The sequence below is a fragment of the Dreissena polymorpha genome, chromosome 9 (assembly GCF_020536995.1).
Source record: "Dreissena polymorpha isolate Duluth1 chromosome 9, UMN_Dpol_1.0, whole genome shotgun sequence".
Classification (NCBI taxonomy): Eukaryota; Metazoa; Mollusca; class Bivalvia; order Myida; family Dreissenidae; genus Dreissena; species Dreissena polymorpha.
Genome location: NC_068363.1, coordinates 77,086,016 through 77,158,104, shown reverse-complemented (window position 1 = coordinate 77,158,104; position 72,089 = coordinate 77,086,016). Strand labels below are relative to the sequence as shown.

The 72,089-nt window shown below is 32.5% G+C and overlaps 2 protein-coding genes and 1 long non-coding RNA gene across 11 annotated transcripts; 1 reads left to right on the top strand and 2 right to left on the bottom strand.

Moving 5' to 3' along the window:
- The first annotated feature begins 17,840 nt into the window (after window positions 1-17,840).
- On the top strand, window positions 17,841-24,174 carry LOC127843960 (uncharacterized). Of its 2 annotated transcripts, none has more exons than XR_008032479.1 (6): window positions 17,841-18,009; window positions 19,924-20,049; window positions 20,212-20,387; window positions 21,332-21,446; window positions 21,580-22,092; window positions 22,497-24,174. It is a non-coding gene; the product is annotated as an uncharacterized LOC127843960 (long non-coding RNA). The 2 variants fall into 2 exon arrangements; XR_008032478.1 differs by lacking the exon at window positions 22,497-24,174 and adding an exon at window positions 19,559-19,613 and having other exon boundaries at window positions 21,580-21,665.
- An 8,573-nt stretch (window positions 24,175-32,747) lies between these two features.
- Window positions 32,748-48,700, bottom strand: LOC127843957 (baculoviral IAP repeat-containing protein 7-B-like). Of its 8 annotated transcripts, none has more exons than XM_052373867.1 (10): window positions 48,642-48,696; window positions 47,844-47,915; window positions 44,442-47,550; window positions 39,232-39,383; window positions 38,830-38,908; window positions 38,446-38,574; window positions 38,025-38,200; window positions 34,483-34,630; window positions 34,193-34,294; window positions 32,748-34,060 (listed from the first exon to the last, which is right to left on the bottom strand). In XM_052373867.1, exons 4-10 carry the CDS (start codon window positions 39,310-39,312, stop codon window positions 33,870-33,872), a joined length of 906 nt encoding a protein of 301 aa, XP_052229827.1. In that variant the 5' UTR covers window positions 39,313-39,383; window positions 44,442-47,550; window positions 47,844-47,915; window positions 48,642-48,696; the 3' UTR covers window positions 32,748-33,869. The 8 variants fall into 8 exon arrangements, with proteins under 8 accessions (XP_052229827.1, XP_052229825.1, XP_052229822.1 ...); XM_052373865.1 differs by having other exon boundaries at window positions 48,426-48,646; XM_052373862.1 differs by lacking the exon at window positions 44,442-47,550 and having other exon boundaries at window positions 48,642-48,700.
- Window positions 48,701-54,409: 5,709 nt separating this feature from the next.
- Window positions 54,410-68,747, bottom strand: LOC127843956 (uncharacterized). The gene is made up of 10 exons (XM_052373861.1): window positions 68,475-68,747; window positions 64,252-64,295; window positions 63,461-63,574; window positions 63,023-63,148; window positions 62,243-62,389; window positions 60,564-60,716; window positions 58,869-59,069; window positions 58,331-58,515; window positions 57,711-57,906; window positions 54,410-57,481 (listed from the first exon to the last, which is right to left on the bottom strand). Exons 1-10 carry the CDS (start codon window positions 68,531-68,533, stop codon window positions 57,183-57,185), a joined length of 1,524 nt encoding a protein of 507 aa, XP_052229821.1. The 5' UTR covers window positions 68,534-68,747; the 3' UTR covers window positions 54,410-57,182.
- Between the last annotated feature and the right edge of the window lie 3,342 nt (window positions 68,748-72,089).

Genomic DNA, 72,089 nt, shown 5'->3' with positions numbered 1-72,089 from the left:
AGTTATGTAAGACGGAGATTAAAAAGGTTCCCTATCAGACAGAGAATGCTGCTTTTCGGAAACTTGCTGGTCTGGCGAATGCGGATACGATTGAGAAGGTTCTTGATCCGGTGGAGGCGGAAACTTTTCAGAAGGTTATGGATCAATGTTGGTATTCAGAATTAATGCAAATACTTGAAGATAGCAAGAATTCATGGCGGGATTCGACAATACACATAGCCATAACAGGAGAATCAGGCAGTGGAAAATCAAGTTTGATAAACGCGTTAAGCGAACGAAAGGACGATGACCATGGCGCTGCCCATACTGATTGTATTGAAGCTACAAAAGAGCCAACAGCGTATCCTCATCCTCGCAACAAAAATCGTGTTCTTTGGGACTTGCCTGGAGTTGGAACACCTTCTTTTCCAAAAGATACTTATATCGAGGATTCACGTTTTGATCAGTATAATTTCATTATACTGGTGTCTTGTTCAAGATACACGAATAATGATGCTTGGCTAGCACAGCAAATAATAAGTCGTTTTCCTGGCGAAAATCTAATGTTCGTCAGAACAAAAATTGACAATGATCTGAAGAGTAGAAGGAAAGGCAGAAGAATCCCGATGTCAGAAGACGAAATAAAAACAGTTTTCGACGATATAAAACAGAACTGTTTTACAAGTCTGAAATCTGGAGATATAAAACAATCATCGCGTGTTCTTGGTGGATAATCATGACCAATCTAAGTTTGAATGTGGCAATCTTATTGAAATGCTAGTTGATAAGGTGTCCGTTTTGAAGAAAGATGCTTTAGTAATGACCATACAGAGTTTTACCGAAAAAAAATGTATCTGCAAAATACCAACTTTACATTAAACGACTAGAGAATATTACAAAGCAGGCAGCTGTTGCAGTTGTAAATTCAAATAGAAAAAATCAATAACGTTTGGAGATTGACATTCTTAAACGGGAAGTAGTTCTATATAAGGAGCAGTTTGGAATCGACAAACCATCTTTGGAAATTGTTGCACAGAGGTTTGGGCTTGACAATGTTGACATTGAGCAGGTTTTTCGTAAAATGGACTCCAAAACGCATACGATTTTGCAATATTTTGATGACTTCTATATAAAAAGAGATACCATAAAACCTTCGCACAACTATTTAATCCCATTAGTAAGTAAATATAACAAAATTAGAGATTACCAAAAACAATGCTACAAAGTACTGAAAGCTGTATTGAAAATGTGCGTAAAAGAAAATAAAACCCTTCAGAAGAACATAGCTATCTGGTCATTGATACCGAAATAAGAGACTGTTCTTAATGTTTCTTCATCTTAACTCGTCTTGGCTTTATGACGTAATCCGGTATCGAGCCAAGCGCAGGAGCGTATTACGTCACCAACGAATAAATTTTACAGTTACACACCAAAGTGGATAATCTAGAATATAATGCATGTTCAATGATTTCCAATTAGTGAATTAGATTTTTAGTGAAATGACTATATTTTTAATGTAATAAGCTATATAATTTTGTAATATCGTAAACAATTTTACATGCACTATTATATGTTGGAAAATATAGACATACACAACCAAGATTTGTAATGTAGCCTTTAAAAACCAGTATTGTGCTTCGCACTCGTGATTTAATCCCTACGCATCTAAACTTCCGGCCGTGGGTTATTCGACAACAAACTATAACGTACACGAATTATTTCTTAATTAATAATTTTGAAATAAAAGTTAACACGTATTTGGGTTTTTCAGATTACGATGGCAGAGGCTGTTGTGATTCAAACGATTCTTGATAATGATCAGTCAAGAACGACTAACATCCCTGCAATTAAAAACGTTTTTGATCATAGCCAATCGACCTCGGCAATGGCAGCGGCGATTCAGAAAAATATTCCACTGACAAAGGAAAGGGTTGACTTAATCAAACAAATTCTTGGTCTTCATCGGCAGACAGAATCAAAAGTTGTTGTAAATCAGAAAGTTATTGATCAGGCAAAGTTATGTAAGACGGAGATTAAAAAGGTTCCCGATCAGACAGAGAATGCTGCTTTTCGGAAACTTGCTGGTCTGGCGAATGCGGATACGATTGAGAAGGTTCTTGATCCGGTGGAGGCGGAAACTTTTCAGAAGGTTATGGATCAATGTTGGTATTCAGAATTAATGCAAATACTTGAAGATAGCAAGAATTCATGGCGGGATTCGACAATACACATAGCCATAACAGGAGAATCAGGCAGTGGAAAATCAAGTTTGATAAACGCGTTAAGCGAACGAAAGGACGATGACCATGGCGCTGCCCATACTGATTGTATTGAAGCTACAAAAGAGCCAACAGCGTATCCTCATCCTCGCAACAAAAATCGTGTTCTTTGGGACTTGCCTGGAGTTGGAACACCTTCTTTTCCAAAAGATACTTATATCGAGGATTCACGTTTTGATCAGTATAATTTCATTATACTGGTGTCTTGTTCAAGATACACGAATAATGATGCTTGGCTAGCACAGCAAATAATAAGTCGTTTTCCTGGCGAAAATCTAATGTTCGTCAGAACAAAAATTGACAATGATCTGAAGAGTAGAAGGAAAGGCAGAAGAATCCCGATGTCAGAAGACGAAATAAAAACAGTTTTCAACGATATAAAACAGAACTGTTTTACAAGTCTGAAATCTGGAGATATAAAACAATCCTCGCGTGTTCTTGGTGGATAATCATGACCAATCTAAGTTTGAATGTGGCAATCTAATTGAAATGCTAGTTGATAAGGTGTCCGTTTTGAAGAAAGATGCTTTAGTAATGACCATACAGAGTTTTACCGAAAAAAAATGTATCTGCAAAATACCAACTTTACATTAAACGACTAGAGAATATTACAAAGCAGGCAGCTGTTGCAGCTGTAAATTCAAATAGAAAAAATCAATAACGTTTGGAGATTGACATTCTTAAACGGGAAGTAGTTCTATATAAGGAGCAGTTTGGAATCGACAAACCATCTTTGGAAATTGTTGCACAGAGGTTTGGGCTTGACAATGTTGACATTGAGCAGGTTTTTCGTAAAATGGACTCCGAAACGCATACGATTTTGCAATATTTTGATGACTTCTATATAAAAAGAGATACCATAAAACCTTCGCACAACTATTTAATCCCATTAGTAAGTAAATATAACAAAATTAGAGATTACCAAAAACAATGCTACCAAGTACTGAAAGCTGTATTGAAAATGTGCGTAAAAGAAAAGAAAACCCTTCAGAAGAACATAGCTATCTGGTCATTGATACCGAAATAAGAGACTGTTCTTAATGTTTCTTCATCTTAACTCGTCTTGGCTTTATGACGTAATCCGGTATCGAGCCAAGCGCAGGAGCGTATTACGTCACCAACGAATAAATTTTACAGTTACACACCAAAGTGGATAATCTAGAATATAATGCATTTTCAATGATTTCCAATTAGTGAATTAGATTTTTAGTGAAATGACTATATTTTTAATGTAATAAGCTATATAATTTTGTAAATATCGTAAACAATTTTACATGCACTATTATATGTTGGAAAATATAGACATACACAACCAAGATTTGTAATGTAGCCTTTAAAAACCAGTATTGTGTCTTCTTCCTTAATTGCAAAACTGACGATGATCTGCATATTTAATAATATGAAGCCTTTTTCTGATGCTTTTTAATATCAAGAACTAGATTTGTTTATACCCATTTTGTGTTAATCCCATTGTTTCTCAGACAAATATGATTTTGGAGCTCTGGTTTGTATCCAATTATTGAATATTTAAATTGCAATTAAGTCAAATGTTTTTTATTGCTTTCAAATTTTTAATTGTGATGATGTAAATTTAGTTTTAATTGTAATTTGTATTTACACTGCAACGTATTGTAAATAAGTGTGGCCATAAAGAATTGTTCATGTTAAATAATGTTTCTCTCCTTTAGGTGCAGTTGAAGTTTCACTTTGTGTATATATACCGTCTGCTTATAGTTTTCAATTTTCACTTAGAATTACCATAAATACCTTTTTTTGTAAAATTATGGTTATTTTTAAATTGTATGCTAAAAGGGACCTTTGCACAGATTCCTTTTACTGTCTTTAAACGTTATATCACGTAATTACTGATCTCTATACTCGGGCATTACTTCTAGCCAACGATTATAAATCTTTAAAAGAGAATTTCCAGTCAAAAATAGTGTGCGGCTATGTAAACTTGATTTAATGTTTGTGTTAAACTCTTACTTCTCCGAAGCTATGGTAAACATAACCATCATAATTGAAATATTTTCTACACATGTTCCAAGAGGTAATATAAATCTTTGTCACACTGTTGGGTGTTTATAAAAAACTGACATCAACATTTATTTCAACAAAGATTGTATTATCGATGATATTTTTGGTTTCTTTTATCCTTTACGAAATTTACTTAATTATATAATATATAGTTAATTAATCATCGATTGTTTGTTTTAGTATCACTAGTACATAATAATAATAATAATAATAATAATAATAATGATACTACTACTACTACTACTACTACTACTACTACTACTAATAATAATAATAATAATTATAATAATAATAACAATAATAATAATAATAATAATAATAATAATAATAATAATAATAATAATAATAATAATAATAATAATAATACTTATAATTATAATAATTATAATAATAATTTTAATAATTATAATTATAATTATAAATAATATATTATGGTAATATTAAAAGTTTATCATTTGATATCAAAATGTGCCATGATTTTAATGGGTTTCTTTTTGTTTGAATTCAATTTAAACATTCGGTAAATGAAACACTCAATTGGTGGCAGATTTATAGCATTCATATTAACACACTAGAATACAAATTTAGTAGTAGTAATAATAGTTACAATATTTTTAAAATAAAATATAGTAAAAAAAATATAAATAGTGATAATTATAAAAAATACACAATATTCAATATTCAATTGTCAAATATGAAGGAAGTACGTGTATAAATAAAACATAGTATGACAACAATTTATATTTGCCATCATGATAGCGCAAAAGGAGATACGTTTGTGCATTATTCTCAACATGTTTCAGCCAGTAAATAACTATGATTTACAATTTTTAATTGTATGAAGATTAATTTTAACATGGTCATTTAGGAAACTATTGTAAATGAATTTATAGAAAAACATCAAACGTTGTGATTTTTTTTTAATTTGAATTGTATCGATATCTACTGTTTCCTAGATTACACGCATATTAATGTTTGTAAATTATTTTGTGCTTTTAAAGTGCAGAAAGTATTATTTCTTACTTGTACCCTGCTTTTGATATTAATACCCAACATTCTAAGAACATGTTTCTTTTTGGATAGTCCATGTTATGTACTTTACTGGTTATATTTTGTGTTTGATTCTTTTGTAGGAAAAGAAAGCGCCTAACTTTCATGTGTATTTTGTATATGAATACTTGCGAATAAACAGTCGTTAAATAATCATGTAAGTGTATAGTTATTGCTTTTTGCTGTGATTTTGTTAACCAGCGTTATATAAAAATGACTGCGTTATCCTTAAAAATTGTGTTGGTTGTTATGCATGCTTAAATGGAGGTTCTGAAAATGTTACGATTTGTTTTGTATTGAACTTATTTTTATGCATTTAATTTTAGCACCGTATCTGTATACATTTTATATTTTGTAACCAACACCGAATAAATAAACTGTGCTTTGAACCGATTTATGCATGTTTGTAAATATTAAATTGTCTTATATTTGTTTACTTAATATAAATATAACTTGTAACGTATCAAATGAAACGTGTGGTAATATCTTTCTTTAAAACTCACCCACTATATTTTTTAAATATTATCTTTTTGTAAAGAAACATTAACTTTTATTTCGTATAGAATTACTCCAGTAAGGCATTTAAACTAATCCATTGAGAACACATTTGGGACATAGCATAACATTTTAAATTGAAAAGCTTTTTATTTCAATGCACGTTTTCGTCAGTTCGGCGTTACAATCTAGGTTTCTGTGTGCTTAAGAGTTTTTTGTTTCTTAAAGTTAGTGCTTTGTGTAATAGTATTTCCTTGTTTATTCACATTTAGCAGATTATCTATGTCGTAATAATAATCAGTTTGGTCCAAAATTAAAGGCATACATAATAAGGAACATATATTTGTAATCATAATGTGTTTTCGAAAAACACTCGTTAAAGAGGAAAGATCTATAGGAATGAACTAACGGGTTAAATCTCTCACGTCTTTAATCACTATCGTTTAGTTTACATCGCGGGTCACAAAAGACAGCTATTTTATTAATTAAACTTCAAATTTTCAAATTTTATAATGGCAAACCGCTACACAGGTAAATATGCCCCTCTGTCCAGCTCAAGGGACGGGAAGACACGGGACTCTAAGCGAAGGAGACATGCTACCAGTGACTCGTCGGTACCGTGCTCACCCCACCCACACCAGGGTGACCTTCAGTTTTCCGCCACATCCCGTGCGCAGTTCGAACAAATGGACATGGAGCATAAGTTTAACTGTCTTTTTGACATGATATCAACAAACTATGATATGAACTACAAATTGGATTGTTTAAATAACAGTTTTTATCATTCAAAAGCAATCAATGACGTCACAGAGGCCCGTCTACGACTCCTTGAGTACAAAAGTCTCGACATTGAAGCCCGTTCCCTCCGTAATAACCTGATTTTCAATGGATTTCCTGAGTGTGTTGGTACCGAGGAATGTACCCAAACGATCCTAGAGTTCCTGACAAGCAAACTCAATATGACTATTGGGCTACACAGCATAGTTGAAGCAAGGAGAATTGGCCGGCGCATCGTTGCCCGTGCACAAGGCACTACACGCGGTCGGGCGATACTCGTTACACTGTCTGACCCGCGTTATGTCAATGATATCATGGACAGTGCAAAACTGTTGAAAAACACTCACTTCGGAATATCGCGGGACTATCCACGTGAGATAAGCGAAGCACGCAAGGAGCTGTGGCCTGAATTCAAGGCGGCTCGTGAAAAATACGGCAGCAAGAGCGTAAAAATGCTATTCCCGGCGGCACTATCTGTTCACGGCGAGGTTATCAGGAACCTGTTTCCTGATTGGCATAGTGTATTGCGCGGTTCCAGAAACTCCGACGTTGCCTCACGCGTTGATCAACGCTTCCAGAAAATCACCGCAGATTATGCCGTCAGTGCTCAACCACCGAAATTAAGCACGGAGCCCCCAAAGGAACCCATATCTGTTCGTGAGGTACAATCAGCCTCAGAAGATGAATCGGACGCAGCTGTCGATGAACCGGAGCTCCCAACCGAAACGCCACGTCGTCCCAAAGGAAAGGCTCCAGCGGCGCCCAAACAGCGCAGCAGGAAACCGTCACTCTCACGCACCAAATTGTCCTCGAGACAGCCCGGATACCTGAAGGAGGTCCACCAAGTTATGTCACAAGCGACCCCGATAACATCTCCAAGACCAGCGGCCGGAAATACGGTGATCGATAACCCCACTGCGACTGTTGTCTAGGGTCACACCGGGAACGTGGCATTTTGTGTCAATTGTGTATTTTTGCCATGCTCCTCGTCTAAAACCCGTTGTGAACATGTTCATCAAACACTTCCGCTTTCTTCATACAGCGACACGGACTCTGCTGAAAACGCGCCACCTTGTGTACCTACAAAAACAAATTTGAATGTGAATGTGTGTTCTCATACGCCTGACAATCATGTTAATCTTTCGATAGGATCATTAAATGTATGTGGTCTGAAAACAAAATCCAATTATCCAGAATTCCAAGAATTAATTTCAAATAATGATATTTTATGCACCCAAGAAACAAAACTTGATAAATTTGACAAAATTGACATTCCTAATTATACATTTTTATCTAAGCCACGGCTTGAAAACTATAAGCGAAAATCAGGCGGCTTGGGATATTTTATATAAAATGAAATTATGAATAAACTTTCGGTAACAACACCAGAATCTAAATGCGAGTACATTTTTTGGCTAAAAATAAGTAATGGTCAAGAAAATGTCACTATCGGTAATGTGTATATACCCCCAGAACAATCAAGATTTCACAATGATGATGAACTCTTTCTACTAGAAAATGAAATCTCTAATACGTGCACTCAATTCGATAATATTCTTTTAACGGGCGACTTTAATGGCTACACATCAAATTTACCAGACTACACCGACCTCGATAACTTCTTATCTCAACACTTTCAAATTGATGGAGGTACGATGAACGCGTGTTACCCATCACAAATATTGACCCAACTAGGAATCCCACTCCAACGTAATTCACAATGTAATAAAACAAATAAAACGGGACATAAACTACTAGAAATATGCAAGTTTAATAACTTAATTATTATGAATGGTCGCTTTGGTAAGGACTCAAATATTGGGAAACATACTTTTAGAAATACCTCAGTGATTGATTATGCCCTATCGTCCATCAATTTACGTTATAAATTAAACGAGTTCGAGATAATTGACGTTGACGGACTTTTATCAGATGGTCATAGCCTGTAATCTATCACAGTTAATTTACCCTTTGATGTAACCCTAACCCCGATCCCAGAAATAAACACTAAAAACACCCCCCGCCCCCCTAAATGGAATCCTAATAAACAAAACGACTATGTTTCTAATATAGACAATACAGAAATAAATGAAATACAGGAATTGCTGAATAATCGTCCAAATAATGACATACAAACATTCTTAAATAAAATTACCAATAAAATCTCAAATATCTTCCTACAGTCTGCGCGCAAATCGTTCCCTCACCAAATTAATAAACAAAGAAGTAAAACTTCTCATTTAAAAGCTACACCAAAACCATGGTTTGGGCCTCAATGTCACAAGGCACGAAATAAATACAATCACGCTCGTAAAGCTTACCAATTACACAAATCCACACTTAATAAACGTAACATAGATTCGGCCAGCCGCCACTATAAATACGTGCTCAATACGTATATAAACAAACATAAATATACTGTAGAAAATAAGTTACGGTCAATGAACGCCTCAAACCCCAAAGAATATTGGAAACTTTTAAACAATATAAATAAAAGTATAAAGGAAAGTGAAAGCCCTAATATCGAACAGTTTTTTAAATTCTTTAAAGATACTAACGCAACTATACACCCAGATATATTGCCACCAGACCCGGATGAACATGGTACACCTGATACATACAATGTCGAAGCCTTGAATACACCTATCACCTGCAACGAGATAAATAAAGTGATTATAAAATTAAAGAATGGCAAAGCGCCATCACAAATTGACAATGTTTTAAATGAATTCATTAAGAACACTTCTTTCAAAATGCTCCCAATATATTGCAGCCTTTTCAACACAATTTTAGACACCGGAATCTTACCTGAAGCTTGGTTAATCGGTGTAATAAAACCCATATTTAAAAATAAAGGATCTAAGCTTGATCCTAACAATTACAGACCGATTACAATTTTAATTTGTTTAGGCAAGCTATTTACAGCTGTAATTAACAAACGAATAAACACTTTTCTAGAAGACAATAACTTACTTCATGAGAACCAAGCTGGATTTCGCTCAGGTTATTCGACATGCGACCATATATTTACATTAAATATGCTTATTCAAAAATTAAGGGCCGCTAAAAGAAAATTATTCTGTTCATTCATAGATTTTTCGGCTGCATTCGATTCTATCTGGAGAACAGGTCTGTGGCATAAAATACTTAAACTTGGAATTCAAGGTAAAATATTCACCATTATCACAAATTTGTATTCTAATATTAAATCCTGTGTTTCTCTCAATGGTGAACTATCCCAAATGTTTTTTAGTACTTTAGGAGTGAGACAAGGAGAAAACCTATCTCCTATACTTTTCTCTATGTACATGAACGATCTTGATGCTTTCTTACAACAAACGTGTAATGGAATAAGTCTAGAAGTTAATATAAATGATGCCATCCACTTCCTAAAATTACTTATCTTACTATATGCAGATGACAACATAATCCTCGGTGAAAATGAAGAAGAATTCCAAAATAAACTGAATTGCTTCTATAACTACTGTACGACTTGTGAATTAAATGTCAATTATTCCAAAACTAAAGTTATGGTTTTTGGGACAACTAAAACCTCCAAATATAAATTTTACATAAATAACCAATTGCTCGAAACAGTCAAAGAATACAAATATCTAGGTGTCTTTTTCTCTTCATCTGGAAGTTTTTTAAATTGTAGAAAATATCTCGTAGAACAAGCCAACAAGGCACTGTTCCACGTGTTCACAAAAATAAATAATCTTAATTTACCAATTGACCTGCAAATCAAACTATTTGACCAAACTATAGTCCCTATTTTGACATATGGTTGTGAAGTCTGGGGATATGAGAATCTAGACATAATCGAGAATGTCCATTGTTCTTTCCTACGAAGAATCACTAAAGTTAAAAAATCTACGCCAAGATATTGCTTATATGCAGAACTTGGAAGATACCCGCTGGATATAATTATAAAAACAAGAATGATAAGGTTTTGGAACAAGATAATAACAAGCAAACACACTAAATTTTCCTTTTTGATGTATAAATTTATGATAAACTCACATATAAACAATAAATGGACTAACTTTATTTCCAGCATCTTAAACTCTACTGGCCTTTCATTTTTATGGTTACAGCAAGAGAACATTTCGACAAATAACATACATAAGCAAGTCAAGACAACTTTAACTGATCAGTTTATCCAGTGTTGGAATGCGCAGATACAATGTTCATCTAAAGGCAAAATGTATGGATTATTTAAAAATAATACCAACTTTGAACATTATCTTACAGCCTTACCTCAATCACTACGATTAAGTATGCTACATTTCCGCACCGGCAACCATCTATTCCCAGTTGAGTCTGGCCGCTTTTCTCAAAACTTCATACCCCATGAGAATCGAAAGTGCAACCTCTGTAATACAAACGACATTGGGGACGAAATGCATTACCTTTTATTATGTCCTCACTTCAAAGAAAAAAGAACAAAATTAATCCCTTCTAATTATACGCTCCGTCCAAACGTCATTAAATTCCATGATTTAATGTGCACTAACAATCCTGTCACACTTAAAAACACAGCTTTATTTATGAAACACTTAATCAATGCCTTTCGGCGCTCGTAATAAAATAGTTGCATACATGTACCTAAAGACACAGTATTTTCTTTTGAGAAGTATACCTCTAATACTCTAGAATTAATGACCCACATAATAATATAAAACCAACCTCGCTATGGCGCACGAAATAATCCAATTGCCATTGTTAAAAGTTCCACTCTATTACGTTTACAAACAGTCCAACTCATACATCAATGAAATATTACGCTACACTGTCTCATCACGTTTATATAACACTCCCGTCAATGAAATGCCAGTTACCGCTTCTATCGACAATCCACACAACGCAGGGGCACAGTAGAGGGTTGTACGCTTATTACCGTTTACATTTTATGAACTGAAATTCCTGATAAACGTCTAACCAAACTATTTAATTGCTTAATAGTTCCCGAGGGTTACCCCTCCCTCATTTTATTAGACGGGAGAGTACTCTATTTATACTAGGAAGACCTACCTACGTTCAACCATAAAATCACATTAAAAAATGGATATTGCAAAAAATAAAACTCACTACTCGAATGCATGCTCTTGTATGTATTAAATAAAGGAAATGTCACGTAAAAAAAAAATAATTAAAAATAAATAAATAATAATAATAAAAAAATGGTAGAACTATACCCTGTCTTATGTTAAGTGTAATCGTAATATTTGCTCTTCCTAGCTTTATAATCACCACTATCATAATCAACATGGTCATCACCATTGTCGTCATCTCGATCATCATCATGATTACTAGTATCATCATTATCAGTATTACTATCATTATTAGCATCGTTGTTGTTGTTGTTGTTACTATTATAAGAAGTATTATTATAACTAACGCTGTTGTTGTAAATCATTAATCCTACTCTTTAATATGGAGTGTATCCACATAAATATTCCACCACTAACTGTTAACTATTTAATGTTGTTGTTGGTATTACTTTTGTAGAAGTACTATTATAACAAATGTGGTTGTTGGTGATCACTATACATTATTTTGTAATTAGAACGAATTCACATACGTACTTAACTATTAATTATCCAACACCTACGGGTTCGAAACCCAAATTTTCTTTTGATTGTAGACAATATATTGTTTAAATAACCATTATGTTACTGACCCTCTACTGGAGAATTTTCACATGACAACCACTTTCCCAATTGATCTACTATGATTTATCGTATATAATACTGTTTGTTTGATATCTGCGTAATTATCTTATACATATGCTCACATGTTATTACAAAATGTCATTGTTTTGTAACCTGTGAAAACAAATAAAGTTCTGTTCTGTTCTTTTCTGTTTAATATTCTACAATTCACTATACTGCAAAGTTAATTACATTCTTTTAGTTAGGCTATCTGAAAAAGCGCGTTCTATATCTTGATTATGATAATCGCTTTCAAATCATACACACATTTAAAATAATTGGTCGCGAATGTATTGTTATGTTGTTAGGGATATCTGTCAATTTGTCGTTAACTATTTTGTTTTATCGCCTCATGTAGTGTTGTGGAAAAAAATGCACTCAAAGTATATGCTTTGATGTTCCGTTTGCTACGCATCTTAATGTATTTTATTTTGCTATCGTCTATAATTTATTTGTATTATAAATGAAATGAACGTATGAACGTATGCTATTGTTGATACATGATGGTTATTTGAAACATAATTTGCTTAAGGACAAGAAAACTGCGAACGAGTTGCTTGAATGTATGATTGCAATACTTACGGATTGATATGTTTGAATAAAGTTAGTGGTTGTCAATAGATTTTTTTATATATCTTAACCAACCGTGTTTAGAAGGCATTCCACGCTATGTATGGTTGAGCAAGAACATATCCAATATAATTACAAAAAGGTTGGTATTATTTATTTGATATTGCATTTGCATCGAATATCTAAGCTGGTAATCCAAATAGATTAGTATTGCAATTATTGAACATATTCAAATAGTAAAACAATATCTCAATGTACCCCTTAAACGACAGTGAACAAGATATACATTCGTTTTTATGTATAGTTTGATAGCTCATGTATTACTTAATTCTTAATTAATTTACTTGCATGCGTGTTTGAAAAACAAACGAGTGACTTGCATTAAATATATTGTGTTGTATATCGATTGTAAACACATATATACAGTAATAGGCAAAAACAAATGACAATTAACGCACACTGCAAGTTACTCATTCCATCTACAGAATCGTGTCTGATTTGATTGATTGTAAAAAAATGCCGTGGAGAACAAACGATTATTTCCAATCAGCGTAGGGATAACATTAGTATGTTCAACTTTTCGAAAATTGTCGGTTGACAGTTACGAACTTTGTTTGATAAATCGGCAGCTAAATACTATTTAAATAAAATATTACTATAAAACCGTTTCAAATTTTAGAATCTGGATCCTTTTAGAGGTAGAAAATCTGTAACAAAGCAAGGCCTATGTGCCAATTGAAAACATCTTGCTGTTCTTAAACGCCCACAGTCTGTATTGTTGAATTAATACTGTTGTTGACACGACATTTGCCTTTGAAAAAGACGTTAATTATTCGAAGAAAAAAGATAATTTAAAATATGATAAAGCACGCCGTTTGTTATACTTCTTAAATATCTGAGATTACTTAATATAAAATCTCATGATATAATCCAGTCTAAACGCTACAAGTATCTTCAAGAATTACAATACCTTAAGCGAGAAGATCACTCGCAGGGACAAAATATGAAAATGCTAGATCGTCAATCTGAAATAATTCAAGGGTTCAATTCAAGTCAAGATAGCACCTCTGTTATTAGCAAATTTCCAGAGATAATTCAAACAATTAATGTCCATTGATTAGATCTACCCCTTAGTTGTAATACACTAAAAGTGTTTCAAAAAGTGTTGTATTGCGGTTATAAACGTCTTTCTGTAAAGGTTCCAGGCATGTCATCTATCAAATATGAGTATTGTGCATAACACACCTTGTCAGCTCTGCAACTCCATTTATTAGACAATTAATTACGAACTTGTCATATATTTTTATCTCATGGAGTTGTTGTTGCGCGTGGACTTGCTTTTCTGGCCTTGCCTCAAATGTCTAGATCATGCATAAAACGAAGAGACAACCACCATTTAATACAGCCACTCCATATTGAACATCATCATAAGCTTAGCGATTTTCATATCAAAGCTTTTTTAAACGCAATTATTTATAACTTGAAAATCTACTAACCTAATATCAAAATCCTTACCACTTCACTTACTTAAAAATAACAAGCTTTAAATCGAGAGTCTCCAAACCGAGCACATGTGTCAGTCCCTAATAGTATGCGATATTTAAATATACAATCAATAAATCGTGGAGGTTATTAATACTTCTGTGTAAATATCTGCTTTAAAAGGGTAAATCGCACCTTTTGATATCACCGAACGGATGATTAACATATAAATAATGTAATATTAACATAACATTACATTGGATACACACTGTCTTAGGATCAACTGGAGAAAGTTTAATACGAAAGTTATTCAATGAAAAGATCTGCATTTACTACATGAGGATCGAAATGTAACATAGATATATCAATCGGAGTAACGAAATGGTTAACCGTTTCTAAACTCTAAACGTTATGGTTCTTACACATAATCTTATCTTGTAATCAACATTTACTGGGCATTGACAATATTTGCATTAATCAGGCATTGGTTCATTGAACCAATTTTGCTTATTTCGTCAGATTCGCGATTAAAAATAACGGTATTTAACTTATAATTTAAGTAGGGATGGGACCGAATATCCGAATATTTGAATATTCGAAAATCAGCCGAATATTAGAATCCAAAATTCATATTCGAATATTCTATTTGTATGCAAAGATACTTCTTAAAACGTTATACGTACATGTACAAAGTCACAGTTCCGGTTTAGTGCAGACGACTTTCTTATATAAGTCATTGTTTTGATAATAGCTGCAATCAATGAACGAGATGAAAATTAGCAAACGGGAGGGAATAAGGAGAGGGACCAATCGCCAATTTACTTACAATTTATATTGATGCATTAAACTATTTTCTGAGAATCAGTCAAAATGAAAATTAATTTATGTGAAACATCAATGTGTATCGATAAGCATTCAATTTGTTGATATACAAAATCTGTGTTTTGAAAGGTCTTTTTACCTCAGGTGGTATAATACACTTTATCTTTGGATTTGATTGGGCCGCAGTCGGCTTTTATTTCAGTGCGACACATCTATCAATAACAATTAGCGACCCATATCATAAAACACCATGGTGGATGCCTGATAAAACCAATAATTTGCCGATAAATTGCTGATAAGGTGTCAAAAACTACACTGTTGCACTCGAGTAGTAGAAGTTGATCGTTATAAGGCACAATAAAGGGATTAGTGATAGTAAGTTTTACCAAGACAGACCTTGAATATCGTTTTTTATCGTTAATTTATGGTACGTTCGTCGTGTTTTACGAATGTCGGGCAAAATTGGCTCATAGCATGACGCCGGACCAAATACCTCAAAAGCGGGACTGTCCCACCGAGATCGGGACGTATGGCATGTTTGTTTTCAATGCTTTATCCATATATTTAATCAATGTTTATTAAATCAGAATTTAGTTACTAAAATATTAACCAATGAAATCGTCGTGGTTCTTACTTCTATAAAAAAAAAGCGAAAACAAAAGCATTACTCGATGGGAAGTAATCCGTATCAATTAGAAGTATTGAAATAAATTAAAATTACGGTAATGTGTTTTCCGGAAATATCTTATATCTTATGAAAATAAACAGTATTTATTTAAAAGAAAGAAATAATTATCAATAATCTTTTTTTTTTAAATTATTACTCTAGCAAGGGTTTCACAGCTGCACATATGATACGAACTATAGTGGTATTAGTGGAAATATGAACTAGCACACTTGCTCCGGACGGTCATAAGTTCGGCAATTTTAATATATGGTTAAAAAACCGAATAATCGAATATATTCCAAAAATGACAAACGAATATACGAATATTATTTTAAGTATTCGTTCCCATCCCTAAATTTAAGTTGTGCAACTGGTAAAATGTTTAATGATAGATCAGAGCTTATGTACATAAAATTTAAACAATACCAATCTCTCAGTAACAAACAGTAGAGTTTGGTATTGTTAAGTCATGTACGTTCGGGGATTTTATAGCGATTTATGTAATTTAAAGAATATTTTGCTATTCACAATCAAAACGAACTACACACACATAGCATGCGTGCTGGCTTTTGCGCCGTAACAACAATATAGTATTTAAGGTAGCGCACCCGTAGTGGGCACCTTTCCAAATATTATCTTATGTATTATTTTCTTAATCAGCATCATTTCACTGAACTACATGAACATTTTTAGGTAGGCTTTCCATGCTTAAAAAATATATACTGATTTTTGAAACCCACCCTCACGCTCGGCTTTTATCCAGTTTATTTGCACCCCTGGGGTATATGAAAGTTCCATAATTCACCCAGATTTCCAAAAATGGGCATGAAGTTGGTGTGTACAGATGCAGTAAAGGTGTTTAAAGTTTAAACAAGATGAAATAAGTATTCGTTTGCAGACATTTATTTTTATAACTTGTGATCTATGGAAGAGCGCCATGACATGTAAGTTGTTTCAGCCATGTAGAAATTGGGTTGGTTAAAAACAAACTGTCACAAAATTCAAAATAATATCATTAAAGTAATATTTTGAACTTAGTTTTTATAGATACACTATATACAGCAAAATACCAAGAAATACACAGATTTACTGTTTACTTTTTGAAATAAAATTAAAAATGCAACATTCATGATTTGTATTTTCAGCAGTAAATAACCCAATTTGGCCATAACTTTTTTTTTGTAATTTTAAAAATTGAAGAATGTGCATAAAAATTGCAACATATTTAACAATAAACAAGCTTATATGCTATATTAATCAAATAACGTTAGAAAAGAAATAAATCGCGTCGCAAAAAGTATGCGTTGTCGGCAGGATTCGAACCTGCGCATGAAGATCCCAAAATATTTCTAGTCTATCGCCTTAACAACTCGGCCACGACAATTCACATAAATACTTGCTTACATTAGATATACATAAGTAAACAGGTGAAAAGGCTCTTCGATCTTTGAAGAAATCGCGGGAAATCATTACGGATGCGCTACCTTAAGTCACACTGCGGCGGTTTGTTAACTTGTTTAAACTTACTTATGGGCAAACTCAGAGGATCTGCGGTTATCCAGCATTACCGGATGCATATATACAATCTGATGGTATTTAGAGATAACGCCCCCGCATTAACAGTATAAAAAGTATAAAAAGTCAATTTATGTTTGCTGACACAAGTATTATATTATTTATAATCTTTGTGAATTATGTTTTATTTAAACGTATTTTCGTCTTGCAACCAGAATAGTTATCAATTTTTATTTAATATGTGTTAACACAATTTAGTATTTTTAGTTTTACAAATTATAGCATTAAGTCATTACATGTATCGTATTATCGTCGTCACCGTTAAAATCCCGTCTATGAATCATGCAATATATGCAGCTTTGGTTTTCCAAACGAATGTTCATATGTTATGGATGTGATATTCAACAGGTTTACCATACAAGTCATACACTGGGATTCCAAAGAAGAAACAAACCCGAGCAGCTGCAATTATAAAAGATAAACAATGCCGTGTAGTACCATTTTTAAAATAAATGATCGAATTGTATTTTGAAAAAAAGTTATGCCAGATTCCGTGTTTGTATCTGTTTTCATCCAGATGGAATTTTAAATAGTTTGCAAAGTTTGGAAAAGGAATTGAATTGTACGTATGTGTATAAATCTTGTTGAAAAAGTCATTTATTGCTATTTTAGTGCTTACGTAATGAGTTAACGATGTCAGTATTCTTATGAGTATCTTATTTCAGATATGGACAAGTTCTATCATTGCAAAACATATATTTATAGAAAAGCAATCATGTCATTCATTATTCACATTTTGAAGAGTCATTATGGACGTCTTATGTTTTGGAGGAATAAATATATTTTCTCAGAGAAATCCCTATCCATAACATCGGATGATGGTCAAATAATAATAAACATTAAAAACATTATTTCTGCGTGCATGAAATAAAATCCTCGCAGAACACGAACCCAGAAAAAATGGTCATATTACGAGCAAACCGTCTCGCAAAATTCAAAAGATAATACGGCTCGTCAAATGTTGAAGGCATGGAATTTAACCATTAGAAATCGAAACTAAATCATAATGACAGAAATAAGTTTAATAAGTACAAATGTAAAAGTTGTTTCGGAATTATTTTATATGATTATTATGATTTTGTATGTTTCAAGTTATGCTAACGTAGTGATCAATAACAAACAGTACACTTCGTATTTGTATATAAGAGGATTTTACTCTGGAGTTTCCTTATTTTTCCTTTCGAGTTTCCAATTTGCGAATCTAAAAATACATATTTCGGGAACCCACAAATTTTGAATTATGCAATATATTTTTATATTCTTTTTGAAATCGTAGTCATCGTGCAGGTAAATGTGTATGCTAAGTACTGTTCTAAATAGTGAGTCCAGATACCAAAAGATTGTATGAATTGTGTTGTTCGTACTGCGTTAGCGTTCTTTAAAGAATAACTCGATTTAAAAAAACAACCTTTGTATAGAATCTAGCAAGCTTGTTTTCCAGATTCGTACTCGTTCAATTGCTCCACGAGAGTGAGCCCCAACGTGTATATTGTTATTATTACATCTGCTCTTAAACGATTGGGTCTTTAGAGCCTTTCCTGAACGGGCATCTACTTTTATTGTTCAAATCACTCTTGTCAAATAGACGAAATGGGATGTACGGGGCTGAAAACGTAACGGGGCTTATGCACGGGCATTTATTTCCTATCAGACGAAACTAAGTAAGACCAGTTGTTCTAATGATATCTCAAACTAAGTACTTCAACTAACGTACTTGAATTATTCAATCGTTTTGCGTTGCAACGCTTTATAATCTTCAAGTTTTTTAATCGTCAACATAGCACGTATACAGATACCTATTTATTAATCTATCTATTTTAATTTTATTTTTATTACCAATTGCACAAGTTTTTCGTGGTATTGGTCTCAAGGATTTCAGCGCGGGTGATGATCCTTTGAAGAAGCGTATTAAGCATTCCAATGGGTGTCTGTACCTCAATGGCATGTTTGGATCGAAATTAAAACTTCGTTTGCAATTGGTAATAAAAATAAATAAAATTGATAGATAAATACATACATAAATAAATACTTAAATAAATAAATATGTATATACTTGCTATGTAAAAAGGCAGTATAGTGCTGTTACGTGTGTTTGTAACAAACTGTTACAGAAAGACAAAGATCAAAGCAAAGAAGCATTCCATTTGAGGAATACATACACAAATCGTGCGTATAGACTTATCGTTCGTTTATTTTGATATTTTTCCCACAATTATTCATCAGGAAATGATTTTTATTCATATAAACAATACACTATCGATCAATGAATATTCCGCTTGAATACCGTTATAATGTCATATTGATCTCGAAAGTGCTAAAAAATCAATCTAACGCTAATTAAGTTCACGAATATCAGATTCATTTAAGCGAATCATAAAGAGCTACGCTGTAGAAAAGATATACGTTAATAAATATGTTCATATAAATTATTTATGTACTCATTTATACTACTATTGATAATATATTACAATTTCAGCCGGCTGTGCAATAGCTAACTCTCAATTCATGACGGTTGAATCAAGAATGTTAACCTTCAAAAACACCACCCGTCCCTTTTCACAAACACCAGAGGCGTTGGCAGCAGCAGGGTTATATTTTACAGGTTAGTAAATATTATTACAGATATGCTAAAAGTGTATGCCCACATATTATTAATTGTTCTGCGGTAGCATTTGAGTAATAACTATTCTAAATGATAAAAGTATGGGCACAATTTTCATGAAAATTTGCATCATAAACTATCAATTGTTCTTATTTTAATAAGGTCCTGGAGATATGGTGCTGTGTTTTTTGTGTCAAGGAGGTTTATCCGACTGGAAAGAAAATGATAACCCGTGGACAGAGCATTGCAAATGGTTTCCTGCATGTGCATTTGCTCGAGAAATTAAAGGGGAATCATTTATTCAAGAAAATCAGCAAGAACTATCCGCTTCACATTCGGTATGAAATGTTCGATGTATTCAAACCGGTGTTTTACATTTAAGGTTAACGTTTGATCACACAGTTTTCAAATTAAAATAAGTGTATTTAGTTAGGCGTCATTTTAAATCTGACAGTTTAAAAGTACGCCCCTTTGTTATGATACGACTGTTTTTACATGTAGAATTCGTTCTGGTTCGTTTACAATTTTAAATGGATGTTCGATTTGCAAAATACCATCATTATAGGCAGGGTGTGAAGTAATACTTATATATATTAGGCTAAAACACACAACATAAAATTAAATCATAGTTCATATTATATCCGCTGCAAACATCGCTCATAAGTCTATTAATAAAAAAAAAACGGATACAACTATTGGTATTGTGGATATAGGCATTTCTTTCTCCACGATGTTTTAATTACGTAATATGCGACTGTGCTATGGGGTACTGGTTAATGCGATACTCTTGAAATTTTGCAACACGATTTAAATTGACTTTGAAAGCGGTTTAAATATGCTCTTTTTTATTTCAGCTGTACTTAAACTTACCTTGTAAAACACTATCGGGGAGCTTATGTCGTACTATTAATATCTTTACAAGGAAATAGGCTCTTTCATATATTTGCTATAGGATCTATTCTTGTAGAAGTTCTGCGGGAAATCTTAACAACCATGTACTAAATTATGAGAAAGGTCATACAATATTTAAGACAAGTACGCAAAACAACATTGCTTTGATTGGCTTGGTAGTTGGTAGTTTTACACATACATGATTATGCACGTAATTTGATTATTTAGCATTTGTACCATTTGTGAGTCGCATTGCTAGGAAACTAATACATTAATTTGCAATATGCTCTACAAGAATAACTAGAAGAGGTGATTGCAAGATGACACGGTACGATATTAACAATATACATCTCTAGCAAGTATATGTTACATATTATATTTTCTTGTTTAGCAAGAAAAAAGTATCCCCAATGATCTGGATCTAAGAGGTAGAGTTGAGTACTTGAAGAGCATGGGATTCAGTGACGATCACACTCATATAGCTGTGCGTCATCTAAACCAAAAAGGTAAGTCATATGAAATTATTTTAAAACATAGAGTAGTATGATTAAATGGTTCTGTCATTTTTAACTTTGTTTCCAATAATGTTTTTAAAAAGTTTCTAAAAGATTCTACAAAATGTTATGTTTTTCTTTAAAGGAAACATCAATCCCAGCATAGAGGATCTCATCGACTGTATTGTATTATTTCAAGGTATCAATATTGAAATAAAATGTACAGTTTTATGCCAGTTTTACATCATTTTGATATTCGTGTTATGGTTACCTCTAATAAGGCGGTACGCTTAATTTTTCATGGCGTATCTTTTATGTTCGTTTTACAATATGTACACAATACTAATACTTTTCCACTTAATAAACATGATGCAGTTTGTTTTGTTCGTGAACATATTGTGTATGGACAAGTGATGTAAACGGATGACATAGGGTCGAACAGCTCTTACAATGCTATGATATTTCAAAAAAAAAATATTTGAAGAAAATGCAAGTCTTCGGACCATACTCAAATATACGAAATGCAGACAGAACAACCGAAATGTTTTGTTTCTGCCATGCTGTCATTTGATGTTGTGTATGTGTTGTGCCCGAGGAATACGTTTTTGCCCATCTTGCAACGAATCGATAACGGAGACAAAAGAAACATGCTTTTCTGGTATGGCTGTTTTTTATTTATGTCTGATGAACTGAACAATACTATAATTGAGAATGGTTTCTGTTTAAGTAATTCGTCATTGTCTGTATTTTCATTTGTCCAACTATATGTTCTTTGAAATGACCGGGGTTAAGTGAAATTAAAAATGTTCAAGAGAGTATGATATGTGTCTCGCCATATCAGAGCATATGTGCACGCACGCTGTATTTGTAGTTAAGCATCTTTCTAATATCAAGCATACGGTTGTTTGTGTTGTTGGTTAATATGGTTCACTGATACTTAGTTATTATATAAGTATGTTGTTTGAGATACAGGTAATCGTAACAAAGGAATTGTAAAAAAAAATTAAGTGTATGAAAGTTAGGGCCATAAATTATTTTCAAATTTAATGTCTATTTTTGCAGAGTCACTGCCTTGTATGATGAAAGAAAACGCACGTTTGAAAGATATAGTATATTGTTACAAATGTAAAACGAGCGAGTCGAACGCAATGTTTTTTCCATGTGCACACCACCGATTTTGTATGGACTGTGCACATGACAAGAAGCGCTGTGAAGTTTGTGGAAAAAACATACAAAAAACTATGAAAACATACAGGTCATAAGGTACACGCAGTAATTTGAGAAAAGCTTTTCCAAAAAACTGTTGCATTTAACAGAATTGTGATTTTTCAAAGTGATAATATTAATTTTCATAGTCTGCTCAAGCATGTAGGAATACAATTCCTATACACCACCTATTGTGACCTTAATCAGTTAAATTTGCTACTCGTGTATCGTACCAAAGTGTTCTTCCTATGGTAATTCTTAGTATGTACGTTTTGCTGCTTATAAATGTTATTCTTGCTTATCATACATGCTTTTATTTATCATATATGCGATATTAATAAAGGTCAAGGCTTTGCACTTAAAGCTGATAATCCAGACGGCACAGGGTAGGTAAGGAATACATCTTTTTTTTACTTACGAAATCAGAATAATTTGTTAGTCAGTATTGATTCCAGCACAGTATTCGTTAACTGTATTTTTGAAATCCTTTATGCAATTCCATGTTGTCTATTGCATTAAGGATTAATAATTAAATACACAAAATAAGTTTGTAATTCGAAACAAGTTGAAACGGAATATCATTTTGTTCTTATCTGTCCAATGTTTAAGGATTTTAAGGCACGATTTATTCCGAGAATATTTCGGTTAAATCCCAATATGATGAAATTTTAAAATTTAATGATGAAACTCCAGCTGCTGGAGCAGTATTGCATTCCCATTATATACAATGAGTTGGTCCTTTTCTTAAGGTAAATGACCAATTGCAAAAACAGTACTAAACAGCACAATAGAAAACAACATAAACATATATAAGAATAAAGCTGGGGTTATTGCATCGGAACGGTCAATGCGAAGCATTGGTGGTTTAAACCTGTTTTAGAGCGCTCAACCTCACACTTGGCCCAGCAATATTCATGATACTTATAAGTGCAAATAAAATTTAACCTCATAGCATTGCAACTCATATTAAACAAAAATAAAAGGAAATTTAAACGCATTCAATTAAATTTCCATTTAAATACTCAATGGTAGGAAAGAGACCAGAGCAATAGAGTAACAACTTTTTGAGGAACGATGAAATGAAATTACGAACATGTGTCAACTACATCCCTTCCTTTTAGAAAAAGATTTAGGAATATAGCATCATAAAGTTAATGTTTCAAATTATCCTCGCGCAAATACAGGAAGGAATTGCAATAATATGTGTAAAAGGTCCATATTACATAGCTTGGTTGTTTATGTGACTGCTAAATAAATAAATAAATAAATCAAACAAGAAACGCCTGTCAGAGAGAAAATATTAATAAAGTTTAACGCTATTAACCCGATGACCTATGCTTGTAGCCTAAAACAGTGAACGTGTGTCAACTCAAAATGAAACATATAATAAGGGCCTAGCATTGGATAATAACCTTGCATTAGTTAGACGGAAGGAGTTACTTACGTTGTAGGGTAGCTAATACTACCTTTTCCAATATGTTAAATCTAAACCAATTCATGCTTAATTTTATGCGCACACATGCTTGTGTATATATGCAATAATGTTCCATAACTTGTTTCAGGGGCCGGTGGCCTGTATATCAAAATAAACATCTGTTGTTGTTTGTTGTTGTTGTTGAAGTTGAGGCTGGGCGCTTTGGAAATAAATCTTTTTTTTCATGACTGAGTTTCGATGCTTAAGTATTTGCAATAATGACAATAATGACGGACCTAAAATGCCAATATGTATAAACATTACATTTGATTTTCAAAAAGCGGTAGTCAATCTTTGGTTTCGGTTGTAATGATACAAACATGAGGATTTATGAAAATGTTTGTGTAAATTGTTTATTGCAAGAAAGCATTGCAAACATAAGAGTGGATACAACCTTTTGGAAATTAAATTTTTAAATGCACAAGATAAGTACGAAAATCAACTCCTACATAATCGTTTAAGAATGATTCAAATACAGAATACTTCTGCAAGTAATACATTGGAAAAAATACATAACATATCAAAATAAATTTAATTGAAGTTTTTTTTGTTAAAACGGTTGTGGTGCCGCTTGTATTTATTATTGGTACATAAACACGAATGTTAAACCATTTATTCCATATAGTTCTTTAACATAATATTAATATAGACTTCAAGTAAAGGTACAATATCTGTTCTTAAGACTGTTGCAGAAATGAGATATACAGTTAAACCTTTCCACAGATTTTCATCGTATTAATAACCCGTATAGCATGTTATGACTATTCTTGCTCTAGCTGGAAGGTCTATGGATAGGTAATGAAAATACTTTCTACGGACATTCTCTTCCATCCACTTTTCAAGTAGGACTGGCGTCAGTTACCGGCATAAGTGTGTGCTCTTATTAGTGGTAAAGCAGCTAACGCTGGAAAAGTGTGAGTTGATTAACTGACCGCCATGCTATGACGGACATAGTGATAAAAACGGCGAAAACTCCAACACACACAAAAACGAACAAATTGTGCAGATAAATTGTCGTTAATTAGCGGCAATTTAAAATGTCCTGTGTTAAATGTTCTCTCATATGTGAGGACGTGTTTATTTAGCTCACCGGTCAAGGTAACATTCACATTTGAAACTTATAACAATACGATTGACATTCTCGACAACAGGTTGGGTATCTTGCCGACTAAAAATAAGTATTTACCTATATCTTTTTTAGAATTTAGATATAGTTTCGTTCCTGAAGCAAATATACTTTTTAATAAAGTAAAGTCTTAAGCTACCATTTACTAACAAGACTTAAATAAAAACAGGCTTTATAACAAAATATTATTTTACTGCATACATGCGGACGAAGACGCTTACTTCCCGTGACTTTGTTGTATAAGTATAATAACCATCGATCACATGTAATGCAAGTTTTTGTCGTAATTTTACTTCTATACACCAGATGTTAATATTTGTATGTAAATAATGCACACGTTTATTAAATAAAATGTTAAATAGTGAACAAGTGTTCCGCGGTCGAAGACATATGCCCCCAAACATGGCCTTGACCGTGACATTGACCTTTGACCTAGTGACCTGAAAATCTATAGGGGTCATCTGCCTGTCATGATTAATGTACCTATGAAGTTTCACGATCCTAGGCCTAAGCGTTCTTGAGTTATCATCCGGAAACCATTTGGTGGACGGACCGCCGGACCGACCGACGGAAAGACCGACATGTGCAAAACAATATGCCCCCTCTTTTTCGAAGGGGGCATAATAGTAATGTATAATAAAACACGTAAAATAAGTTTGTTTTTTTAGCATAAAGGAACTAATAAATATTAAATCATTTAAATGTTACATTTTAAACCATTCACCAGCAAAACATTAAAGTTAGTGACTGAAAATATATTTAAAAAAATGTAGGTATTCCAGACGTTCGTTATTATTCTTTTGATTGATAATGAGGAGTTTTATAGATAACAATGAGCTTGCATTTCGCATCGAACTTACTTACATTTTTTTGTATGAACCAATCAGTTGAACTTTTAATGCAGAAACTGAAATAAAATTAAAGTTGCAAAAACTTTTCCTCGTAGATTAAACAATAAACGTAACACAACAATTAGATACATTTTATTTATTCAAAAAGCAACACACGAACTTTAAACTGAAACCATCAACATCATTAAAACATTTGAAGAACAATTGCATAAAACAAACACAAACGACACGAAAGCAATTGAAAATGTAATAACATAAAAACACAAGTATAAGAAGGAATTTATCATACACATCTCAATGGAATAACTACTACGAGCACGTGCACAGCATTTTGAACACACTACAAAATACTTCGCAAACATCGAAAAACGTAGAAGTGAACAAAAACTGTAAACAAATTAGAAGTCAGTCGCGAAGATATAACAAACAGAACTCAAATACTAGAAGTACAACGTTTATTTTTCGAAACCCTCTTTAAACGAAAACATGTTGAAAACAACAGCCTTTTTAAAAATACACATCATGCTTTAAATCAAGAAGAAAAACTACTGTGCGACGTATTACTTAATGGATATGAATGTGGATTAGCACTAAAAGTAATGCAAAATAACAAAAGTCCTGGATCTGATGGCATCACAATCAAATTTTATAAAATATTCAAGAATGATATTAAAACAAAACACATTTAATTAAATCACTTAACTAATCATTTAACAACGAACACTTAACTACGTTACAAAAACAGGGTATAATATCACTCAAAACCTGGAAAAAAAACTTAGAATCCTTATCAAACTGGCACACGATTAGTTTACTGAACAATAATTATAAAATTGCAACTAAAATATATCAAACAGAATTAAAAAAAAATATATCCATCATTCATTTCAAAATCTCAATCTGGTTTCATTAAAGGACGTTCCACTGGTGAAAACGTACGTCTGACACAAGAATGCATAAATTAAATTTCAACCAACCAAACAATTCTGGACTCATTTTCTTTGCAGACCTCGAAAAGGCTTTCGATTCACTAGATCATTCGTTTATGTTCTCTTGCCTAGAAAATATGAGTTTCGGTGAAAGTCTTATTAAATGGGTTAAACTATTCTATATCGATATTAACAGCATTATTATTAACAATTGCTTTTTCTCAAACAGTTTTAACATCGAACGAGGGGTAAGACAAGGCTGTCCACTTTCATCATCGCTATTTATTATATGCATCGAGTATCTATCGCACTTTATCCAATCAAATAACCATATAAAAGGGATATCGCTAGAACCTGACGAAGAAATTAAACAGTCCCTATTTGCTTACGATCCAACTTATTTTTTAAATGACAGTGGTGGCTCATTCAATAATCTTATAGAATCGCTAAACCTCTTTGGAATAGCATCTGGTCTCAAACTAAACAAACTTAATGCACAGTGCTACGAGTAGGTAAATTGAAACAAAGTAATATTAATCCTCAAAAAGAAATGAAATTCAACTGGACAGCAAATGAAGCAACAACGTTTGGAATAACCTTTACAAACAATGAAAATGAAACAATTCTAAAAACATATTGCAAAAATTACAAAAATTTAAAAATTGTTTTAAATCGTGGAAGCATCGTAAACGTGCACTAATCGGAAAAAAAACACGGTATTGAAAACGTTTGCACTCCATAAATTAATGTATACACTAATAGTTCTCCCTAACCCACCAAATGATATTATTGACGATATAAAATCAGAAATATTTAATTTCATATGGGACAGAAAACCTGATAAAATTAAGCTAACTCAATTATTTCAATAAGTGGAATATGGAGGTATCAAACTAACGGACATAGATTCGTTCCCGAATGCAATCAAATGCAGTTGGGTTAAAAGATATTTAGATAATACCAATACGAGTAAATGGAAATTATTCTACCAGAAAATTCTAAAAACATATGGTGACTCCTTACTTTTTGAATGTAATATCAACAATATTATCTTAGATGAAATTCCAACCAAAAACATATTTCTATCGGAAGTTCTATCGGCATGGCGCAAAGTTAATCAACATTTAGAAACCAAAATAAACAGTAAAATCATTTTATGGAACAATAAAGACATAACAACTAACAATTAAGCATTTTTCTATAAACATTGGTTCGAACGAAACATAAAATATGTAGACCAATTGTACGACTACAGAATACACGACTTTTTTTTGGATAACTTATGCTACATATTTGGAATACCTACACGTATTTTTCCTGATGTACTACAAATTGATCAAAAGTATACCCATACATCTTAAAGCTGTTACCAATACAAATAACACACCATGTACTCAACTTTTTTTCGCAGAAAACATAATTGCAAAACAAAACAAAACGAACAAAATATGTTACACACTTCAAATTAAAAACCCTTGCGAAATCACTAAAGCTCAAACTAAATGGCAAAATCTTCTGGGATAAAAAGAATTTAATTGGAAACAAATATTTGTAATGCCGTATAAATCAACCACTGATAGCATACTGAGAAATTTTCAATAGAAATACATGCAGAGAATCATAGCTACAACAGAGGGGCTAATCACGTGACAAACAAGATGGCGACGGCATGGCCGAGGCAGGTATTTTTCGTCGTTTTATACCCTTTATTACTTGTATTATTTGTTTTATTCCGCTCACTTTCCAGCCACATTAGAAAGAAAGTTACTGGCTTTTATTTCATAGTAATATTCGCTCAATATCTCGACTTTACTCGGTGTGAAATTTCTTAGCGGGATGACCTTATTAGATCTCCATTAAGAAAATTTGCAGGGAGTAAAGTCGAGATATAAAGCAAGTTTAAATACGAAATAAACGCTTATCAACTTTTTACTAATATTGCTTGAAAGTGAGCGTCCTTTTAAAAAATAAAAAGAAGTAATAAAGGGTATAAATCGGCGAAAAATAACTGTCTCGGTAGATAGATAGATAGATTTACTTCAATATTGTGCAAGTAACATGGTAACAATATTCGTAACAAAAATAAAATTAAAATATAACATATCGATTTTTAAATATAAATATATTGTAAACATATAAACATTTATACAAAATAATTAATTAATTAATAAATGTCTTATAATGTACCATATTAGTCACATCAATATCAAGGATAACACAAGAAAGGGGAATACACCCCTTATTCCCCTTGTGGTCCTCAATAGTGGTCTGACGTAGAGAGGTTTAAAATAATTTTTCACTTACATAAAAAGTGATAGATATGGAGCAAAAAGCACATATACAATTTCTTCATTAAAATAACTTAAATTCAATTACCTAAGATGAAAGACTTAAGGTTCATGGGAGGGATAAAATTCATTAAAACTTTGCTTTGGTTTTTTTTCATTCAATGTATGTGGTACAATATGGTCAAACTATATATCATTTTAAAGGTAAAGACATATAGAATAACATAAACACATATTTGACATTCAATATTTTTTTGCTTTATTCATATTTTTGTTTAAAACCAGTACATTTTTACACTAATTAACAAAATCTCAATCTAAAGTTAGGAAGGATATGCACGACAGTAAGTTGAATAAATACAAAGCTAAATACATATACAAGGTCAAGTTAGCAACATTTAACAGACAATTATTGTCGGAAAACAACAAATGAGTTATTATTCAACTGCACTTTTGGATAATCTTCCGAAACAAAGTTCTAAAAATAACTAAACTGAACTTTTTAAAAACTCAGGTTTGGTGGATAATAAGAGTCACCATTCTATTTCAAGGGCTTAACAATTTTGTTATCTCCAAATTGAAAATTTTAAACCATCTCACTCAAATTGAAAGAAATTGCAGACGACATATAAAATTGTAAATAAATATAAAGGAATAGGTTTGGCTGGGTAGAAATCATTGTGATAAAAGGAGATATTGCTAATCAATAACAAGATCTAATGAGTTTTGTGCAGACGACTCTAGAAAGCATAGTTTTACATTGAAATACACAGCTAGGTATCGTGTTTTTTTCTTTCTTCCTTCCTGAACAACTACTGTCATTGTACCGTTTTGAATAATGTGTTCCTTTTGGAAAACTGAATCTTTTTATACATTTGTATATCGATTCCTTCTACCCATTTTGAAAGCGTGGCACTCGCTGTGCTCCGTAGAAAAACGTGCATTACAAATCGGTCGAAATCACGTGAAGTAGTAAGAAAACGTGGTATGTGTATACACATACCTGAGAAAACACATCAATATTTTGACAGTTGGAACGCGACTAGTAAAACAACTGTTAACATTAATCAGGAAGAGATCGCGCTTAATAACAGAAATGATCACACAGAGATATAATCACTTACCCCATTTCAAATATTCTCAAGCTGAAAATTCCCCCCACACGTCTTTTTTTAGTGTATTTGTATTGTTTTTTGTACTGGAGCCGAAGTGCATCTCACAGAATATCCGTTGTTTTCACTTTCGTTATTTAAAAAACTCCGTTTAAAAGAAATATTTTTACATTTAGGTTGTAAAAGCGAATTATTATTATATTTTATCAATAAAATAGTATACCATGATGAATTGAACGGAGTTTTGTATCGATCTTTCTGTCAGTCTGTAAGCGTACTATTTTGTGCGCAATAATACAAGTGTTTGTGATTCGACAACAATTGTAAACATTGGTGAAATGCTTCTTACAAAGTTATTTTTGGAGTGTTTATGAGGTCTGATCATGCAGTTTGCACACATCAACGGAAAAATTACAATTCAATGCATGTGTCATTGTCAACCGTTTGGAATGTCAATTAGGCGATGAGTGAGTTTTTAGCATGTTTCTTTCGATTTTATTAATTTAAAAATCGCTGCCACCATCGTCATGAAATGACATGTGTTCGAGTTTTGATATTTCTAGATATGTAAACTTTTTTTACTATTTAAGCGTAACTTGTCCTCATCAATGTCGATGTTATTATCTAGTTAATAATTTTCCGCCGAAATACGTTGAATAAACATCATTCAGATTTTTGAAAATAATGTCTATTTTAATGTTTACATTGCTTTGTATTTTGATTGATTTTGTCGATGGTATGATACGTTGCTGCACAAAATTGGTAGCAGTTTGAAGGAAAATCATCCTTTTAAGCAACTATGTATACATTTTCAATGTTGCAATCTTCGTTTAGTTAAATTTGAGTTCAATTCTAGGGGTCCCACATTTTTCAAACTGAAGCCTCTTCATGAACCTTAAATGACTCCAATGCTACTTAAACTGACAGGAACACAAGACAACTTGGCACAATATTTACCTTCGAAATCATATCACAGTATTGCAAAACATCCAGTAAAAATTTAACTAAAAATGGTAATAACTTTTCAAATTAAAATATTGATCTCCAGTTGCTTTTTTTAACTGGACAAGGCTGGACAGATCCTTTATATCAGTAGGACGAGAATTCCAAAGGTGAGACCCAACATAAGAAAATGCCTTAGATCCGAAGCCCTTAGCTGGTGGGGGCTGGAAAGATCCCTTTTCTCTGGATCTTGTATTGTATGAATGGACTGTTTCTAAAGGTTTAAAATATTGACACATACAATCAGGACTTAGACCTTTCCTCGATTTATAAACATGACACAATGTAATTTGCTCAACTCTTTTATTAACAGGTAACCAACCGAGGAACTTAAAGTGACTGTGTTCAATGTGTGACCTATTTCCTAAATTAAGAACAAATCTAATTAGTGTATTTTGAGTGACCTGTAGCTTGTCTTCTAGAATTTGGTCAGTCCATAATACCAAGAGCAACAAGCATAATCAAAATGACATTGGATCAGAGAAAGTACCAAAAGTCTTTTAGTATGGACTGTAATATAATCTGACTTTCTATACATGAATTTTAACCTTGCATTAGCCTTATTGATAATAGAACTGGCCATAGTTGTACCTGTAAGATTCTGATCCAATGTCTGAAGAAGTAGATTTGATACTTTGGCCACTGCAAGTAATATTAAGCTCACTGTTTGATTTGACCTTTGGGTTGGAACCAAACAAGATTGACTCAGTTTTACTCAAATGCAAATATAACCTGTTGTCAATAAGCCATTAATTAACCAATTCTAAGTCCTGAGTCAACTCCTGTTCTAAGAATGACCTATTTCGCTCTGCAACCAAAATACAACAATCATCAGCGTAAAGTAAAAGCTTATTTCTGACAACACTAGACATGTCGTTTACATACATTAAAAATAAAAATGTACCTAAAATAGACCCTTGGGGAACACCACAAGTAATGGAACATGGATTTGAAAATGTACCAGAGACATCAACTAAGTGTTGTCTGTCTGAAAGATATGACCTGAACCAATACAAAATATCATGGCTAAGACCCAAAGCTTCTAATTTCATCAAAAGGATAAAGTGGTCCACCGTGTCGAAAGCCTTCTGGAGATCAAGCAACAACATGCCAACTAGATGACTTTTATCCATTTCAAAGTCTAAATAAGGTCTGACAGGTGTACTAACATCAGTTTTATCACCCTTCTTGAAAAGGGAAACAACCCGGGCAGATTTCAAATCATCTGGAACAACACCTTGTATAAGAGAAAAAATAATAATATGACACAGGGAACTAGCTATAATTGTTGACCCATCCCTAACAAACCAACAGGGAATGCCATATAGCCCAGTAGATTTATTGACACCAAGTTTAGTAATATAAGATAAAACTTTACTTTCAGACACAATTGAACAAGAATAATTATAAAAAATAACACCTTTCTTTATATAAAAATCAAAAACAAAGTTCCTTCCAAATCTACTGATACATTTAGGCATTTTTCGCCAATACATTGAATTTTACAGAAACAGTTAATTTATCAAAAGAAATATTATTGTCTTCCGTTTTTAAGCCAATATTTGAGCTACTTAACTATCACGTGATACCCCATCTGTACAAATGAATATCTTTTTAAGTGCAACCTATCCAATACAAATCTATGTGATATGTGTAGTGAACATATTGAAACAATAGAACACCTTTTCTAGGAGTGTAACATTAAATCTCTTTGGAATCAATTGACAACCTTTCTAGAGAAACAACAATTAAATGTTAAACTATCTCTCTTAGACATCAGTTTAGGGGTAAATACCTTCAAAATACAAGAGGTTAAAAATGCTGTGAATTACATAATTATGTTAATGAAATATTTCATATTCAGTATAAATTCAGAAAAATAACACCTTCAATAAACTGTTTTATCAATTATTTAAAACTGAAGATTCAAATTGAAAAAGAAATAGCCCTAAACAATGATACACCTTATATATTTGAACAAAAATGGAAACGCATTAAACTTTCATAACAAGTCCAGTATGCTTTCTACCCACTTCATACCACTCATCCTTATTCATAATTATTCTGTTGTTTTTCTTTTATTTTTTACTTTCTTTTCTTTTTTTCTTTTCTTTCTTTTCGTTTTTTTAAAGTACATATTAACATATCTTGTATAACATGTTTAAACATTATTGTTGCTTTATGGTATCAATTTTTTTTATGATCACAAACATGTATACAGTGTATGTCTTATATTGAATAAAAAAAGATTAAACAATAAACGCCTTCTCGAAACAAGGAATGATCTGGTCCTGCGTGTTTTGGAGTTGTGGTCGAATCACTTGATAACCAGTTGTGAAATCATTACGTAGAATTATATTTGATCCTTTGTGTGTTAATTCATTTTATTGACACAATTCTTTCATATTGTTCAAGCAATCTAAATGTTTGGTACATTTCAGAACATTCTATGATATGAATGTTTGGACGCTTGTTTGTATCGTCTGCTGGCAGACAGGACATGTTTCGATTCCACGTGAACAGTCCGTGCACATCCAATGGTGGGCACAGGGCAAAAACAGAACATTGGCGTCTTTGGACTTACATCTCATACACATAAGTAAGTTCTTTAGTCGCTGGTTTTCTGTACATGGGTCGTCTGAAATATTACCAAAACGTTTTGCAATCCGATGGATTGTTTTCTGCAGCTGAATACTTTAAGTAAAATTCTTATTACAAATTACAATAATCCACATTTAAATATATCAAGAAACTAACATGTGGCTCTTACCATGAACACGATCTTCATTGAACGTGTCACCATCTGAATCAGTTCCTTGAAGTTGCATGTTTTCAATAAAAGCGATAACGTCATCAATACTAGGTATAGTTCCTGGAAAAGGCAATAATTTGTAAATAAATACTGCTACTACAAAAACAAGAACTATCACAACTACTTATAATAAGCATCATCATAATAATGAATCTTTATTATCTTTCCTATATGTTCTTAACACAAAATTTAAATACATACTTTTTGTTAGTAAATCATGATTTGTATTCATCTAAAATAGCTCATACCATTTTTCTTTACTTGTCTTATCGCTGTGTTAAAGGTATCATCGCTGAAGCCCATGTCGTTTACTATGGTGACGCGTAACCTTTCAATGCCACTGTCAATCATAAGGTCATTCTGATGCATACTGACTTCATCTGTGTTTGTAGCACGCTATTGTGAAAAAAGAAGACAGATTAAAACATGGCGATATTGCATGAAATTTATGTTTCACATCGCTTATTAGAACCGAATGTGTTCAGTATTTATATTTCGTACGTTACGCTTTTATCTAAACCCACTTTTCACCAAGATTGTTTGCGTTAATTTATTCAGCGGGCATAATGGACGCGAATACATTGGGCACATTGTCTAATAAAGAAATGCACACATACTGCACTAGTTGAACAACATACTGCAAAAGATAAACAATTACCAACATGTGTTGTACATGTATTCCGTGGGAGGATAACATAATTCACAATTATTTGCATTAAGCTGTTATAATAAACTAGTTTTGAAACCTTTGACCTGCACTCTAGATCTTAGAATAATTTTATACATTTTTCCTTACCTCATTTTATTTTATAATCAGACTTTTGGTTCATAAAATACAACACCTATTTTATCTAGCCTTTGTTAACGAGGCATAAAGAACATTTCAGGTGCTGACTTAGGGGCTAAAGTCGATCCTACATTTATTTTGGCAAGGATCTCACAATGGCCGGTCAGGCTCCTTGAGCTTATGTTATGAGACCAGTGAACACGATAAAGTTGTGAATTTCTGTATTTTAACAAGACAAAATATTGAAAAAATGTTTGGCGTATAATAAAGTATAGTGCAGAAAAGGGTGGTTATTTAAGTTCAAAAGGTTATATTTAAAATAGTATAAATAATAAACGTAATTGGAATTTCAGACAATTCTCAATCGCGTATGAGTTAACACTATATACAGGTACATTATTCATATAATATACTGAATGTAATTGTTTTGAACATCGACATGAAATATAACATCTATTATTAATTAAATAAGAATTATTTAAAATTTAGTCTGGACGATTGCAATTATATACATAATATTTTTACTCGAGTAATTTTGCTTTGTACGGTAAAGAAAACAAAATCACTGTAAGAACTAAAACAAAACCGTTCCATGAATATTCTTTTCATAAAATAAATGTAATGTGACCCTTAATTGGCCTGTCATGAGTGAGTCATTAGATTCCAATATATCTGGTTACTGAAATTATATCAGCTAGACGATCTGTGTGATGGCAATCTTACATATAAAAGAAAAAAGTAAACAGTTTAAAAGCGATTCATTTATTTACAATCATTTAACGTGTATGCTTAGATAGTGAATACCAAGTAGATGTATGAACCATTTTCTTTCTTTGTTATATTAAGAAGGTTTCTTAATATCTCTTCATATATTCTGCCAGAGGGATAGAGTAATCAATCATTTATAAAGAAAAACCAGATATCAGACATTTAAATCGTCAACCACGCCGTACTAAAGAGATAAATTAACAATGGTAAATTGTAGAAATGTATGTATTCAGTTAAAGATTTTTTGTTAATTAAATCGGTAGAATACGAGAATACGATTGCGCCTTTGGAAGTAAAACAGTAAAGAACAGGAAAATAAATTTAAAGATAGGTCTGACATACAAATGGTAGATTAGCCAATGCAATGTGATGAGTTATTTATTCTAGTCTACAGACGGGGAAACATCTTAAACATTCTAATGTGTATTGATAAAGGTTAATAACGGTCAAAACTTGAGTTTAACAGATAGGCCGAATAAAACGAAGAATAAGAAATATAAAAATTGATGAAGTTTTTATCTACTATTTTCTAGTATCAGTATGTTTCATTCGTGTTGTACTTTTCATAACTGAATTCTATCATCTCCGGTAGGTGTTATTCAATATTAAAATGATGTCCAACATCATGACGCTGGTGAAGTATGAAGTAAAAAAAGTCTCGCTATTCGTCGATATTATAAATTCCTTCGTTTGCGTATCATGAACACACTATTAGTAATACTTATGACACGCTTTATCATTTTAATTGACCCCTGGTACTTAGTCAAACAAGTTTACTAGAATCATAATGCACGTGTGTCTATCAGTCCGGCTGCCTGTCTGTCTGACAGTTCGCCTTCCCGTTGACAAAATTTTGTCTTAAGACGTATTTAACGCTTTTCAACTTTTTTACTTTTTACTTCTTTTATCATACGACGAAGTCAGTGATTTTTTTTGCTTTTTTTGTTTCAGCCTGTGGCATTTGGATTGGGAAAATTAGCGCGATAACCCATGAAATTGGAAAACATTATAAATATGATTATAAGAACAGAATAAAAAATGCTAAGTTCATGTTTGACAGCATTTTTATATTATAAAGTGTTGCTTCCATGTCTTCTTACAACGTTTAGTTAAAATCCTTCCACATGAATATTAAACTTGCAATAATCTATAGATTCTTCAATATACATGTACCATTATGATTTAATCATAATCTCTTTAAGAGTATGAATTTAATTCAGGATGTTTTTTAAAGTAAAATATGATATGGTGAAAACATTAACAAATATTAACAAACACGCTTTTGTGTTCTTGCTGTGTTAATGTTGTATTAAATGGAGCTAAAATAATACATTTCATTTGTTTACCTTTTAATATCTTGCACAATTGACATCCTCAGTTCAATGCTATTTCACCAAACTATACAGCGTGACAAACATAATAAAGCAGAATATGCATATGAATCTGAATATACACAGATCCACTAACATATAAATCAAATCATGTTTGTCTCTTTCCATTTTCGAACGGTTCTCGTCTTAAATGCTTTAAATTTGTGAACTCCAATTTCCCAACACAGATTTCCGTGACGCACATTCACTGTGAACATTTCTAATAAATATTTGTTGTTGTTCATCTCAAACATAGTATTTTGCGTTAATTGACACACACATTAAATTATCTCCTAATAACAATGTGATATACGCTGTTAATTTTAGTGTTATTTATCATTTTCGCTGTTCATCGCAAACTTCTCGTCTGCTTGCCGCCATCTTGGACGTGTGTAAAAACAGGCGTTAACAATCGGGATACATCGACTATCGTCGGTATCCTCCGCAATATAGAGAGAGATGTGTGGAAAGCAACGTAAAGTCGTATTCGGCTACATTCGCGAACATGCGTAAGTCAGTTGTCATTCGGCGAAGACTCGACAAGCTCGATCGGCACTCTTTCTACGAAATTAACGCTAAAGGACATTGTAATCTTATTGGCTTAATTGGGAAAATTTGGTCATTTTTTGGGAAATATTGGTCAGATTTTTGGGAAAAAACGTCATTTTTTGCAATTGGGAAGCAGCCGAATATCGGCGGTAATTTTGGGCAAAAAAAATCACTGGAAGTATAACAGTTCAATTCTAATGCATAATAAGTATTAAGACCAACACGTTTTCTTTACATCATTAAATAAATTCATATGAATACATGGTATAGGCAATGAGAATAAAATTCGTACTGTAAATGTGAATATTTGTCTTACCGGTCCGGCCCCGATTGTTTGTTTTTGAACTTTCTCGATAAACGCGTCCCCTTTGACTTCTCTTGCAAACCTACAGGACGGAAACCACCTGCAGTGTTCTCTCCATGGATCATCGTGCACTTCCCAGTTACGGAATCCTCCATCGCAGGCGAAACAACGCACAAGGTCACTCTCTCCTTAAACAAAACCATACTTTGCTGGCTTTTATTTGTTTCAAACGTATAATAACACTTGGGGAAAAGGGACGCATGACCTGTCTTGACAGGGAAGCATTTTATACCGTAATGTGTTTATCAAACCAATACTTTGTGTCTTTTATGTTTAGCCTGCTTTCGTTGAGCAATGTTTTTTTTCATCAACTAGGGTAAAAAAACTGTAAATTAGTGCCTATGGTATATGGAAATCAACTCTGTTCAAATACCTGTGAAGAAGAGACCAGCATCTGCCATTCGTTGAGGTAAAATAACGCAATGAAAGTTTGGATTTCGGAAGGTGACCAGGCGTTTTTCAGAAGAAGACATTTCTGGATGTCGGTAAGGTTTGGTTGTAACTGAAACGCGGATGTTGATCGCATTTGTTATGTAAAATAATGCATTTTCAGTCAAGAAGAACAGTTTAATACTACAAACATAAAAATTAAGTATGCGTAGTATTTTCTGAATATTGGACACTGAAATATGTGATACAGAGAATTAATTTCCTGTGTAAAATTATTTTTAATTGTTATATAATTAAAAGTCTTTTAATACAAATGTTCAGTTCTACTCCTGATTATTTTGGTTGAGCATTTTACCAATATACGTACAATCGTTTCCTTGGTTTGATTTAAACTCCATATACTGCTTTTGTCGAATATTCTCAGGCTCCACTGATCTTATAACTTCCTTAAAAGACATTATACTCATCAATATGAATAATGGATACATATAACACTCAGACACTAGTGTCTTATTGGTGTTCAATACTGGAAATCACTATTATTAGAACCATTTGTTCAAATATATTTCACAATTTACGAAAAGAGATACAGTGCCTGCACGCGGAAAATATACTCTAAAAACACATCACGAAAACGTGATAAGTCAGTAGTTAACAATTATATAGCGACCTAGTGTGTTCGTGTCTTCTAAAAATAAAATGTATAAACACAAGCTTATCTCAACTTGAGTATTGTTATTTCGTGAAAGAACTATGACAGGAGTTTTACCAATCTACGTTTCAACTCCTCAGCTCCGAACAGTGTCTCCAAATATGCACATTTCGAGGCATATTTGATGTGCTCCTCCATGGGGTCATCGGTCTCATTGAAATCTTTCAGTCCAATGCCACAACAAAAGCATCGCACAAGATCGCCAGGCCCTGTGGGAAATATCATAACGTGATTGATTAAGTGCACAGAAAAATATATGTGTCAACGGAATCTTTATAGTATTTTCGAGCATAAGCCTAAGTAACGAGTATATATTTATAAAAATAAATATAGCATTGAAATAACATATGAATATAATTTAAATAACATATGAATATAATTTTACGAAAGTGTAAAATTGTTGAATATGCTGCTTCCTTTTATTACGATTGACTAGAATAACGTAGCATCACACATGTTAATTGCTTGTTTCAGCTGGTTTTAATTGTGCTGGTAAACATTTAAATCCAATAAATATCAGTTTATTTACAATAATCTAGCCTGTCAGTGTGAGTGGGATGTGATAACAGGGTCACTTATTTCAAGCACGATTTCTGTTCATAGTTTTGAAGAAAAGGTATTGAATAAATATGAAAAAATGGAAACAAACACAGATGTTCACGTGCCATTGATATTGTTTTCATTTAGCCACTAACAAAGATTTGTTCATATATTTCCTTATATTTTAATGAAATTTCGACTCAATGCATTTAAATGATTATCTACGCACGAATATCCAGTCAAATAAAGCATGTTCATGCATCGGGATTTGATCCTGGCCGCCCTATGGGGAAACATTATCTTACGAATTCAATAGCCATCTCAGGCAATTGACAAACACACGTACATCACAACATGTTGATAAAAACTTGTTTTCAAAATTATCGACAATGTCACAAACGATGTTTAATTTTACCGATTTCAATTGATACAATCCAAAAACGGTTCGATATTTAAGACATTTTTTTTCTTAATTTGGATTGCTTTTTGCCAATATGAATAGTATGCATATATTGGATTTCAATCTATTTGAATGTTTGTGTACATGTTATTTTGCCAAACAGTTATCAAGTCCTTTTAACTCAAACAGTTAAACTTTTTGAAGTATTAAATACTCAAGCAGTAAAAATATAAAGTTATCTGGCTCTTACATAGTAAATTCGAAGCGACCGTTTCGATCAACTGAAAATTGTCTTCCATAATATTGTTAAAGCAGCATACGTCATATCGAATAGAACGCGTCCAAACACAGGATGGTAAACCTTTGATTGTGTCAATGCGATCCACTTCATGTCTGTGCTCGAAGCATGTTTATTTACGCTTTCTACTTATTTATGACTAATGATAAATTGTTGAATGAATAAAGTTCACATGGTTAACTGTAATTGTCATCCCGGCAAACAACTTAGGTTAGTTATCGGAAATGAGCATCTTAAAAAAAGAAATGCTTTACGACACAAATGTAATTGTTTTTTTACTTGGTATCCCACCATATGATACGATACACCAGACACGTGCTACACATGATAAGAATATTTAAAATAATTTCATTTACCATTATTTTATTATAAATGTTAAATTACTTCGAAGAAATGGGCTACTTTTGTAACATATGATCTGGACTGCGCATTTATTTGTAAATTACCACCCTATTAAAAGAACAAAACATGTAGGCGAACCATTTAAAAAAAGAAACCTGCGTATGCGCATTCGTCCTTTGTTGGTTTGTTATGGTTCCATCCTTCAAATGAACTGATCCGTTTATCGTAAGTATCATAAGATGTTTATCGGCATTGTCCATGTACGAGTAAAAATGAATTATGTTGATCTAGTAGTACATTGTCTATACTTCGGTTTGAATGAGAACTGCTATGAGATATTTCTCTCGAAGAAGTAACTACTTAAATATCACTATCAGCAGCATGGTTATTTGAACCGTTCGCGGATGACTGTTTTGCAGTTTGTTCTTGACCATCAGTAACTTGTATCGGCTTTCGCTCGTTGGTTTGATAATTTGCCGGACGCTCATGAGTTTTTTTTATCATTTGGACAGAGACACATTATTTTTTTATATTTTATTAACTAAATCACGTTTGCGTCTGTTTGGTTTTTATTTTTCCGTGTACTGATTGGTTTCATTTTAATGCTCACAGGTAAATTTCTCAACACAACATTGCGCACAGTTGCGTAATATACATAGCGGCGTTTTTGTTGATTTCCTGAACTATATATGTTAAGCGCCAGTTTAGAAAATAATTTGGTATTGTCCCCAGACTTCTTTGCTAACCACAGCCCCGTATTTTCACTCACACAAGCAACAAATTCGCGGCAGATAGCAGTCCCCAATACCTCTTGGCACTCGGAGAACAAGCCTCTGTCTTTCATCACGCTAATTTCGTCTGGCGTCGAGAATAAAACGCAACACTCGAGTCCGTTACCTTTTGAAGAAAAGTAAATGTATCGTTGGTTAAACTTTGATGTTAGGCAACTCACAATGGTTGTTATCTCAGCGTCGCTATACTCTCTCTGTTCAAACGATATCCATAATTGATCAATATCCGATCCAAACCATTTACTTCTCTTCACCATGTTTAATTGTTGTCGATTTCTTTGTTAGGATGCAACAAAAGTAGTATACACATTTCGATAACGTTTGGTGAACAATTAGTAGTTAATGTATTGACATTACGTAAGCATTGTTAACACTCCCACTTATCATCAGGATACGCCCGATCACATGTTTGAGATCCGGTACTTAGAAAACAAACTGGTATTCTTTAAAATTATCGGCAGTTAGTTTTATAAATTAGATTATTGATAAAAGTTATTGGGATTCCAATAACTTATCTCTTCGTCTCAAATACTGTTGTGCATCAATATTTGCTATTCGGAGCTAGGTTATTCATTTTGTTCCGAATTATTTGGTACGCATTTCAATTCGGTGATTTGTCGGTTTTCTTTAATCCACGTTTTCAAAAACAACATGCAACACAAGAAGTTCACAGTAACCTTTCTAAGGTAGAGGTACTTTCTGTTAAAATTAAAGGCAAGTATTTTCAGAACAATTATTGTTGCCGTGTCGTTATGTTTCCAGAAATGTACAGCGAAGTCAACCCATAATACCCGTAAATCTGTGTAGTTGCTCAGTTCATGTTTAAGTTAATGAAATTAATTGTATGGGAGCAAATGCTCATGACTAATAGCGTCCACAGTAATGAATAAACTGGAAATATTGAAATTCGCATAATTGTGCGCCTCATATTGGGATTTTCATTGTTGGAATCCCATAAATAACGACATATATAATAAATGCACAAATAATCCTTGGACTATCATTGGACAAATAATTATATATGTGTTAATGTTTGTAACACAATGGGATACATACCGAATACAGTTCGGACAGATTTATAAACGAATCGTGTTCTTAACGAGTATTCAATTGATTTATAAAGTTTAATTTTGGTAATTTATATAAAATTAAATCAGTAATTCATGACGTCACTGGGTACCAACGGGTCGTGTTTTCAGAGGTGAACGGGTAGGGTATTTTTTGGTTTACAAATGAATCAACCGCCAGCCCATCCCGCTCTGCCCGCTAGCCGGTAAAACCCCAATCTAATAAACTGGTTTAAAAACATGAACATTTTGACGGTGTAATAGTCCATTACGTATTCCTTGATGATAACTTAAGAACTCTTAACCTATTCAATCAAATTGTGTACACATGTGTAACGTGTTACCTTAAACATGCGGGTCAAAGTCAATTTTGGTCACTCGACACTAGATATTGACAAAGTCATTGCCCTTTCTTCTACAATTAAAATTACATTAAAGATTGTGTCCGGTGATGACACAAAGTATATTTCCGGTAACTAACTCGATATTTCTAAAATAATTTTTGACACATGCGCACCAACTCAACTACAACTTAAGTTCAATTTTGGTGTTGACACGGTATCGTTTCGTTCAACTTATAATAACATTACACAAGATTTGTAGATGATAATTCACGGTTTAATTCATCAGTTAAATAATGTGTGATACACTTGTGCAATTTATTTAATCCAGGTCATGCTCGTCTGTGTTCACAATCAACTTAAACTTTAACTTAACATTTTTTTTAAACTTTAAAACATCATTTTCAGACAGTTACTTAGACATGAATTAAACTGTTTAAATCACATTAATTGTTGCTTAACGTTTACACAATACAGTTTAAGATTGATTATTTATAAACCGCTGTGATTATTAACCGCTTATGTTTCCAAATATCTCAGGATAAGTATAGTACGGATCATTAAGCTAAAGATTAGACACGCCATTGTGGATCACTGACAAGAATACCGAATGCTGTGGCCAAACAATCCCCAAACTTGGCCCAATTTAAACGATAAGAACATATATTATTTAAACACGCATTGTTAAAATTCATGATAAACAGCATTACACACGTATCGATTGCGGTTGATGGTTACGCATTCACGAAACTAAATGTATTTGTTTATTTGTATCTAGTTTGAAGTAATTTTTTTTTGGTTTGAATAATGATTTGTAAAATAATTCTTTGAGCATATCCTTCGATAACATACTGCATATCTTTTAAAAAAAATATTTTTGTTTATAAACGTTAGACATAATCAGGATATCATTAATTCGCAATTACGATATTAAACAATTACTTTAGAATTGATTATAAACAAAGGCCACATACAATCAACCGATATTTAACTGATACTTGTCAATAATTTCATCACATAAAGTCAAATAGATATTTTAAACCGCTATTTTAAGAAAGATCAAGCTATTTTTTGTTTCAAAACACGAATGATTCATTACTAGACTCACAGGTTGCCTTTTGCATTACATAAACAGGCAACATCAGCATACGAATGTTAAATCTCCCGTTAACTTATCATTTATTTAAAACAGTTAACCACTCTCCTTTTTCTCAGTCTAAAAACGTGGTTCAGTTGTTAAATTCTTATTTTAGTCGTTTAATTTAAATATCTGGTAAAGAATGCAAGTAATAGTATCGTACAACACACCGACATATATGACACCACACCATACGTAAACAAGTGACAAACGCAATTGAAACCATATTACCCTTTCGGTAATACATGGTATAAAAATGAAACTATTAGATTCAAAACCGTTCACCCAACTCCTCGTACTAGAAAAGCCTGGTTCAGTTGTAAATTTCTTTATTAAAATCGTATACGTACATATAAAAATATAATCCACATCTATAAAGGTATAAAAGTATACAGAAAGCTTTACAAGTATAACGTATCATGAAAACACACACTTGACTGTATACGCATAAACGAGAAGAGAGATTGCGACACGACATCATATTCTCAATGAATCTGTCATCGTATCAGCGATTAAAATATGCGTCATTTAATAACACAGAGTCACACGAAAGCATTACTTATTCTGACGTATTCAGCACGTTTGTTTTGAGAAATCATTCGGCAATGGAAAATATCACATCGCGTCATTAAATTTTACAACATAGCGGTACAACTTCTCTTTAAACCATTATGCTAAATGAATTCGTTTTACAAAAGACGTTACAAAAAAAACGTGTTTAGGCTAATTACAAATAGTATGCTTAATACACACACTTGTGTTTTATGACAAGTAAATAATCAACAGCTATGGAATGTTATAACAAAACAAATATATTATAATAAAATATATGGTACGTATGGTCTGTGATTGTGGTCGTACTATAAATTAACTGAGTGCTCTTTAAATAATGGTGTGTGACCATTACGTAGTGTGGTGTTCGTAAATCGAAACATTGTTACGCGGTGACTGGTGTAATTATTTCAGCGATGGTAAGGCGTCATATATATGTGTAACATTATTACAATACAACATATCCATTACCACTCGCTTCATCAAATTTCATTCAGCGAAGGAAAATATCACATCGCGTCATTAGATTTAACACCATTATAGCAAAAACTAAACTTCAATCGTTTGGTAATTATAAATATAAGTTTTGAAAATAGTAAAAATAAGTTTAAAAGCATCGAATACAAAGTATGAAACAGAAACAAACTCCTATTGCCAATGACGGTAGTTTGAAATAAATGCAGAAAATTAAAACAAGTATTTGATCGCTGGAGAATTTTTTAAAACACACATTTATTAAATTTTAGGCTAGGAAAGTACAGCCACATGTGCATCAAACATGAAATTGCATAGTTAAGTAATAGACCACACATTACAAGAAATGTTTGTAGATATGTACGTCGAGCAACAATATAGGCACTTATCATAAAGTTGTTAATACTGCACATGTACAGTTATCTCTCAGACATCAGCTAGCAATAGAAATGCTTTTACTTTAGAAGTTTCCTGGAAATACATGCAACGATAATTACATGACGTTTTATCATTAATCAACGTTCACTTATCGTATTTAAAGATATTTTTGGTACTCGAATAGTGTACCTAACTTTTTCAAATCTCTTTTGACCTGGATCTTTGACCTTAAATTATTCAGGTGTTTTCCTTTCACAAAAGTTATACCATTTTACCAATTAACATGATCTTAAGCAAAAATGATATGGCGTGGAACTAAATGGATTTTGGAGCGACCATGTCACTGATCCATACACTGAGCGAAATTCCATCCTTGACGTACAAGTGCAACTCAATTTACTTAGGCTTCTTTGAAGGCTGATAATACTTTAATATGTACACACATTAAAAAGGAACGTCCAGGAAAATACCTCAACGCAGCAATTCGTTTCAACTGATTCACCAGACATCTGTTTTTAAACATACGTGTTGTAACCAAACACGTGAACAACACATTACATAATGATTGGTAAAGTTGAAAGTACGTCCGCAATTAATCAAAAGATGCATAAAAACAAGAAACGCAACGTTTTTTTAAATAATAAGGTGAATATTCAATGCATTTGCATAGTTGTACACTCTCAGGAACTTTATAATTTGACAAGAACTATATATTAAGTAGCAAAATTAATTTACAATGTGGCAGGGATTGCATTATGAAGTATCGAAACCCGAACCTTTGCTATCTTATTCGAAGCGAAACTATGCTACCGTTATAAAACACAAATAGGTTATGTTAAAAAGCGATACTTTGAAATAGGAGATATACATTTATTGGTTTGATTTTGTAGTATATATGAAGGACACATACAGTGTCACTTAAACCACTTCCAGATTGTTTGGATAATTCCGTTAACTGATATACATGTACAATCATCATCCTATTTTTATGAACAACAACAATAAAAAGCTTATCATGATAATGAAAGAAAACACGATCTTACAGGCCCTTTAAATTACAAAATCCATGATAGTTAATATGAACAATCAAACTTAAACGTGCTATACAAACTTGTTATATAACAAATCACAAAACGAGAAAAGCCAATTAAAGCTAATGAAAGAACGAATATAGGTTAAGGAGTCGTATATAATTTCAATTATTAATTTAAAGAAAATATTTTATCAAATAAACAACATTTGATACTAATATTAATACGTGTAACAATTAGACAGATGAAAAAAGTATTTTTATCAAGATTTGTCTACTACTGTGATGTAAAAATTAGCAATCAATATACTTTACTGATAATGATGAATTAATGTGACTACTTAAAGCAAAGTGTTCTAACACAATTTTATGATTAAATGGAAAAGATAATCTACAGTCGTTAATGCTACCTAAATACAAAATAAACCTTTGTCCTAGGACCTTAGACCTAAACGTTTGCTTGGTGCGACGAATTTCTACCGAGCGAGCACAACATACCTCCAAATCCTTGGCACAGTCCAAACACAAGAGATGGTGTTGGCAAGGGAAGAAGAGCACGATACTGGGTTAAACATTGCATTTGCCACAGTATAGTTCTGACTTCAAACGTGCGTTGTCGCTGACTATTGTCTGGATCAACGCTAAGAGAAAATGCTACTTACTTAAAACACGACATTTGATGTAGGAACTGGGTAATGTATTTGATTTGGCAATACATTTCAGTTGCATTACTTTTTTTCCTTTGTTTTATAATTTAACTACGGAACTGCATTAAAGTTTAAGATAAATGCTCTTTATTACATTTTAAATAGTTTTTTCATCAATAATTCTGCAGATTTAGTTATACTTTCGTGTCAGAATAACCTTGAATATTCCCTCTATAGTTGAGTTGCATTCTGGACAATATTTTAAGCCAAACGCACAGATTATGCACATATTAAGATGGCAGCATGGTCTAAACAAAGCGCTCTTATAGTTGACCTGGCATTTCGAACAGCACACAAGTTTCTTCAGTCTTGTATTTTCTTGAAACAACAATATTATGCATCATTACGCTTCATAGTGGTTACAATCGATCATCGTTAACAATAATCTTTTAGAATAAGTTAATGTTGAATTGTAATTGCAGATTATTGTGTTATTATCGTCGAGAGTATTCAAAAAAATTTGACGTATTATATCTCGATGCGTAACATAGTTGGCTGACTTTGGTTTTAACGGGCATAAATGTGTAAGGGAGCAGGCGTTTATTTTAAGATTGACACTAATATGAACAAACATTAATTAAATGCTTTTGTAAACAAGTTGGCAAATCTACCTTCTTTCGGGGGTATACTTGCATCTTTTCCGTTCCCCATATTGAATGGAAACCCGTTCGCCTAATTCAGAACTAAAACACAAAGTACAATAACTTTGTCAATACGTTTTGCTTACACATTCTTATGAGAAATTTTCATAAACATGCATACTCAGTTTTGATTATTAGTTCGAAAAATATGTTTTTGTCAATTTAAATGAGGATTACACTATCTTAGAACGTTAAACACTGGACAATTACATATAACATAATGTTCTATGAAGAGAAAGACACATTTAAAGGGGCCTTTTCACAGATTTTGGCATTTATTAAAGTTTGTCATTAAATGCTTTATATTGATAAATGTAAACATCGGATCTAAAAAGCTCCAGTAAAAAATCAAGAATACAATTAAAAAAGAAAACAAAGTAACCCTCAACAGGGCTCGAACCACTAGCCTCTGGAGTCCTGGATTTATGATAAGCTGATATGCATCATGTGATACTGATTTCAATATTATATTTAATTCATCAACAACATAAACTTGTAGAAACAAATCCGCGTAAACATTGAAATTACCCTTAATAATTGAAATAAGTTTACCGTATTCTACTTTCGTTATGCATATTCCTTCCTTTGATTTATTCAAAGCACTAAGTGTTTAACACATTTCTATGTTAAATAAAGTATTATTGAATTGTTTGTTTCTAATATCCAATTCAGACGTTTTATTACTAACGTAAAGTTCCTAAATCAGAACATACACTCAATAAATAAATGTTAAACCTGGTTTAAACCATAAAGAAAATACTGGTCTACCTCCGATCATAAACTGTCTGGACTTCATCGCTTCACGAGTTTATATTGATAGCCGAAGCCGCGTTCGATGCATACAAATTAGCTTTAAATGTAACCAAACACGATATGATTCATATAGGATTTTACAATGAAAAAGCACATAACACAAATTAGGGTTAAAAAAAATTGTCATTCACCTGTTCATTGTTTGATAATAATAACCAATGAGCAATTTTATCAATCGGCCAAAGGGAACTCATTAACAGAAAGTAATAGGAGCGTTCTCGAGACATAACCCTATACTTGAATCAGTTCGGTTGCGACTCGAAATAGTTTATAAGGTTTACGATATGTAAACTACATGCTACTCACTCGATATAATACAACTCTAATCAGATTGTGTAGTTATGTGTTGAAAACTTTTCTTCAAGACAGATAAAGTATATAAATATCTTCATATTAAGCCATCCTTGACTAAAAATAGTGTTTTTATTTATATAGACATTTGAATCGCATGGTTTCCCTTCAACTTTCGTTATATAATTTAATTGTTTGGTAGATGGTCATGCAAACAATGAAAGAAAAGTATTTGCTTTAATATATTTAATAAACAATTTAAGCGTGTTCAATAACTGCCACGTCTTTAACCGACCGACTGACTGACTACAGTTATTTTGATGAAATGGTTTCGAAAATATTAAATCAAACGACGTCATTTTTTTACAATTTGTCCCCAAGCTTAAATACAGTTTGACGATATTTTGTGGTTAAAAGTAAGGTTCATATAAATGAAGGTTTTCCCTATTAACACCATTTTAAAACTACATTAGTAGTTTGATCAAATTATTACACAGAAAGTGTTTTTTTGCAATATCCAAACATCGGTTCCTACAGACAATGGAGGCATTTCGAATCTGAGACTTTGTGATTGCATATGAACCATTCTAAATCATAAAATACTGTTATAGAATTAGAACTTCTACATGTTCGAGATGTCATTATAACGTAGTAATAAATGCTCGGGTTGTAAAATAATATAGCAACCAATGACTAGTTATCAAAAGAAAATATTGCCAAAGTATGGATTGCTAAAATAACGTAGGAACCAAAAACCTAGCTGTCAAAACAACGAACGAATTAATGTCAAAATATCGTCGCAACTATTGTCCGTGTTGTAAAAATATCGCAGAAATAAATGCCCGTCATTTACATTTTTTTGGTTGCATATGAATATATTATGGGAAATCCAAACACTATGCACATAGTTAGATAGATAATTTGGAATCCCAGTCAGAAGTTGGTATCCCAAATAAAATTTATGTACATACGTGTGTTATCACAGACATATTCATGCATGTGTGTAGCAATAGTTCGATAATGTACATACATTAAACCACATCTCATTTAGAATGATGCACGATGGTAAGTTTGAAGTGTCTCTCATGTTTTCTGGAGTTTATGTACGTCAGGTGAACATCCATTGTTATATTCGTTTCTTTTTGTAGTATTTCAGTTATTCAGTTATTCAGTTTTTTATTCAGTTTGTATTCAGTTTTTTTAATGTAAATTTCTTTAAAAAATAATATTGATTGAGTTAATAAGGTAAGCAATTAATATTTCATTGACAGACATTGGTTTAGCATTTATAAAAAAAACAGGTAAAGTTTTTTTACAAACCGCTGTGGTTATAAACCGCTTATGTTTTTCAAATACACAATTATAGAATAATGACGGTACTCATGAATGGCTTGCACGATTTGTATTGATAATTCATCTGCTAGAAAACGTTATAGATAAACATGAGATACACAATGGTTAATAACTGAAAAACTACCCCATGAAGAGACCAGAAACTCTCGAGGCCTAGTGTAAACATATAGTATATTGCTAATTTAACATGCATTTTTTGAATTATTTGATAAGAAGCGCTGTATACATATTGATTTCGATTAAGGGTTTTGCATTACCGAGAATATATTTTAAATCTTTTATTTGTCACAAGTTAGCAGCGATATGTTTTCTTACGAATTCTTGAGTATAAATTTTGATAACAGAATACATACTCATAAGAACCAATATCTGTGTTCACACACTTTAGAAATGAATCAGGGTATGTTTGCTTTTCATCAAAAGTAACAGTAGTCTGTAAAACATTACTTTTATAATCAGGACACATCACTCAACCACTATCTTACTGATACTTAGCAATGGTATCATCATACATTAAGTCGGAAAGGTTTTTAAAATCGCTATTTTAAGAACGATAAAACTATGTTTTTTTTGTTCTATCGACAAACGAATAATTAATTACTGGACTCGCAGGTTGCCACAGGTACTTGAACAAATTGTTTGGTCCTTATATATATAATAAGAGAAAAGGTATCCTTTGTGTTGAATAACACAATGCAACAGCATAAAAGATCAAACAATGCACACACATGTCATTGTGGTTGCCAGCAGGAAGCGTCCATCTAATATAAAACACCTTTTATTTGATGAAATTCGTCCAAGTATGTCCAAAACAGCCAAAAGTTTTACAAATAGCACCCCAAAATGAAAGTGTGTAATTCCGGACGTCCAGCTGTCAGTAATGAATGAAGGCGATTTTCGGTCGATTGTTCACACTTAAACAAGAACTTTGCTATAAACTTCACGTACTTTTGTCATTTACTCAGTTTGCCATCGAACTACGCCGTTCTTTGGTAACGGCACAACAAAAATACTCAGAACAAGTAGAAAATACACCAAATATTATATTTTATGTTCATACTGAATCCATTTTATTGATGGAACGCGGTAAAATTTTATCTTGTTATCGATTGGTTGAATAAGTCTTAAATTATAGAACAAGTTTACCAATTTTATTTTCAACCAATGGACACGTCTGCTGTCCGTAACACCGATTTATGCCTCAAAATGATGGTCGTGAAAGTACACTAAATGTTGTTTCTTCTGAATTTCCGACTTTTTACCGTTCAACTGGGACTTAAGAATGCCGTAGTTCGAAGGCAAACTTAGTAAATGAAAAGCATTCGTGGACTTTATAGCAATGTTCTTATTTTAAATAAAAATGTGAAAAATCGACCGAAAATCGCCTTCATTCATTACTGACAGTTGGACGTCCGGAATTACACACATTGATTTTGGGGTCATATTTGTGAAACTTTTAGCTGTTTTGGACATTCTTGGCGGATTTTCATCAAATAAAAAGTGTTTTATCATAGATGGACCATTCCTGCTGGCAACCACAACGACACATGTGTGCATTGCATTGTTTGATCGTTTATGCTGTTGCATTGTGTTATTCAATACACCTGTGAAATCATCGTTGGATACCTTTACTCTTATTATATATACATATATAAGGACCAAACTTTTTTTTCAAGTACCTGTGCAGGTTGCCATTTGCATTAATCAGCCGGCGACATGAGCATACGAATCGCAAATCTCCCGTTAACCAATCTTAATTCAAACCGTTCACCTCACTCGTCTTCCTCGAACTAGAATACAACTTGTTTCAGATGTTAATTCGTTAAACGTGATAAAGTTGTTCATTTTGTATAAGCAAATGAAGGTATATTTACGTGTCAGAATAACCCTGACTTATTCCTCTATAGTTGAGTTGCAGTTTTGACAAATGTGTCGCACACAGATCATGCACATATGAAGATGGAAGCATGGTCTTGACAAAGCGGTTTTTTAGTTGCCCTGGTATTTCGAACAGCAAACAAGTTTCTTCAGTCTGGCATTTTCTTAAAACAAAATCAGGCTTAATTACGCTTCTTAGTATTAACAAACGATTAGCGTAAACGATAATATATTACACTAGTTGAATGTTGCATTGCACAACATAATGGACAACCTTGGGTATTAATTGGCATACATGTGTAATGGATAAGACTTTAACATTTAGTGTGAATTAAACGCTTTTATAAACACGTTGGCACATCTACCTACTTTCGAATGTATTTTAATATGTTTTCCGTTTCCCATGCTGAATGTGAACCCGTTCGCCTAATTCAGAAATAAAACATACATTAAAGTGACTTTGTCACTACGTTTTGCATATATATTCGAATGTACGATTTTTCTAAAAACATAAACTAAGCTGTGTTTACAATTTCGAAACTATTAGTACATTTGAAAGAAGAATATGTTATGCTAAGACTTTAACCACAAAACATGTAGAATGTACTCGAATAAAGCGATGAAATGAGAACAATGTCAGTGACTTAAAGATGAGTTGAATCTTGTAATTGTGGTTCATTTATCATTTTGTATCCTTTGACATTGACGTAGAATTTAAATGGTTCTGTTCATGCGTTCCTTTGTTAGTTGATCAAAGAATGCCTTTCTGAAATGGAAAAGTAGGATCGCTTTAGAAGCAAACAAAACAAGACGAAAGTAAACGTAGTGATTTAAACCCATGCAACGACTTTGGCGAGTAGAACAACAGCCAGTAGAAGTTTGACTTTTATACATTAAATGCAAGTTAGTAAAAAAATATCAAATTCGGCGAGGATAAACGCCGCATCATGTCTGACGAATGGGTACATAGTTTGTTACTGGAAAATAATTTTGATAAAGAAAAAAAGGACACAGTCAAATTAAATCTTCCACAATTATTATACCACTTTAACTCAGGTGAGTGCTCTAAGGCTATCATGGCCGTCTTGTTTTGATTAAATATCTTAATTTTAAAGGAATTATATATTAGCATTAACGTAATAATTGTTATCTGGACCTTCATTAATGTAGTTGAGTAATATTGTCACAACTGTTGTCCATAGCAGGTGGCTTTTGCAAAGCAGATTTGGTCTTGAAGGAGCAATAAAACAAAAACGATAAGTTGTAGCGAGACACACGGCTCAAACGCATATGGATTGGGTATGTGAATTGTCATATACTAGCCCTTATATTATAATTCTTACTATGTGTACTAGCTACTTGGAGTTATTTTGTGACCTATTTTTTGCTGACAATATTTGTTATCAAGGGAACGTGGTGTTATTAAAGAACATCTTACACAAGTACCACGTGTTCCACTGTTTTATATTAACATAATAGGTTAGTATCGTCTTGGTACCTGTTTTCGTTACCCACCAGTTTAATGGAACTATTACAGACGTTTTGTGCTCTTATATGACAATTCTTTTTGTATATGATGACATACGTCATTACAGTTTACAGCTATATGATACAAACATGCACAGGTTCATCAAAATAGTTAACGGTACCTTAATGATATTTATTTAAAGCAATATACTAGCCGATGAGAAAATCACATGCATATGGCAATAGCATATAAATCCACAGCGTATTTAATTCACAATAGGAAATTTTCGGAACATAATAATGCCCCGCCCCCCTCTTAAAAATGCATAACGTTGGACGGATCTCTCTCTCTCTCGCATAGTCAAAAATCAGATAGTCATAACAAATATGACGTTAAATAACTAAACAATGTTTTTTGGAAACACTGTCTAAGACAATCACATTTTAAGGATGGATGCAGAAATGATCGAGTAGTTTAATATATCCATACAATGTCGGATAATCATATAATGTTTTGTCATATTTTAAAGTTTGCTTAAGAGATTATTATTATGGTACACATTGATACGCTTTTCCAAAGAAACCATCCTACCAATGTTCACGGTGGTGGATCAAAGTGTTCTCTAGATATCGTGCAGAAACGAATGGACTTCGGATCGACCGAACGACGAACAAGTGCAAAGCCATTTACCCCGTCTCTTTAAAGGGGGTTGGGATAACAGAAGAACAAGAGGAACTTGAAAATATTAAATTACCATCGCACTTAAATATTTTCTTTTAAAGCAAAAGAGGTTATATAAAATAACTTCAAGTGTTATAAAGCAATACAAAGAGTTATATTATGCAATATTATTACAAAATAACATAAAAAAGATAAAAACAATAGATGTGTTTGTCAGAAACACAATGCTCCCTATTGCGCCGCTTTGAAGCCATAAATTTGACCTTTGACCTCGAACAATGACCTTGACCTTTAGCCACTCAAACTGTGCAGCTCCATGAGATACACATGCATGCCGAATATCAAGTTGCTATCTTTAATATTCAAAAAGTTATGACCAAACTTAAACGAAAGTTAAAGTTTTAGGAACGAAAAATTCAATGATATTTGACCTTTGACCTTGAAGGATGACCTTGACCTTAACTTTTCACCACTCAAAATGTGCAGCTCTATGATAAACACAAGCATGCCAAATATGAGGTTGCTATCTTTAATTTTGCAAAAGTGAGAAAACTTTAACCAAGGTTAAAGTTTTGTGATACACACACATACAATGACTGACACAATGACAGACAGACAGGCAGGCCAAAATCAATATACGCCCAATCTTTCGATCCGGGGGCATAAAAACAAATATGACTATATCAATATATTTATATTCTAAAATTCAATGTGTACATCTTATGCTAGATACTATGTGCCATTTAGTAATGCTTAATACACATTTTATATTCCACAATAATGCTAATACGATTGTCCTCAGCTGATGAGGTGATATGCATTAACAAATAAACAACCTGTACAGTGTAAAAATAATATGCCCTTATGTTAATGCAATATAATCAGTATGCTAGTTGTTTGATCTTATATAAAATAAAACATTTAAAATACCCGTCCAAACAAAATAGTATTAAAAGAGTTCTAAAAATACTTCAGACGGCATAAAATCACACGCAAACCAACTATACTGTATGAAACTGAGGTAAAGTTTCAAATGGTCAATGCAAAGCATATGGAGGGTTAACGTTTAATGGAGCCCCAAACTTCAGGCTTGTAGAGAATTATACACAAATACCTTAAAATTAAAATTAAAATAACCATATAGCATTACAAATAAATCAAACATATCTTAAACAATTTCTTACATTGTCATTTACTAATCATTTGTTTACTCTATGCAAAATGGATAAATGCCGACCATGGCAGCAGAACATAATTTTCTTAGATACAATGGAATAAGATATACAATTTTAAGTCATAAAGAATACAATTTAAAAAACAATAACTAATGCTAGATTCATTTGCAGATTTGAACCAAGTTTTTATGTAAAACATTTTATACAAAATGGTAAACACAAGGCACAGTAATTGCCTTAAAAAGAAAACGATTAAAGTTTCATGCATGCGACTGTCTACTGAATACTGTTAAAAGAAGAGGTTATGGTTTACGTGATTTGTGTGAATCGTTTTCATACACACATTCGTAGCCTTAAAATAAAGAATGCATATATATAATTACATATTTCTTATTTTAACTCAGAAACGTATAAGTATTAAATAATTGTCTCTATGTTCTGTTTTACACGACAGCTGTTTAAGAGCCGACAATTTTAACAATATCATTTTTGTGAGAAGCAATATACTTGAACATACATTTCATTATGAATTCCAAGCTTCTGCTAATTTCAGCTTATAACTAGTATACACAAACAATGGCAAGAATACATATGATCTACTAACATGCGAACACAGATTGGTATTGAGGTTTCCATTAGGGTGAAGCTATGCACAAGCATCACTACTTACAAGATGCACTTACTATACAATAATAGTATAGATTTGTAAGAACAAAAAGGCTATACGAATGGACAAATCTACATAATAAGCAACATATATTCTTTTCATGCGAACGGTTGCGATTAACTTAATTACCTTTATTATATTGGATCAATACTCAAGAACATTATTAAGTAAATGTCTAGTATATGGGAATGATTTTATTGAAATTGTAAAATTGCAAAGATTAGTATTTGTTTGTGTAAGGAAGATAGAAAGTTTACCTGTATTCGCTAAAATATATTGACGAAAGCATTAAAACAGTAAATGGCCTGAATGAGTATTTAAACAATGATAATACGTAAATGTTCCTCGTTACCATAGATAAGGCAAATATACCCTTTACACGAAATGTTCTGGAATTTTAATAGAAAAATAGACATTTACGCAATAATATTCATTGAAAATTGAGTCAAAATGTATAAAAGTACTAACGGAAAATATCAAAATAGACAAATATATTTAAAATATAGTTATATGAAGATATTTACGCAATTATTTTATACGTCAATCATATTATTACATTACAATGTTATTAGGCACATTCTGCAAATACGGAGGATATATGTACACAAAATCTCCAACTGTTATATTATAATACATAAATACATGTTTGTTTTCTAAATTGATCCAAGTTGTCAGTTAGTGAAACAATGAACTGTCATGGCTATTGATGCACGTAATTATTTGTTTAAGAATCATTTTAATGCCAAGCTCCCCCCCCCCCCTTGAGCCAAAACGATATATACTTGAGCTGCACATGCCCACCCTAAGAGCACAATGTAAATCTATAAACACTTATATAATGAAACTTACTAAGACTAGGATATTTACCATTTAATTAGCTTTTTTATATGGGTTTTGGTGAATTACATTGAGACATTCTTGAGACAAATGTTAGTTCCAAAAATTGTGATGTTGATAGGACATAAACGTATTTGTTAGCATGTTCATGGGCTTTTTTCAGTTCGCTTTGCCCATGGATCTATTGTACAAGAAATCGAGGCCGTGTGTGTTTTCACAACAATGTCCCTTTTGGATAGTCGTACTACTTTGCTGGGTACTGTTTTGGTAAAACGATTGGTGTATATGGAAATCAAAGTGCGTTTTGCAAAACAGTTGTCTCTACATGCTAAGACAGAATTAATAGTTAACTGGGAACCGTAAAACTTGTTTGGGTAGGTGACAATGCCAGACAAAACTAAGCGTCCATTGTGCTCCGTCATGTTGTGCAGAAAGAAGTCCAGGCCTGAAAATGCCAATAAAATAACAGTAAAATACGAATTTGTAAAACTTTCAGGAGAGTTTTAATATCCCGTTTCAAGTTCATTGCATGGTCTTGATTTCCTTGAAACGATCGGTATGCCATTACATTTTTTGTAAAGATCTACATTTATTTGTTGTATTTGTTTTTAGACAAGTATCAAAGACATGTTAATAAACTACACATTAAGACCTATACATGTAGCAACACTCACGGGTTATTTTCCTACACTCGGTGGTCCTGTTGTAGAACCCAGTTTCACACTCAGTGAAAGGACACATCGGACTGAAGAATCGCATGTTCTTCTTTGGTATATGATTATCAACATCCCATTTACTTTCTTTGAAAATATCTTTTTCCATACTGTCGATTAAATCGTCAGGTGAAATTAACATTCCTTCGTGACAGATCTGAAACAGTATCATAGCTATTGCAGTTAAGATACACTAGAAATTATGCAACCTTTATTTACAGACTGTATTACTCTTGGTTTGTAAACGAATATACACAGAAGTAATTATTTAACTGTGATTAAACTTTTGTCACAGTTTATTGAGCACATTACTTAAGATATTGAATACAAAAGCAAAACGTATAGAATGAAGAATACCACATTTGAATGTATTAGACTTGGTTGAGGTGTTGACGTAAATCGCAAAAAAATATCGTTTGCCATATATTAAAAAAGTGATTCTACTTTGACAGTGTAAAAAATGAATACTTCAAAGCCTGGCAAGCAAGTGATACCAAGCAATTAATTAACCTATTGTTGTATTGCAATGGGCATAGAAAGCTTTGGGTTTCATTATAAAGCATATCGTAATTGAAACGTACCCATTTCGCATCATTAAACGTCTTGTATATCTTTGTTTTATAGTCATAGCACGCATTGTTGTGGTCATCGTCTTGTTTTCGGACAGGTATTCCAGAACTACTTGTCACGGGTTTATGGCACAGGTATTCTATTTTGTCAACAACTTGACCCCCACAACAACGCTGGTAGGATTTGGTGTATACCACTGAAAATAATGTTACTGCTTGTATAATTTTATTTGTCGCGCGAACAATCGAAAAAATGCCTCATACTACGGAAAATATGTCCGATCACCTTATGTATTTATATCATGGAATACATTGTTTGCCTTGTATTAGATTGGGAAAATGTTGATATGTTCGTATCTATTATATTTAGTATTATCAAAGCTCCGGTAGTTAATATATTCAGCATTTATCCATTCAATTTTTATTGTAATAGGCTTCAAGTGATATTTCTCATGAAACCCTAAGTTTCGGTTCTGTTCAAGATATAGCTCCAATGCCCTAACTAATACACTGAATACTTATTGTTCAAATATCAATAAATTACACTTACGTGCCCCATTACAACAACCAATGGGTTGCAGGCTAGTATCAATCAGTGTGCCCCCGCAGCATTCCTTGCTGGAGGTGTTGTAGAGACTCGTCCCACAGCATTCCCATGTGTAATTTGCTTTGGGATCAAGGTTGTCTGTTTTGTAAAATTCGCCGTTGCAGCAATGGTAACGTTTGGTTGAACTTTGAATAGGGTATACGACTAAAGTAAAACAATACTTCTGATTAAATCACATCATTAATAAAATATTCATGAACAATATAAAATAAAAACATCAACAACAATATGCAATAATACATACCACAACAGGTAAAAAATATAACAGTATACTATGCAACACGACGATACAACAGTCGAAATTCAATTAAAAACGATAATAAACTTGATTGTCAGTTGTGTTTGACAAAATCAAAATATGACAGAACACAAAAAGAAACGTGTCTCGATTTAGAAAAATATTGAGTTTCAGAAGATGGTTGGCGCAACTATACAAGTCTTAATCTTAATGATCGACCAATTCATTTTGTGAGAGAACTCGAAACCGTGTGTGCCATGTTAATCAAGGTAGCAGAAGGATTAAAGCACATTTTCATAAGGATCGCAATTCATAAAGTTTTGTGGCTTCTAGTCTAGAAGAAAATACAAAAAGTCATATTCAAATATCACAAGTAGCATATATTCGACAAGATACATGTATTTAACATATGTGTCTGCGTAATATTACATTGACATAATTACACGATTGATGTGCAATAGAAAGGTATGTTCGTTTAACACTAATAAAACACTACAAACATAACCAGGCGAGCAATTTTGTTAACAATCATTTTTTTGTTATTTAGGGCTAGCGACCAACTATGTATACAATACAGCACCCCGCATGCATAACAGCATTAAACATGACGATCCGTTCAGAGTGTTTATTGCATTAAAACAGTTTTGCAAAGGAGTATGGGTTTAACACAGTTGAATGCGTGCCTAACCTAACACATTAAGCACAACATTTTGCACAAAAATAAATACAATTTATCATAACAATGTAAATTAAAATTAGTTTTAAAGAATTACAGAACTAGTTAAATTAAAATTTAGTCGCTTCGTTATTTAAAGTGATATTATGGGCATTTTTCACTGTTGAATTGAGCTGAAAAGAATTAACAGGTCAAACGGGTTAGTTAAAATGTGGTTAATGACCAATTATCTGCAACTCATCTTGCTACCAGTTGTTTATAAAAGTATATTCTATATTCGATATTTTACATGACTGGTGAGTCATGTAAGCCGACATGATCCGTTAAACAAAATTGTGTCTTTGTGTCGTATGAACGAATCTGCACGAAAACTAAATTTAGTATCACATCGTACATGCATGATCAGGTCTCAAACGAAAGTACGGTTGATATTAAAATGCATCATTTTTCTCTTTCTGGGATATTGTTTTAGTATGTTGATGCTGCATTAACAAATATAAGTGTATATGAAGTGAAAACATCAAAAATAAACAACGGTTGCGATAGACACCTATAAACTGTTAGATGCCCATAATATTACTTTAATAATAATCAATATAAAGGGCAACCGAATTGCAACTTTCTGAGTCATGATGATACGAAGTTTAGAGAGGGTACAGCTCATATCTTGTTCTCAAGATTTCGGAACCCAGAATCGAAAATAAATAGTACAAGTTGTACGTACTCTGCCCACATTGTTTCACGCCGTCCAACACCAGCATGCGTGATGTTATTTCAGAACCTTGTGGGAGGTTTTGATCGATCATGACGTTATTTCGACACGTTTTCGCTATTCTTCCGTCTTGTGAATCGAGTTCTCGCAGCTGGACTCCATTAGCTGCAATCAGCATATCAATCTATTGAAAATCCGTATTTATTATACCTCAACTTTACTCACAATGCTTAACTCTCATAGGTCATCGTGACAAAGAAATACTGTAAACCCAGCGGGAAAAAATGTACTGTCCAAAAATACTGTCGCCCGCTACCTTAGCAATCACGAGCGTAATGGTAAAAATATACTGTCCCATTCGCGCATGCGCAGTACGCAGGTTTGCATTTTCGTTGTAAACAGACGACCATAAATAATATAATAATATAAATTAATAATAATAATAATAATAATAATAATAATAATAATAATAATAATAATAATAATAATAATAAATAAATCAATAATAATAATGATAATAAAAATATGTAATAATAATAATATCAATTTTTCGTGTTTGAATAGTTTTTTCGGTATAATAAAATAAATATTACATGTCTGACAGGGTGAGGGCGAAGCCTCGGTTGACAGTATTTCCTCACGTTAACAAATTTAATGTCAACCTGTCAGACATGTAATATTTATATAATAAGGTATGAAACCAGTTGTCATTTAATACCATATTCATGATAATGAAACTCCGGAAACATTATCAGGAGATTAATCAGTGTGTATTCTATTTAAGACAAGTGAACAGTTGCCGTAACAACAAATCATGACATACAACGTAAATGTTTATTAATCACGGTGCATGAGATTTGAACGGTCGATGCTGTGTGGTTACAAAATGTGTTCTTCAAGAAGCTTTTATTTAGATTATCAACGAATGTTCTTAACGAATTTAAAACAGTTAATAGAGGCTTGAGAACTTTTCGAACAGAAAAATATTAATTACCGATACGTGCTGATATACCGTTAGTAGTTAAGGTTATTTACCGCTGAAAACGTAACGAAATGTATACAAGACTATGAAATAACGAAAATGCATGTTCATTTAGAAATTGTTACTTAAATTATTGTTTCAAAGTACGACGAGATGCAACTAAATAAATAAAAACAGTCAACTAGATATATAAGGTCGTTTTTGAAAAGTAAAGCTTAATGTTTGTGTTACTAGTTCGATGGTCTGAAACTTCAATCGTCAAAACGCACAGTGAATAATTCATTATTTAATAAATAGTATTTTATTTATCAATAGTAATATAACATGTAGGTGTATTAAATTTAATTAATAGCCTTTGCAATGTAAGCAGAACGTTAGACGTTTCATGAAAATCAAAAAGATAAAGTGGGAAATTTGAAAAAAAAAAAACAACACAATAACATAAGTTAATTATAACAAAGATCGTTTAAAGGCTAACAAATTGCACCGAACGTGTGTATTAATTTAATTTGTTACACATTATCGCATTTCTTAAAAATCAAATGTTTGAAAATGTAATTTCTTCAAACAGAACGTACAAATATTAACACTCTGCGATATGGCAGTGCGTTCAAGCGATTTTGAACGCATACTTTTTTAATCGTCAAATAACAATGTTATGTTAAAAATTGTTTTACCTTTTGTAAACTGCAAGTGTTAATTGTTTTACCTTTTGTAAACTGCAAGTGTCTTTCCTGTTTTACAACACCCTTGCCATCCCGACATTCCATTCTGGTTGCATTTCCAGGTCTTCGCGTGAACTGTCCATCACAACAAATGCCTGCCCCTTCAAAGAACACTTGGTTTCCACAGCATGCTAGAATTAGAACAAAGCAATGTACATTGTTGTTGTTAAATACAATGAGGCATCAGGAAAATTCTGTTTAAGTAAACTTCGCACTCAATCAAAATATATTGCAAATCAAAAGACTCAGAGACCTGTGCTCGTATAGTTCGTTGAAATGTTGAATTTGAATGTTCATATACCAAAATAAAAAAAGAAACACTTATGGATTAAAACACGTCTGAAACACCAAGAGGGCGAATGATGGCCTTAATTCGCTCATCGCAATAATGTTCTTGTATTTACCATTGTATGTATGTATTGTAAACCATTTAAACACCGACTTGACCAACTTTGACTCGAATGGAATAATTTAATATTTAACTGATGACGGTCGACAAGAAACGCAAGGCGACAACGTTAGACAGAAACCACAAATTAAAGAAGTTTTATTATGGCGTGATACAAGAATCAAATGCTGAATACAATGCTTTTGACCATGTATTCCTGTGTTTTCCAGGATTGTTTTCTATCTATTTCTTTTTTTAGAGGATATTTATCCCACCATGTTCCGCAAAGTTCATGTACATACATGCTTCACCAGTTTTGAACGAATATAAAGTTGTATAAGTGGAAATAATTGCTCATGACTGTTCAGCATATTACCTAGTTTTCGTGTCTTTATTTCTTTCATGTCATGCAGGGTCCCATTGCAACACATTCTACTTTCAGCCAGTTCGTAAATTACTGGTCCACAACACCCGTGTGTGCCAATGTCATATAATGTTTTACCTGTAAATCAAGAAACAGAATCATTATTTATAGAATTTTATTACGGTACTGTTTTGCAAGAGCATTTAAATCAATGAGAGTGCATCGCACATTGCAATATTATTATGTTCGTATTATTTATACAAATAGGGTGCTATATAATGTCAACCAATATTTTCCATAATATCACAAGAAAATGCACAAGGCACATTTTTTTAACTATTCTGTAACACGTGTATGGGCATTGGTCGTTAAGGAATGATATCAATAAAGTTGCATATACATTTGTCGAACGATTTTTTAAAATTACGATAACAAATCACTAAGCAATACCTGCACAACACTGGGTCCCTGTGCCATTTAGGTATTTCAGATGCAATCCCGAACAGCACACATACGTGTTTGTATCGTAGGGCGTAAGCACATCATCAACTTCGCAAAACAAATCTGAAAACACCAATATGGATGTTCTACAAATCAATCCAAAATCAAAAGTTCGCATCTAGAAGTTTCAAATCAAACGGAAACGACGACGACGACGATGACGATGACGATGACGATGATGATGATGATGATGATGATGATGATGATGATGATGATGATGATGATGATGATGATGATGATGATGTATTACTACCCATATGTTTATTTTAACAGATGTGTTTTTTCTTATTATCGACATTGAAGTGAAATAACTTGACAACATCAACATATACGTACCGTTCACGTCATATTGACGTCATCTGTCATGACGTGAACGGTACGTATATGTTGATGTTGTCAAGTTATTTCACTTCAATGTCGAAAATAAGAAAAAACACATCTGTTAAAATAAACATATGGGTAGTAATACATCATCATCATCATCATCATCATCATCATCATCATCATCATCATCATCATCGTCATCGTCATCGTCTTCGTCGTCGTCGTCGTTTCCGTTTTATTTGAAACTTCTAGATGCGAACTTTTGATTTTGTAATGTTTAAACTGTAACTAATTTGTTAAAGGCTTGTGCTTAAAAATACTGTTCGTTTAATCAATTATATCATTTGTAATAATATTGCTGTAATGTGGTATTACCCATGAGATGAACGTTTAATTGTGTATAATCTACATCTTACCATTTCCGCGGACCACTGGTAACATCAGCACTGCCACAAAGGTTCTGCAATATATTTTAAAGCATATTCATTAGTTGTTACACATTTATGTCATGTAAATTTGCAATAAACTTCGACATAATCAATGTTATATAGAGGAATTTGACTTGTATGGTCTACATCGGTGCGTCGAATTAGCGGACATATGATTCTATCGACAGAGGGAATGTCCTTCTTTTTAATAATAACATGTTAGCTATCTATTTCTAAGTTGAATGGGAGATATCTATACTACTTGAAACGGCATCGGTATCCAAAATCTTGTTTAAAATAAACTTGGGTTTATGATAACCCCATCACATCAGTGTGGACAATGTTAAAATGCAAGTTTCGGTCATAAAATCTCATTTGCTGGTTTAGCTCTTGTTCAACTCCTTCATCTAAGGAGGTAAAACAATTACAAGGCCGAACACGTGCTTGCAATTTCAATAATACTTCACTCATTACAAAAAACCCTGATTAAAATAGATTGTGACTTGTCTTTCTAAATGCTATTAATTCTGAGTTTTGGCAGTTTTTCAAAACTTTGACTTATATAGTGAATCAAACGTATGGGGAGATTTATTTTTTTTAATGGTTTACGTAAACAGTTGGATTTTTTTCTTAGGCATTGTGAGATATATATTTAACTGTTACAATACAACTGAAATACTAACGGCGCGTTCGATCCCGGGGCAGGAGATAGGGATGGTTAAGTCAAAACTTTAACTCATTCACAGTGTGCAAAACATGAATGTGTGGCTTTTTTCGCCAACGTTGTAATTTTATAACAATAACCAAATACTCATATAAATTGCTGATGATTGGCTTGAGACGCTTTTGAATCTGAGTTGAAATTACTTAACCGGAAATTGTATAACATATCAAAAATATTATATAAAGTAGTTCTATTTAAATGTTTTTGTTTTCAAATATTCGTTTGTCATTTTGTTAACCTGCTTTAAAACCAAGGTAAATTTTACAGGCTATACAGAGCTATGAACGCGTAATTAAGTTATACTAAATCAATAAAAAAAAACACACATGCATATTCGCTATGCGGCCCTTTGTCTTCAAACTTCGTTTCATGAACTTAGCTTACGTACTTTTTGCGCAGGATCTAGCTTTCAATTTTGAATTAATGCCGTTACCATAGTTACCAATAATTTTGTTCGACATGAAAAAATACATATTCCACATATGGATGTTTATCAATATAGTTTCATTAACCTAGCTGAGGCACATTTAACCCATTTATGCCTAGCGTCCTGAAAAAAGGACATTGCAAACAGCGTAGACCCAGATGAGACGCCGCATAATGCGGCGTCTCATCTGGGTCTGCGCTGTTTGCTTAAATGAATTTCTTTATGAAATATTCTAAATATAGACATAAATATACTTGACACCCCTAATTTTGGAAATAAATTGATCCAATTTAGAAGGATGGGAGAGTCCACTAGGCAGAAAGTGGTTAAAGTCATCGCAGGATCAAGATTCAGACGTAAACACGGACAGGGGTAAAGTCTATAGTGTCTCGGATTTCATCGGTAGGGCAATTATACTCAATTCGAATATGTAGAAAATAACCCGAATTTTAATAAAATTATAAAAGATAAAATCCTGCCATGTCTGGATAAAACTTGTTAATGAATTATCAATGATAAGACCTAAGGGGTAGTGACACCGGGGGGGGGGGGGGGATTTTGCGGGTTTTCTATGAGCGATATTTTTAGCTCCGTGAAAAGTTCCACGAGAACGATTTCAAAATTATTAAAAAAAACGTAAATATTTTAATTGAATAAATACTTACTTTTATAAGTTTTTTGAAAGATAGATCTAGTACCTATTAAAAAACGATGCTTCTTATTGTCTTTTCAAATAACAGGTTTGAAAGGTCAAATGAAACACAGTTTCTTGCTTTCAATCGCAATTGTTTTTTAACATCAATGCGTTTAATACAATTTCAAGCCCTTAACCAATTATAAATTATGAGCATTAAAAATCATAATGTTTTGGTCACATGCAACATATGTTTACTAATAACAACCAGCATACTCGTAAACATGTAACAAATCAAACGTAATAATAATCATGGGAAGAAGATACAGAGCCCTAATAATAATAATAATAATAATAATAAATAATAATAATAATAATAATAATAATAATAATAATAATAATAATAATAAGAAGAAAAATAATAATAATAAATTTAAAAAAGCAAAAGCAAAAGCCCATGTAAACTAATATTTGTTTTAATGAAAATGTAATGTATATATATATATATATATAAATATACATATATATATAAATATATATATATATAACAAATAAATACATACATATATATAAAAATAAAAGTAAATAAATAAAAAATATATTTATTTATAGCTTGATGCGGTTCTTGTCTAAGTATCTTTCCGAACCCAATTAAGGAGGCAGTCTACAGTTTTGTAGCCATATTTGCGCATTGGCCCCGGTCAATTTCCTGAACTTAAGGTATATGGCCTAAACAAAATTGTTTTTGACTCCAGGAGCTTAAATGTAAGTATAAATGGTCAATATTCTAGCAATTTCACTTGTTTTCAGTACTTCGGAACTAAGTTACATGGAATTTAGTCAACAACAACAACATGCTGAGTGAGAAGTAAACACATGTACTTCCTGCTTGAAGCAGCCGGCATTTGACAGATTTCAACGGTGGGTTTAAATAAGTTAACAGTGCAAAAAAAGTAAACGGTAATGACCAATTTTGTTTGGCTCAGTTTGAAAGCATTTGAAGAAAGTTTGAAAGAAGTGAGGGTGCAAAGCAAGTTATTCACTGTGTGCGTATTGTTACCCGGAAAGATAAAAGTGATTTCCGGGTTGATCTGAAAATGGGGTTTTTACGGTCAAGTTCCGAGACCTCCGAAAAGGTCTATTTTACCCCAAATATCAGTTTAAAGTGCATTTTCTGTATTGTTTTGTGCTTTATTTGCAAGCTGTTGATGAGCTGCACTGAAAATTGTCTGAATCTATTTTCAGGTTGTGAATGAAGGCCTTGTTTTGAGGGTGTTTTGCAGACCAGTGGTTGTCGGCCTGGGGATTTTCAAGAAAAACTGTAGACTGCCCCCCAACGTTTACTATCAAGGTTACAGTATATTAAATAATCGTTTCATGTACTGTACCCTCTAAAAAATATCTTAGTTGACAGGAAGGCATGTTTTACACGTTGAACTATTGATCGGTTTTTATCTTTCGGAGATAATGTAAGGACATGAATAGGTGTTCACTACTGAATCCCTCAAATACATGTATGATAAATTTGAAGACTTTAAAAAAGCTGGCACTGAAAAAGGTTACATTCCACTAAGAAACGGCCGAAAAAAATAGTCTATTTTGATTCGTGTAAAGTTCTTTGTTGATTTGAACATGTAATATCTTTTTATTGCATAAATCGATTCCGCTTAGAATGGCTTTAAAGAAAAGGAATGGTTATGGGGGTCTCTATGTGCAAAATGTTGCATTTATTTTCGCTTAAAGTTGTCGCTTTTATATTGAACTATATAGGGAAACTATTTAGTATATTATTACCTCAATACCAAATTACCCTATTTCGTAGGATTTAAATAACAACTACATACTCATTCTATACACATATAGTGACGTAACTACGTTATTGTCAGTAAGACCGATGTGTACACAATGACTACATACTAGTATTCACTTTATCTATGATATCTGATGTGGCAGTAAAAAAAGAATACATTGTTGTTGAGGAAAGCATACCAAATATCTTGGTTAGCATGTCTATAAATATAAATACTATACACGTAATGCCGGAAAACCATTTAGTGGAAAACCTGTTCTAACTATAGAATTTAGGTCCATGAATGTTATTTCAAACATAATTCATACCAAAAATATGTATCAGCATTTTTACAGTCTATAATGTTTTAAATGTATTTTTCGTATTATATAAATGTATAATATATTATTGTATATTAATTGTACAAGATAGGATTGCTATCTTGTCGTTTATTTCATAATAACTACATGGGTTTTTAAGGCATGGTTTCCCAGCTAAGATTTTCCAGTTTCCAAACACGTGTTCCCTAACAATATCGTTTATCATTTGAAAGTCAATCAAGAGTTTTGGTGTTATCATTAAGTATACATTAAAGAGTCTTAGGGATAATTTAAGGTAAGTATCAAAAGAGACTTACATTATCCATCGCTGGACTCCTGTTTTGTCAGCAGAGTTTACATGTAAATCCAAACACATTTTACACACGCGCCGGCTCTTTCAAAAACCAAAATTTACACTATAACGTTATTTTATATTGTAATACATGTGTCGTTAATCTCAAAAAATTATATGCGCTATATTTATTTCAATTCAGATAAAATTCCGATTTATTTATATAAAGATATTTTACATCCAACTATGAATTGTTTTCATTGTAATAATGTCTTTATTCATTGAAAACCAACATTCAAATAAACTAAATTGAAATGAACACTTATACATAAATATCAATATTCCCATTTTTTGATGAGGTGTCATTTGTGGAAATCCTGTAATTATCGCATAAAATTCAGACTATTTACTCATCTAAGGTAGCGCACCTGTAATGCTTTCCCGCGATTTCGTTTATTTCTGTTTACCTGTTTATTTATGGATATCTAATTTAAGCCAGTTTCTTGCGATGTTGTTGTGGTCGAGTGGTTAAGGCGATATACTACATCTATCTTTGGATTCTACCGTGCAGGTTCGAATCCTGCCGACAGGCATAATTTTTGCGAAGCGTTTTATTTCTTTTCTAACGTAATTTGATGTAATATAGCATATAAGCTATGTTTATTGTTAAATATTAGTCCGCTTTTCCAGCAATAACACACAAATTACAATAACTACCTGTAAAAACCAAGCTGTGCATCGATGTATAAATTTTTCATATTTTCACTAGCGCCATGCGCTCGCGAAAATATTGACATTTTTTCACTTCTCATTTCCATTAAATGTTTCAAAACAAACAAATATCCTCTATTTATCTAACATAAAAAACTTCTTTATAATATGTGTTATTAATAGAAGCTTTTGTCAAAGTAGATAGTAAATATATATTGGCTTCACTTGTGAACATTTTGGTACCTCAGCGTCTGTCGATATAGCCTCTTCAGTTACAGTTTATAGATTCAGATATGCATGTATTCTAAAAATAATTACTTTGCATAGCTTAATAATACTGCTTTTATTCATACTCATTAGTTTAACATGAAATATTTTGCAATTGTTATGCACATTCTTCAATTTTTAAAATAAAAACAACGTTATGGCTAAATTGCGTGATTTACTACTGAAAATACGAATCATGCATGTTGCATTTGTATTTTTACTTCAAAAAATAAACGGTATTCTGTATATTTCTTGTTTTTTTTGCTGAAGATAGTGTATCTATAAAAAAACTAAGTTCAAAATATTACTAAAATGATACTATTTTGAATTTTATGACACTTTGTTTGTAACCAACCCTATTTCTACTTGGCTGAAACCACTTACATTTCATGGTGCTCTTCCATATATAACAAGTTATAAAAAAATAATGGCTTTAAACGAATACTTTTTTTCATCTTGTTTAAACTTTAAACACCTTTACTGCATCTATACACACCAACTGCATGCCCATATTTGGAAATCTGGATGAATTATGGAACTTTCATATACCCCAGGGTATACACTGGACAAAAGCCGAGCGTGGGGTGGTTTTGAAAAAATCAGTGTAATTATATTTTTTTAAAGCTAGAAAGCCTACCTAAACATTTACTTACAGTGCATGACAGGTGCCCATTACAGGTGCGCTACCTTGATATGAGGATTTTAATATAAATCTAACTACACTTCACTGGTCAAAGGTAAGCAACTCAAACAGTTGAACCTCATACATGAATTACTTACATTAGAGTAATCTTACCCTGGCTTGTGATTCAAGTGCTTGTATTTCTATATTTTTTTCCAGAGAATCATATATTTACTCAGGTAACTTTTGCTTTGATTTGATAACCATTAAATCACATTCTGAAGATTCCGAACCAATATTGATAGGTTCTAAAACATTTTCGTCAGTGGTTTGCCAAAACTCTCGAAAATGACAAATCTGACGTCCACATTTTAAAACGTCATAAATTTGTGTGTCAATGATTGTTGCAATTTCGATCAGGCACCGAAGATTCAGAAGGTTTAAATGTTATTCGTAAAATAAAACTACTTGACAAAACATACGATTTCTTTACGGTAGAATAACAACCGTGGACGTTTCAAGTGTAAATATATGCAAATTACTCTAACATACTCGCTTAGATAAACTAAAAGTTCAACAAAGTAACATATCAATACGTCTGGCATAGAAAATATCAAATTATGTCAGTTTTTACATATTAAAGTATTAATAAATTACTGTCAGACATTTTGTAAGTATACTTTGTCTTTCGAGAACATTACAGTTTACTTTCCGGAGGATACGGTGAATATACATGTAAAGGATGGAATTTACGTATAGTGTTGCTTGTGTTGACAAAAAACGTATTGCTTCCTTTTTCTGCATTTAGGTGAACCGCATGTTCTTAGAATTTTAACATTAATGACCTATTGTAATTGGAACTTTTGAGAAGTAACAGGTAATCTATAAACGAAAACATTGTTTGTATGAAAAATTGGATTAAAAGAAGTGTATTCAACCTTATCGAAGAACATAAACAATCTATACACATCACTAAACTTATTATGTTCAAAGGCCAATAACTTTTTGAGCATGCCTTTTAGCAGTATTAAAAATGAACACGTTCCCAAGATACTTTAAAACGCAAATTTGCTCGTTTTATGCCAGAAGCAGAACAAATGTCAATTAAACGTTACCAAAACGTATGAATTTTAACTTGTTCGGGAAAACACATGCTGAACTTAAGGGATCGCCATTCATCTGTCGTCCTTTCATTCAATAGATATCTTTTCATAAACCGTTTGCCAGATTTTAACGACACTTCACAATGCTCCTCTTTCAAAATTGTTCAAATCGTTCCGGTCTGCTGCATATGTAGCTCAACAGAGATCAAAGTAGATTTACAGATATAAACATTGAACAATCTTTTCTGAAACCGCAAGGGTAAGGTGTTTTATATTTGGTACGTAACATCGTATAGGAGATTCTACAATGTTTGTTCAAATTATGTCTCTTTGAGTCAAGACGTGCTATGATTTCGAAATATTCTTTAAAACCAATAATTATTTATTTACAATTAGATGTGTAACGTCGCATAGTTTCCCTCTACTTAATATGTTAAAATCATGTATCTGCGGACAAAACTGGCCACGCCTCAGGGGTCACATGATTTATATTGGCTTATTTAGTGAAACGCACGAGTTAAAATATGCGGTGTGTAACGTTTTAAAGGCGTATTTGACTAAGTTTGTTCAAATGACATCATGTAGTAAAATTGGCAAAGTCCTAGTGGTCACATGATTTATTTAGATTTATAATGTAAACACTTATTAAAGCTTTATGTAACCGCAAGTCCAAGAGCTTTGATAACAACAGTACCATGATGTTAAATATATGGCATGTAAAATCATATAGTGATCCTTTACGTCATCCGTTGAAAATATACCACTGGGGTCGAAGTTGGTCCTATCTAGGAGGGTTGGTGTGTTAAAATTTGTTTAAATTATATAATATAGCATCATAAGTTTTCTGAAACCTTAAAACAGCTGTAAGCGCCAAAATTACCTGGTGCGCCTGTAATAGGTACGAAGGTACAAGTGGCGATTGCATCCCGCGAATATT

What these genes read in the sequence shown, in the direction of transcription:
- LOC127843956 (XM_052373861.1), bottom strand. Translation starts at nt 68,533, where the DNA reads ATGTGTTTGGATTTACATGTAAACTCTGCTGACAAAACAGGAGTCCAG. An exon ending in CGTGAAACAATGTGGGCAGA is followed by an intron (nt 59,070 to 60,563) that starts GTACGTACAACT and finishes GTTTTACTTTAG; the next exon opens with TCGTATACCCTATTCAAAGT. An exon ending in CGTTTAATGATGCGAAATGG is followed by an intron (nt 57,907 to 58,330) that starts GTACGTTTCAAT and finishes ATACTGTTTCAG; the next exon opens with ATCTGTCACGAAGGAATGTT.
- LOC127843957 (XM_052373862.1), bottom strand. Translation starts at nt 47,883, where the DNA reads ATGGGGAACGGAAAAGATGCAAGTATACCCCCGAAAGAAG. An exon ending in ATCAAACCAAGGAAACGATT is followed by an intron (nt 38,575 to 38,829) that starts GTACGTATATTG and finishes TCCGCGTTTCAG; the next exon opens with TTACAACCAAACCTTACCGA. An exon ending in CAATGAAGATCGTGTTCATG is followed by an intron (nt 34,061 to 34,192) that starts GTAAGAGCCACA and finishes GTAATATTTCAG; the next exon opens with ACGACCCATGTACAGAAAAC.